Source organism: Delphinus delphis, chromosome 12 (genome assembly GCF_949987515.2).
Source record: "Delphinus delphis chromosome 12, mDelDel1.2, whole genome shotgun sequence".
Taxonomy (NCBI): Eukaryota; Metazoa; Chordata; class Mammalia; order Artiodactyla; family Delphinidae; genus Delphinus; species Delphinus delphis.
In genome coordinates this window covers 57343912-57416000 of record NC_082694.2, presented here as the reverse complement: position 1 = coordinate 57416000, position 72089 = coordinate 57343912, and positions in this window count along the sequence as shown.

Here is a 72089-nt window from a genome sequence, read left to right as displayed (position 1 = left end):
CTTTAATCTTTGTTGGAAGGAAGAATGATAATATTTATGGAGCATCTACAAAGTTCCAGACACTGTTTTGGCGACTCTTACATACATAACTTTATTTAATTTTCTCAATCTTATGAGGTAGTAGTATAATGCCCCAAATTACTAGAACACAGAGACTGAGATTTTGAAACTAGACTTTCCAACTAGAAACTAGCAGGGACAGATTATGAACACAAGACTTCTGCTATCATGTCTAGAACTTTTGCCACAGCTTATTTCTTCACCTGCTTGGATGAAAACTGACAAAATTTTCCACAGTGTATTATGACCAGAAAAGTTAATATTTTACTTACTCAAAAATGGATTTTATGGCAGAAACTCTGCAGATGAGAGGGTACTACAGTCAACAATTAAAATTGGTTTTTTGTTTACGTAAATGACTGTGGTGAGCACAGATATTCTGTAATGAAAGTTACCTCAAATAAGTAATGTAAAGAAGAATGGCTCTCCAAATCAAACAGAAATTATTACTGGGACCTTCTTGCTTGTCACTTATTTGGTTCAAGATTCCAAATCACCTTCATGATGTACCCTCTGGCTCGAGAGGAATATATTACCTTTATGGATTATAAAGAAAGTTTTATCTGTTTGATTACCATGAAAGCTGTTATTTTATTTCAAACAAAATTTTCCCTATGTCAAAGTTAATCATTTATAAAGATTAGTTCACAAAAATTGCCTTTTATAAAATAGTAGTCATAAGGATACTAATGTAAATCTTAAGAGAGTGTAAAAAACTCTCAGATGAACTTTGATAAGGCCTGAAGATACCCGATGCTCAAACATATATTTATCTATGTTAAAATGTATTAGTGGTAAGCACTTGAAATCTTTCCTCAATGTCCTCAAAATATGATGTTTCCTTCCTCACTCCTAAGCCTGTTTTCTGGTAAGGACTCAGTCTATTGCAAAAAATTGTAGTACTTAAAGATCTTATTAAGAAATTATGAGTAGCAAATGCAGAGTACTGGTTGATGGGGGTAAAGAGGAATGAAAAATATGTGTTATTGAGGGGAGAGGAAAGAATTAATGGCTTATAGATTAGTCTTTTGGGAATATCAAACTCAAATGGGAAGGTTAGGAGAACATGGTCAGTCTACTCTTCTTCTTAGCTTCAGAAATATGGTCCTTTTTCAGTTAGATAGCTATACTATGAGTTGGCTCTTAGAAAATAATGAATTATTGAACTATAACATGTATAATTTACTTGCAAAATTATGTTATGTCATGCTGCTTTCAATAAAATAAAATATCAAGGATACAACAATCATGATTTTTTAAATCAGTGTATATCTCATTGCTTACTTTTTCAAATCATAATCGACTCAAGCACATTCAGGGTCAGTGTTAAATTTGAAAATTATCTTGTCCATTATTCTAAAAAGTGTTGTTTTCCCCTCCCTTATCTGTCCTCAAAACAAATCGCCAACAGGCAAACCAAGCTCAAAGATTTAAACCTTTAATAGGTACAAAACTATGTTTCTTCATCTACATATTGATGTTTTTGTATATTTAGTTATCCATTCTGTGAGAATAATTCTTACCTTCCCCATGATACCACTGATACCTCTTACCTAAACTAAGATTCTTTTTGTTTTGTGTATTCCATCTTACATTTTTCTTATAGTCAGGTCCTGCTATTTTTCTGCAACAAAATTCTATAAGTATCAAAATAAAATACGCAAATCTATCGGGATGAATTTTTCTCTAACAAGGCTGTTACGATTTTCAACAAATCAAATTCACTAAATTTTCTACTTTCCAGTATAATTGAATAGAAGCTATACCAGTTAATCAAATATTTTGGATAACAAATAAGACTATAAAGCACACATAAATCATAATTTTATTTCTTATTCACTTACTTTAGGACAATTCAGGTCTTTCTGGTCTTCATTCCATTATGCTAATTAGCATAGAGCTAAGAGCATTCAACCCAAGGGAGAAAGCCTATTTAGATAACAGCTGTGTTTCCTCCATACTATACTATGTTTTTGTATATAAGGAAAGGGGTACATTTCTGTTCAAACCTTTTGCCCATTGTTAAAGTTGGGTTACCTTTTTAAAAATTGTTTTGTAGGAGTTTTTAATATTCTAAATTCATGTCCTACATCACAAATGTATTACAAACATGATTATTACTTGCCTTTTAATTACTGTAGCAGTTTCAGCTGATGACAATTTATTTTACTTTTTTATATTTAGGTCTGTATTCTACCTGTAATTGACTTTTGTTTGTTTGTTTGTTTTTGTGATATGCGGGCCTCTCCCGTTGCGGAGCACAGGCTCTGGACGCGCAGGCTCAGCGGCCATGGCTCACGGGCCCAGCCGCTCTGCGGCATGTGGGATCTTCCCGGACCGGGGCACGAACCCATGTCCCCTGCATTGGCAGGCGGACTCTCAACCACTGCGCCACCAGGGAAGCCCTGTAATTGACTTTTGTATATAGTTTGAAGTAAGGAATTAAGAATTAAAAAATTTTTTTTTACCTATGAATATATAGCTGACCAACATCATTATAAAAACCCAAACAAAAGCACCAAAAGAAATTTTTCTCTACTCCATCCCAATGGTATCATTGTCATAAATCAAATGATTTCTTATTCCTGGGCTTCCTGTTCAGTTCTTTTGGCCTATTTGTCTATCTCTTCAAAGCCAGTAGCACCTGGTTATTAATTACTATGCTGTTATATATTTTTATATACGTAAAACTCCTTCCAATTGTTCTTACCCTTCAACATTATGTTGACTGGTTTTGAACCTTCCTATTTTCATATATAAATTCAATCCTACAAAAGTAATACTGGGATTGGATTAAACTGCCCTGGAGAAGAATTTGGGGAAAACTTACTTCTTTATAATATTTAGTTTTCCAATTCATTAACAAAATACAATCTTTTAGTTATTCAGATCTTTCCTAGATTCTTGTAAAATACTTTGTAATTTTCTCAGTAGTTGTAAAAGCATCTTTAATGTATTCATTGGTATTTGATATTTCAGATAAATAGTATCACTTTACACTTTACTTTCTGGTTATTTGTTGCTGTATATGGAATTATTAGAATTCTATGGAATATCAAAATTATTTAGATACATATATTTATGTGTATCTATACATATACTTTTTTTTTTTTTTCCTGCGGTACACGGGCCTCTCACTGTGGTGGCCTCTCCCGTTGCGGAGCACAGGCTCTGGACGCGCAGCGCATGATGTTGAAGAGTTTGGCCTGAGCAAATGAGACTAGGGAGTTGCCTAAGATGAAGAAAGAGCAGGTTTAAGGGAAATTAGCAGTTCAGTGTTGAACTTGTTAAATTTTAGTGAGTACTTGAGATTCAAATGGAAATGTCAAGAATTTGAGGATTTGGGTCTCATTGAAGTCACGTGAGCCAGAGATAAAACTTTTGGGAGTTTACATTGAATTGATGGTGTTCTAAAAACTTGATAGTAGAGATGGTTCAAAGGACTGTATGAAGGGACAGAGGAGTTCCAAGGCCCAAGGTCGGCAACACCAACACACTGAGTTCAGGAATATAGGAGGAGCCAGTGCAGAGAACAAAAATAAGAGGCTGGAAAATTCGGAGGAAAACCGAAGATAAAGTGATGTCCTAAAGGAAGAAAAATAAGGAAATGCTTTTAAAAAGCATGAACTGATCAAGAGTTTCAAATTCGGCTGTCAGATCAGCTAAGACGAGGGTTAAAAAATAACCATGGTATTGACAACAGGAGGGCATTAGTGATTGTGAGAAGGGTTTTGGTAGAATGGCAGGTGAAAATCTGGTTGGAATGTGTTTAAAATAAAGTGATAGGGGAGAAATTGAAAAAAGAAAATGTAGATTGATTATTTGAGAAATTTCTTTGGAAAGGGAATTGGACAGATTGTGTATTATCTGGAGGGAAAAGTGGGGATTGTTTAAAAACAGGATATATGAAAGCTATACCAGCTGTGGGTGTTGTTCTAATTCAAGAGAGCAAAGGCTTTTGAAGACAAATGCTATAAACTTACACAATGTCTTATTGGTCAGAGCGTGTTTTAAGGCCACTCCTACCAGCAATGGAGGCTGGGAGAATGACTGTTTATCTGGGAACATTGCTTCTCTGAATACAATTCAGATTCTATTAACAAGGAAGAAAGGGTGACTGTGTATTGGGAGGCAGCTAATAGTGTCTGTTATTAACCCCTATGAAGGGCCAGATACTGTGCTTGATCACGTGCAGGTTTCTTTTTAAATATCATTGTCATTGATACTAAATAGAGGTGGACTTTTTATTCATCTTGTCACTTCACCCAGTTCACTCTGCTTACTTTTTTATTATTGTGGTTGCATGACCACTTTCAAAGTCGAACTTGAAGGTGAATTTAGTTTGGATTTACAGACACTAGAGCCATGTGAAAGCACTTACGGGCATCAATGGCTTGTGATTGCCACTGCTTTTAAGGAAACCTAGGCCCTTCTAATTGCTTTGCCTCAACTCCACTGGCCCATGAAGAGTTGCTAGAACTCGGGTTGCCGATGATTTCTCCAAGTCCTAAGTATATCATTTACGATTCACTGTAATGTTATTTAAACATATGCTGAATTGCATAGCTCTAAAGGGTGTCTCAAGGACAGAGACATGCCCTAAAACCCTAGCTAACGGGATGTGAGATAGATGGCAACTCTGTAAGCCCAGATCCCTAATTACCTATAAAATTTCATCCAGGATAGGTGATTCCATCCCTTAAGTTATAGAAACCATGTACTTAGGTTATGCTTCACAGGGACAAAATGGGGGGGGGGGGGAAGGATTTTCATAGTGTGATTCTACAAAAAGAGGAAATCATTTTACTGAACATTTGCCTATGTATAGTATATAAACTTACTCTGAGCAAACAATAAATAAGATACTGTTAAAGAGGAATTTGCTAAAGATAGATGCATTATTACTCATGTTTCCCAATTTATATACATCGTTTCTGAGAATGTATGGCATTTTTAGTGAGCAATAGAGGCCGATGTGTTCAAATGCTCTTGAAAAGACAGAAATGTTTTCCTGAAAGTGACTCACTGCTTCAGTGACTGTTTTCCCACTCAGTCTCAGAATATTTCTACGTACAATCTCCCTCTGAGGAGTAAAGGAAGTCTTCAGCCTTGTGCAGGGCTTGCTCTGGGATTTCATTTTCTCTATTTCAACCAAATTTTGTAGACTGCCTACATTGTTTTATGGTTATAATAAACTGGGAATACAAAAGTGAAAAAGACAGCTGCTCTGCCTAAAAGAGCTTAGATTTTGAAGGCAATGACAAAATAAGAAGATGTATGCTGAGGGTAAAAGTCTGTGGAGAGGTATCTTGGTAACAACTTAGGTAGTCAGTGGATAGGTAATACAGGAAGTAGTGTGTGGGTTAAAAAAAAATGGCAATTAGGACCTTACCATAAACCACAAATACATAATACCATTTTTTCTCCCTCTTTGTTCCACTATCTATTCCAATATAAATGTATAGTTTTAAGGCTTAACTCAAGAGCCGAATAACACATCTATGAAACTATTCTCTAATTTAACTGTAAGAATTATTTTTCATCCTTTACACTTTATTATTTTCTTGTGATATAGGCTTCCATTGGAGTTAGACCTGTCTTATATGTTTGGTACCCCGTGGTGCCTTAGCACAGGTATCCAGGATCAATGATCTTTCACGGATCCCTTCTGCTCTCATCTCCCACCTTCCATTCTCCAGACTGCTTGACAGTCCCTCCCAGTTGTTTATGTGGGTTGCATGTTGTTCTTTGTTAACTCTCCTTCTCTATATCCCCTTCCAAGGCTGCTACTTTTGTTGCTGTTGACTAGAATTCCAGTGATGTGCGTATTTTGACTTGCTGAAATCCTATGCAGTTATGAAATCAATTACTTCAATCTAAGAATGCCAGTACTACAAAATACCTACATTATAATAGGCAGAGCTCTTTCCTCTAACTCTATGGTTATTCCGCAGCCAAGAGTTAACAATGCGATAACAAAGACTTGTTTGGAGACACTCCAAATTTGAAGCTATGTTTGGATTTTAAACTCTGTTTATGACATGTTTTACATTTAGTATTTATGATGAGAATTGATAGCCTCGATGTCTCTGATGCTTTCCATGAAGAATTGATTTTGACATGTTGATTGCCTCTCTAGATCTGAAACTGTGCGTTTTACTCTGGGTGACTTCACAGGTCATGAATCTCTTGATAACTTTGATATTGCAAATGTGGAATTTGTTTCATACAGGGAGAATTCTCAAAATGATTACAAGAGCGTCAGATAAATCAGTAGATCTTTGGGGAAAGAATTGAGTCCACTATGTGCGCAATGTGTTTAGAAAATAAATCATGTGAGTATGTGTTAGTAAATATTTGTGTGTATGAACATATGTGCTTATATATGTATGTCTATACATATGTGTACGTATGTGTATGTATATGTTAGTATATGTGTAAATTTTGGTGCTTCTGTATCAGTTGAAGTCAAGTAATTTTGACAGACTTTATTGGGTCATTCTTATTCCCTAAGAAGTTCATTATCTTCAGAAGAATAAGTGGGAAGTTATGTAATAATGGTTAAATATTAAAATATTCTTCCCACAATTTCTCCTGGAATGTGGAAACATCAATAGACATCTTCTATTTTCTCATGTAGCTAAGTGGCCCGTCCCATTTCTACTAGGATTTCCTTCCTAGAATTGCAGCTCCCTAAGATCAACTCCCTGATTACCTACAAACTTTGATCTAGGTTCACCCTGCCTAAATCCAAAGTGCTAACACTCTGATTGATATTCGGGGCTGGATAATTTTTTGTTGTGCATGCCATGTGGTGGGGGAGTTCCCATGCATTGGGCAATGTTTAGGAGCATCCCTGACTGTTACCAACTGGATGTTGGTGGCACCACACTCTCAATCTGTGACAATCCAAAATGCCTCTAGACATTGCCACGCGTCCGCTAGGGGGCAAAATCACCCTGGTTCTATTTCTTGCCGTGAACGATCAGACTTGCGCTTGGTCAGGTTTATACTGTTAACTATAAAAAGACCCTGGGCAAGTCATCGAAACTCCTAATTGTTTATGTTCTTATCTTTAAAAATAAGCATATTATTCTACTGCCTACATCTTAGTGTGGAAGTGAGAATTAAAAATATATGCCATAATAGAGATGGAGGTAGCTATAAAAAAATCTTACTCATGGTTTTATTTTTTTCTTTCTTTCCCTCACAAAAACAGATACTTACAAGAGACATTAAATCCTATTTAAAACATAACCCGAGGGGCTAATTTTGCCTGAAATATGTGTGTAATTGGAATGTTGTTTACTTGAGCCTTTTAGCCTCATGATGCTAAGGAAGCTGCCGTAACATTGCTGGTGTCCTGCTTTTATGGAATGGATACCCACAGCACAGCATCCAACTCTGCAGCTGCCCTCATTTCACAGAAGGGAAAGGCAAAGCAGCACATGTCCTGAGGTTGCTCAGGCAACACATGGAAAGCCACAACAAGTGTAACAGGGAAGCATTCCAAGTTGCCAGCGCATCATGTGGGATACCGAGATCCCCACACACTTGCCTGCACCTCTGATTCCAGCATGCTTAGCAGCCACCAAATTAAGATAATAAATCAATTTCAAGCTACAAATGCTCTTGGTAAATAGAACCAACTGCTGCCCGTTGACTGGCTTGATGACATACCGCAGCATGACAGGCATGGAAATTTCACCATCGCTAAGACAGGACAGAGTTCATCCAATTGAAATGCTGGGGAGATCTAACCTCAACTGTGGAAAATTTCTCTGCTTCTTGTTCTCGTAGCTGTGTTGACCAGCATGCCCTAGTCCCAAAGGTAAACAAACCAACAAAATAAAACCTTCAGGTCTTTCCACAAAACCCTTTACGTTTCTACAAGTTCTTTCTGAAGAAAATGGTTAAATCATTCCAAGTTTAAACGAATATTCTTCATTATTAAGTCCCACTGTCTCCTGAGTTCCTTATGATATCATCATCACATCATCATCCTGGATGTTCCAGTAAGAAATCCAGGCATGTTCCTCAACCCATCACTTTCTCTCACTCCTCTCATCAATCAGCCCAACAGCCATCGAGGACTTCTCATTCCAGTGTTTAAATATCTACTAAATTTGCCCCCTTCCCTGTATCTCACTGCCGTTTCACTCCCCATTACTCATTACTTTCACTTGAATTATTACAATATTACCCTAACTGATCACTCAGTCTACACCAAGAGCCAATCTATTCTCTAAATACAGACGTGATTCACTTTCTGTAATGCAAATCTAGTAACATATCCACACGCTCAAGACACTTCTCAAGTGAGACAGCTGGAAGAGTCAGGGTTCCCTTTCTCCTCATACCTAATAAAATGCCACATATAAGGTGCAAGCTCAAGAAATAGCTGCTGAATGAAAGTGCTTTTGGAACATTCTCCACATATGATTGCATTCCAGCAGAGGGCAGATTCTCACCCAGAAACTTCTCCCAAATAAACACAGGCTATCTGAGTTTGAATGCTGCCTCTGCTTACTTAGTCTATTATTCAAATGAGACGTAAGAAAGGAAGGAAATGATGACAAAGAACATTACAGTACGTACCTGAGTATGTTATAGACAACTGAGGCTTTCTCTGTATCTTTGAAATGACAAGAAACATAGATTCAAATTGAATTTTCATTCTGTGGTTTTGTCCGGTGTAGTGGAGAGAGGAGAGTATTGGAATCGAGAAAACTGGGTCCTGAGTCCCAGAGTCCTGTTCAAATCATTTGTCATCAGCATTTAGTATCTTCATCTGTAAAATTAGAAAGATGAACCCTATTTATGTTACTAAGGGAAACACTGATATACAAAAAAACAACCACTCAAATGTGCACAGCCATAATTACAAGTGCACATCCATCAACTTCTCATATGATTCTGGTTATTCTTAACTTCTTGAAATGTACCCATGGACCCTGACAGCTTTGATAGTGACAATTTGACCCTATGTCTCCGGTTAAGAACATTTGCTTTATAATTTACACCATAATTTGCCATTTGGTATATCATTTAATCCTCTGAAAAATCCTACAGTGTCATATATTTTTATTCTGTCTAATTGAAAAAGAATTTAAACTTAATTGCTATATTTGATTTACTCATCTTCTATTCTTTAGAAAGGAAAGATGGTTAGAAACAAACTATATGGGAAAAACATTTTTATCCCCATAAACACATCTGAAAAATATTAGGATTGGAAAATGGCTTACCATGAACAGAAAAAAAATGATTTTCCTGATTTTTACTGACACAGTTACCTCAAATTACCATTGCATTGCAGAAAGTCTTTGTGGAATCAGTGAATATATTTAAACAGAACAGAGAAGTCTCACTCCAGAGTTAAGTGCAGAATGTGCAGCGTCTATAATGGGGTGTGCAAATCATACCAGCACTAATGTTTAATCCTAAGAGTAGAAAAATCTTTCAGATCAGTTCTCTAAAGCTCAATACACGTTTACATTTCAACTGATTGTTCAGACATTAGATCTCTTGTATTCTAAGTAGCAGGGCGTGTAATGAGGGACTCTCAGAATAACTATAACCTTTCCTTGAAAATACGGTTAGTGGGCTTCCCTGGTGGCGCGGTGGTTGAGAGTCCGCCTGCCTATGCAGGGGACATGGGTTCGTGCCCAGGTCCGGGAAGATCCCACATGCCACGGAGCGGCTGGGCCCGTGAGCCATGGCTGCTGAGCCTGTGTGTCCAGAGCCTGTGCTCTGCAGCGGGAGAGGTCACAACGGTGAGAGGCCTGCGTACCGCTAAAAAAAAAAAAAAAAAGAAAAGAAAAGAAAATACGGTTAGTATTCTAGGATCGTGCTTTATTTTAGGAATCATGAACCTAAACTGACTGGGGTCAGTAATTCCATTACATGACTTTTTAAAAGAGCAGGACAGTGCCTACTCAAAAGGATTATGTTAAACTTCCCTCAGTATATTTGAGCATATATTCCAGCTTGTTTCTTTGTTGCTCTACATTTGCACACACTATATGTATTGTTTTTCTGCATATGCTCATTTATTGGGGATGAGTATTAAAGAGTTGAAAGTCAGGTAGCTGAGATCTAGAGTCATTCTGAATTTAGGAAGGAAAATGTTATTTGATGACTTGTACTTTTTGCCTGTCTTTATTTTTTCTTATTTAAGAGATGGGAATAACATTAATCTACCCTCTAAAACTGTTTAAAGCATTAGCTAGCAGGAAAGAATTTAAAGTGTTTCATAAATTTTTAAATACCATAGATATCCAAGGTAGTTGTTTTTATTATCATTTTGTTACAAAGAGAGTAAAGGCATGTCTTATTTTATTGTGCTTTGCCTTGTTCCACTTCACAGATATTGCATTTTTTATAGATTGAAGGTTTGTGGCAAGCCTGCATGGAGCAAGTATACGGGCACCATTTTTCCAACAGAATTTGCTCACTTTGCAATTTTCTCTGTGTCAAATTTTGGTAATTCTTGCAATATTTCAAACATTTTAAATACTATGATATTTTTTATGGTGATCTGTGATCAGTGATCTTTGATGTTACTATTGGAATGGTCCTGGTAAGTCATGAGCAGTACCCATTATATGACAGCAAACTTAATCGATAAGTGTATGTGTTCTGACTGCTTTGCCAACTGGCAACTCCCCCATCTCTCTCCCTCTCCTAGGGCCTCCCTACTCCCTGAGACACAGCGATACTGAAATTAGGCAATTAATAATCCTACAATGGCCTCTAAGTTTTCAAGTGAAAGGAAGACTTGAATATATCTCATTTGAAATCAAAAGCTAGACATGATTAAGCTTAGTGAGTAAGGCATGTCAGTGTCAAGCACCCACATAGGTCAAAGGTTAGGCCTCTTGTACCAGTTAGCCAAGTTCTGAATGCAAGGAAGGATTCTTAAAGGAAATTAAAAGTGCTACCCTAGCGAAAACATGAATGAAGAATGAATGAAAAAATGAATAAAGAAATGCAACAGTCTTACTGTTGATATGGAGAAGGTTTTAGTCGTGTGGACAGAAGATCAAACAAACTAGCCACAACATTCCCTTAAGCCAAAGCCTAATCCAGAGGAAGGCCCTAACTCTCTTCAATTCTGTGAAGACTGGGAGTGGTGAAGAAGCTGCAGAATAAAACGTCTGAAGCTAGCAGAGACTGGTCCGTGAGTTTTAAAGAAAGAAGCCATCCCATAACATAAGAGTGCAGGGTGAAGCAGCAGGTGCTGATGTAGAGGCTATAGCAAGTTATTCAGAAGATTTAGCTAGGATCATTCATGAAGGAGGCTACACTAAACAACAGATTTTCGATGCAGGAGGGATAGCCTTCTATTGGAAGAAGATGCCACCTAGGACTCATAGCTAGAGAGGTGAAGTCAATGCCTGGTTTCACAGCTTCAAAGGACAGGCTGACTCCTTTTATAGGGGCTAATGCAGCTGGTGATTTTAAGTCGAAGTCAATGCTTATTTACCATTCCAAAAAACCCTAGGGCACTTAAGAATTATATTCAATTTACTCTTCCTGTATAAAGTAGATTATATCAATGCAACAACAAAGCCTGGATGAAGCACATCTGATCACAACATGATTGACTGAATCTTTCAGCACACGGTTAAGATCTACTGCTCAGAAAAATATATTCCTTTCAAAATGCTCAACTGACAATGCACCCGGTCATCCAAAAGCTCTGATGGAGATGTACAATAAGATTAATGTTGTTTCCATGCCTGCTAACTCAACATCCATTCTGCCGCCCATGGATCAAGAAGTAATTTCAACTTTCAAGCCTTATTATTTAAGGAAGACGGTTTGTAAGGCCACAGCTGCCATAGGTAATGATTCCTCTTATGAATCTGGGCAAAGTAAATTGAAAACCTTCTGGAAAGAAGTCACCATTCTAGATGCCATTAAGAACATTTGTGATTCGTGGGGAGAGGTCAAAATATCAACATTAGCAGGAGTTTGGAAGAAATGGATTCCAACCCTCCTGGATGACTTTGAGGGGTTCAAGACTTCACTGGAGGAAGTAACTTCAGATATGGTGGAAAGAACAAGAGAACCAGAATTAGAAGTGGAGCCTGAAAAGTGACAGAATTGCTGCAATCTCATGAGAAAACTTTAACTGATAGGAGTGTCTTCTTATGGATGAGTAAAGAAAGTGGTTACTTGAGATGGCATCTACTCCTGGTGAAGATGCTGTGAAGACTGTTGAAATGACAACAAGGATTTAGAATATGACATAAATTTAGTTGATCAAGAAATAGCAGGGTTTGAGAAGATTGAGTCTAATTTTGAAAAAAAGATCTATTGTGGGTAAAATGCTATCAAACAACATTGGAGGCTACAGAAAAATTGTGAAAGGAAGAGTTAATCAATGCGAGAAAATTTATTGTCGTCTTATTTTAAGAAATTTCACAGCCACCCCAGCCTTCAGCAGCCATTACCCTGATCAGTCAGTAGCCATCAACAAAGAAGCAAGTCCCTCTACAAGCAAACGTATTAAAGACTTATTGAAGGCTTAGATGATGGTTAGCATTTTTCAGGAATAAATTATTTTCTCTTCAATAATTAAGATATGGACATTGGTTTTTTAGGAATAATGCTATTACACACTTAAGAGACTACTATAGTATAAACATTACTTTTACATGCATTGAGAAACCACAAAATCTGTGTGACTCACACTATTGCAGTATTGGTTTTATTGCAGTGGTCTGGAGCCCAACCCACAGTATCTCCAAGGTATGCCTGTAGAGCTAAGGCAGAACTGAAAAAAGCTTCTTAGATGAGCAGATAGAGGGGTCTAGAGGAATCTGCAAGCTATTTGCTTGTGATTAGATAAAGACACCTCTGTGTGATGCAGTTACTATAACAAGAGAATTCCAGGGAGGTCTTAAACTAAACTGGACAAGGCTTGACACTACATCTTGATACTGCCTTGTGTCTATCAGGGCCCCCCTGCATACATTGTCTATCCTGAAATATTCTCACTTTTTTGACATTTAAAACACTTAATCTACAATTGTTTGGTTCTTAGTGATACATAGCTGGGGGAAAGCCCAGAAAAAATAAAAGGTGAGGGCTGTTTTCCTAAAGTTGTCTTCACAGAGGGAATTTTCCTAAGCCCACAGTCAAGGAATGTTAGAAATGTGGTATGCAATTTACCACTCTCCCATCCTGAGCCCATTTAATGACACTTTCTTGAAGCCCAACCAAAGATTATGACTCCTCCTTATCATTGTAATCCAGGAAGCCACCATGAAGCAATTGGGAATTGGCATGTAAACAGAAACCCATTTGTTATTCCTGTCTTAGGCTCAAGGTAAAAGCTACCACCTGGGCCTGGCATGGCTTCACAAGGCAGTCATAGCTTTTTTCATTAGATGAGAAATACTATCATCATCTCTACCTCTTGAATTAAATATATATGGTAAGATATTTAAATTCAACCTCTGATCACTAACTCTGGGTAAGAACTTCTTTTAATGATTATTTACTATACACCACTGATTTGAGAATTCAAATGGAATAGATTGCAATTATTCTCGTATATTGGTCTTTAGAATGTTTTTTGTTTTAGTTCTTTACAAATAGGCATGCACATCAGACCTCTCTCCTGGGTGGAAACCATTGTGCAGTTTCATTTTTCCTTTATAACATAATATTCTCATTGTCTTAATATTTTGTCCTCTTTGAAACAGTCTGACAAGGATCCCTGGAGATGAGCAAGACAAACTAGAGACAATTGTGTTACAGAAGCACAGTCACGTAGAGTTTAGTAGTTGAACAAATTCAGGATGTGGTCTGCGGTAGCCATAGTTGTAAAGAACAGGTAATGTGCACAGCATATCAGCAGAGCTTTAGAGTCAGAAGCTGAGTACTCAAGTTCTGTTCTACCAATTACTGATTTTTCCGTCTTGGAGAAATCCTTCAACTTCTTTCTAGTTTTAATTTCGTAACAGTAAAGCAAACAGGTTAATACTTCAGAGGGATATTAATGATCAAATGAGAAAAGAACTGTAGATGATTTGTAAACCACAAAACATGATAAAGATATCACATAAGTTTCTCTTCCACCACCCAGACAAATGCGGATGATATATATGAACATTTAAGGATATAAAATAGACTAAGGTCAAAATTAGCAGGTGACTGGCCTTAAGCCATGACAGCACATACCCTTGCCTAAGTCAAATGTTTGTGGTAAATCAGAACATTTGGCATTTTATAGGATTAGTCTTTGTTGGCATTTTCTCTTTTATTAAAAAAAGAGATATAATTTACATGTCCTGAAATCATTGATTTTAGTTTCAATTCTGTGAGTTTTGATAACTGTATACACCTCTGTACCATCACCCAAAATGAGAGAATGTGCCCACTACTCTTGAATGTTCCTTTCTGTATAATATACTCACTTTAGCAGAAGCAATAATTTCTAATTTTTATCACTATAGATTTTGGTTTTTTCCTGTATTTTGAATTTTATAGTGCTCTTTTTTCTCTAGCCTCTTTTGTTCAGCAAAACGTTCTGAAGAGTCATCTGTGCTGAGGATATTCGTAATTTGTATATTTTTTTAAATTGCTGAGTAGTATACCATTGTATGAATATGTCAAAAATGTTATCTCCTTTTTTTCTGTTGAGTGATACTTGGCTTGTTTCCGGTTTTTGGCTTGATGAATGAGTTTGCTATAAACGTTCTTGAACAAGTCTTTTTGTGAACATATGTTTTCATTTCTCTTGAGAGTGGGACCTCTCTTAGTAATGTGGTTCCCCTGAGTGTGTTATTTCTTTGGGAGTGGAATTGCTGAGTCATAGATTAGATGCTGACATGAGTGTAAAATGGTACATTTTTGTTGAAAACTTATCAGTATTTTATAAAAGTAAATGTATGTCTAACTTATCTAACATCTAGTCTATCTATGCTAGACTCTAAATAAAATTTCCAAATTATCCTTTCAAATGTTCGTATAAATTTTACACTTTCACCAGCAATGCATGATGATTCCAGTCACTCTATATATCCTAACCCACTGTGCTTGTGTTGGTAACTTATTCATTTTCATTTGGCATTGTCAGTGGGTTTGTGTGTGTGTGTGTGGGGGGGGGTGTATTTAATTTTTTATTTCCTCCATACTAGTTTCATGTATTAGTATTTCATTCTTTTTAATTGTTGAGTGGTATTTTATTTTACAAATAAGTGAATTTGTTTATCCATTTCTCTTGGTGACAGACATGTGGATTGGCCCCAGAGTTTTTCTGTTGTAGATAAAGCAGTTATAGACACTAGAACACAAGTCTTTTTAATAGACTAATATTTTCATTTCTTTATAAATATTGGATTTCAGTGAATAATTTAGATCAGGATTCAGCAAACTGCTACTTCCTGTGGGCCAAATCTGGCCCACCACCTGTCTTTGTAAATACAGTTTTACTAACACAAGGTCATGTTCATATATTTTCTGTGGCTGCTTTTGTACTGCAATGGACAAATTGAGTATTTGTAGTAGAAAGCATCTGACCTACAAAGTTTAAACCATTTACTATTAGACTATTTACAAAAAAAGTTTGCCAACTCTTAGTTTAGATATACATTTATCTTTATAAGAACCTGCTACAATTTACCAAAGCAGTTATGCAATTTATTTATTTATTTAAATTTTTATTTATTTTTTTCCTTATACATTTATTTATTTATTTATGGCTACATTGGGTCTTCATTGCTGCACACAGGCTTTTCTCTAGTTGCGGCGATCAGGGGCTACACTTTCTTGCAGTGCGCAGGCTTCTCACTGTGGTGGTTTCTCTTGTTGTGGAGCATGGGCTCTAGGCACGTGGGCTTCAGTAGTTGTGGCACGAGGGTTCAGTAGTTGTGGCTTACGGGCTCTAGAGCGCAGGCTTAGTAGTTGTGGCACACAGGCTTAGTTGCTCTGCGGCATGTGGGATCTTCCCAGACCAGGGCTCGAACCCGTGTCATCTGCATTGGCAGGCGGATTCTTAACCACTGCGCCACCAGGGAAGCCCAGTTATGCAATTTTAAATTCACACCAACATTGTATAACAATTTCAGTTGCTCCACATCCTTGCTATCCTTCGATATTGTTCTTTTTTATTTTACACATTCCAAATTGCTGAAATGACCTTACATTGTGGGTTTTAACTTACATCTGCATCACCACAAATACATGGAGGCTAAACAGTGTGCTACTAAATAACCAAGAGATTGCTGAAGAAATCAAAGAAGAAATAAAAAAAATACATAGAAACAAATGACAACGAAAACACAACAATCCAAAACCAACAATCCAAAACCAAATGCAGCAAAAGCATTTCTAAGAAGGAAGTTTATAGCCATTCAATCTCACCTCAGGAAATAAGAAAAATCTCAAATAACCAATTGAACCCTACACTTAAAACAACTAGAGAAAGAAGAACAAAGAAAACCCGAAGTCAGTAGAGGGAAAGAAATCATAAAGAACAGAGCAGAAATAAATGAAATAGAAATGAAGAAAACAATAGCAAAGATCAATAAAAATAAAAGCTGATTCTTTGAGAAGATAAACAAAATTGATAAACCCTTAGTCAGTCTCATCCAGAAAAAAGGGAGAGGATACAAATCAATAAAATTAGAAATGAAAAAGGAGAAGTTACAACAGACACCACAGAAATACAAAGGGTTATAAGAGACTACTACAAACAACTATCTGCCTCCCAATGCAGGGGACATGGGTTTGAGTCCTGGTCTGGGAAGATCCCACATGCCACAGAGGAAATAAGACTGTGTGCCACAACTACTGAGCCTGTGCTCTAGAGCCCACGAGCCACAACTACTGAGCCCTCGTGCCAGAACTACTGAAGCCCACATGCCTAGAGCCCGTGCTCAGCAACGAAAGAAGCCACTGCAAGGAGAAGCCCACGCATTGCAACAAAGAGTAGCCCCCGCTCGCCACAACTAGAAAAAGCCCACCTGCAGCAACAAAGACCCAAAGCAGCCAAAAATAAATAAATAAAATAAATAAATTTATTTTAAAAAAAAGAGACATGTACCACAATGTTCACTGCAGCACTAAGTACAATAGCCAGGACATGGAACCAACCTAAGTGTCCATCAACAGATGAATGGATAAAGAAGATGTGGCACATATATACAATGGAATATTACTCAGCCATAAAAAGAAACAAAACTGAGTTATTTGTAGTGAGGTGGATGCACCTAGAGTCTGTCACAGAGAGTGAAGTAAGTCAGAAAGAGAAAATCAAATACCATATGCTAACGCATATATATGGAATCTAAAAAAAAAATGGTACTGATGAACCTAGTTGCAGGGCAGGAATAAAGATGTAGACATAGAGAATGGACTTGAGGACACGGGGTGGGAGGGGGAAACCAGGGCGAAGTGAGAGTAGCATCGACATGTATACGTTACCGAATATAAAATAGCTAGTGGAAGCAGCAGCATAGCACAGGGAGATCAGCTTGGTGCTTTGCAATGACCTAGAGGTATGGGATAGGGAGGATGGGAGGGAGGGCAAATGGGGACATATGTATGCATATGGCTGATTCACTTTGGTGTAAAACAGAAACTAACACAGTATTGTGAAGCAATTATGCTCCAATAAAGATCTGTTAAAAACAACAACAACAAATTCCCCAATATTGTTGAGATTTGTACTGTCCCCAAGTTGATATATGGATTCAATGCAGTCTCAATCAAAATCTCAGATATTCTTTTAAAGATAGTAACACATTTTATTCTAAAATTTGAACTAAAATGCAAAAGTCTAGAAAACTAAAACATTATAAAAAGATTTTTAAAAGCTGGGGGATTTACACTAACTGATTTGAAGGTCTTATAAATCTATAGTGGTAAAGATAATATGGTATTGGTATCACTGCATCACCAGGGAAGTTGCATGTGTCTCGTTTTGAATTATGGTTTTCTCAGGGTATATACCCAGTAGTGGGATTGCTGGGTCATATGGTAGTTCTATTTTTAGTTTTTTAAGGAACCTCTATACTGTTTTCCATTGTGGTTGTATCAGCTTACATTCCCACCAACAGTGCAGGAGGCTTCACTTTTCACCACACCATTTCCAGCATTTATTTTTTATAGATTTTTTGATAATGGCCATTCTGACCAGCGTGAGGTGATAGCTCATTGTAGTTTTGATTTGCATTTCTCTAATAATTAGGGTGTTGAGCATCCTTTCATGTGCCTCTTGGCCATCTGTATGTCTTCCTTGGTGAAATGTCTATTTAGGTCTTCTGCCCACTTTTTAAGTGGATTGTTTGTTTTTTGATATTGAGCTGCATGAGCTGCTTGTATATTTTGGAGATTAATCCTTTGTTGTTTCATTTGCAAATATTTTCTCCCATTCTGAGGGTTGTCTTTTTGTCTTGTTTATGGTTTCCTTTGCTGTGCGAAAGCTTTTAAGTTTAATTAAGTCCCATTTGTTTATTTTTGTTTTTATTTCCATTACTCTAGGAGGTGGGTCAAAAAAGATCTGGCTGTGGTTTAGGTCAAAGAGTGTTTTTCCTATGTTTTCCTCTAAGAGTTTTATAGTATCTGGTCTTACAGTTAGGTCTTTAATCCATTTTGAGTTTATTTTTGTGTATGTTGTTAGGTAGTGTTCTAATTTCATTCTTTTATATGTAGCTGTCCAATTTTCCCAGCACCACTTATTGAAGAGGCTGCCATTTCTCCATTGTATGTCCTTGCCTTCTTTGTCGTAAATTAGGTGCGCATATGTACGTGGGTTTATCTCTGGGCATTCTATCTGATACCATTGATCTATATTTCTCTTTTTGTGCCAGTACCATATTGTCTTGATTACTGTAGCTTTGTAGTATATCTGAAGTCAGGGAGCCTGATTCCTCCAGCTCCATTTTTCTTTTTCAAGATTGCTTTGTCTGTTTGGGGTCTTTTGTGTTTCCATACAAATTGTGAAATTTTTTATTCTAGTTGTGTGAAAAATGCCATTGGTAGTTTGATAGGGATTGCATTGAATCTGTAGATTGCTTTGGGTAGTATAGTCATTTTCACAATATTGATTCTTCCCATCCAAGAACATGGTATATTTCTCCATCTGTTTGTGTCATCTTTGACTTCTTTCATCAGTGTTTTATAGTTTTGTGAGTACAAGTCTTTCGCCTCCTAAAGCAGGTTTATTCGTAGGTATTTTTTTCTTTTTGTTGTGATGGTAAATGGAATTGTTTCCTTAACTTCTCTTTCTGATATTTCATTGTTGGTATATAGGAATGCCGGAGATTTCTGTGCATTAATTTTGTATCCTGCAACGTTACCAAATTCACCGATCAGTTCTGGTAGTTTTCTGATGGCATCTTTAGGATTTTCTATGTATAGTATCATGTCATCGGCAAACAATGACAGTTTTACTTCTTCTTTTCCAATTTATATTCCTTTTATTTCTTTTTCTTCTCTGTTTGCCATGGCTAGGACATCCAAAACTGTTAAATAACAGTGGCGAGTGTGGACATCCTTGTCTTGTTCCTGATCTTAGTGGAAATGCTTTCAGTTTTTCACCATTGAATATGATGCTTGCTGTGGATTTGTCATATATGGGCTTTATTATGTTGAAGTAGGTTCCCTGTTTGCCCACTTTCTGGAGAGTTTTTATCATGAATTAGCGTTGAATTTTGTCAAAAGCATTTTCTGAATCTATTGAGATGATCATATGGTTTTTATTCCTTAATTTGTTAATGTGGTGTATCACAGTGATTGATTTGCGCATATTGAAGAATCCTTGCATCCCTGGGATAAATCCCATTTGATAATGGTGTATGATCCTTTTAACATGTTCTTGGATTCTGTTTGCTAGTATTTTGTTTAGGTTTCTTGCATCTATGTGATATTGGTCTACAATTTTCTTCTTTTGTGACATCTTTTTCTGGTTTGGGTATCAGGGTGATGGTGGCTTTGTAGAATGAATTTGGGAATGTTTCTCCCTCTGCACATTTTTGGAAGAGTTTGAGAAGGATCGGTGTTAGCTCTTCTCTAAATGTTTGATAGAATTCGCCTGTGAAGACATCTGGTCCTGGACTTTTGTTTGTTGGAAGATTTTAAATTATGGTTTCAATTTCATTACTTGTGATAGGTTTGTTTATGTTTTCTAATTCTTCCTGGTTCAGTTTTGGAAAATTGTACCTTTCCAAGAATTTGTCCATTTCTTCGTGGTTGTCCATTTTGTTGGCATATAGTTGTTTATAGTAGTCTCTTATAATCCTTTGTATTTCTGTGGTGTCTGTTGTAACTTCTCCTTTTTCATTTCTAATTTTATTGATTTGTATCCTCTCCCTTTTTTCTGGATGAGACTGACTAAGGGTTTATCAATTTTGTTTATCTTCTCAAAGAATCAGCTTTTATTTATCTTTGCTATTGTTTTCTTCATTTCTATTTCATTTATTTCTGCTCTGTTCTTTATGATTTCTTTCCTTCTACTGACTTTGAGTTTTCTTTGTTCTTCTTTCTCTAGTTGTTTTAAGTGTAGGGTTCAATTGGTTATTTGAGATTTTTCTTATTTCCTGAGGTGAGGTTGAATGGCTATAGACTTCCTTCTTAGAAATGCTTTTGCTGCATCCCATAGGTTTTGGATTGTGTTTTCGTTGTCATTTGTTTCTATGTATTTTTTTATTTCTTCTTTGATTTCTTCAGCAATCTCTTGGTTATTTAGTAGCACACTGTTTAGCCTCCATGTATTTGTGTTTTTTACAGTTTTTTTTCCTGTAATTGATTTCCAATCTCATAGCATTGTGGTCAGAAAAGATGCTTCATACGATTTCAATTTGCATAAATTCTCCAAGGCTTGATTTGTGAGCCAAGATGTGATCTATCCTGGAGACTGCTCCATGTACACTTGAGAAAAAATTGTATTCTGCCACTTTTGTGTGGAATGTTCTATAAATATCAATTAAATCTATCTGTTCTATTGTGTCATTTAAACCTTGTGTTTCTTTATTTTTTGTTTGGATGATCTGTCCATTGATGTAAGTGGGGTGTTATAGTCCCCTACTATTATCGTGTTACTGTCGATTTCTCCTTTCATGGTTGTTAGCATTTGCCTTATGTATTGAGGTGCTCCTATGTTGGGTGCATAAACATTTATATTTGTTATATCTTCTTCTTGGATTGATCCTTTGATCATTATGTAGTGTCCCTTCTTATCTCTTGTAACAGTCTTTATTTTAACATCTATTTTATCTGATATGAGTATTGCTACACCAGCTTTTTTTTAATTTCCATTTGCATGGAATATCTTTTTCCATCCCTTCACTTTCAATCTGTATGTGTCCCTAGGTCTGAAGTGGGTCTCTTGTAGATCGCATATATATGGGTCTTGTTTTTGTATCCATTCAGCCAGTCTGTGTCTTCTGGTTGGGGCATTTAATCCATTTATATTCAAGGTTATTATTGATATGTATGCTCCTATTACCATTTTCCTAATTGTTCTGGGTTTGTTTTTGTGGATCTTTTTCTTCTTTTGTGTTTCCTACATAGAGAAGTTTCTTTAGCATTTGTTGTAAAGCTGGTTTGGTGGTGCTAAATTCTCTTAGTTTTTGGTTGTCTGAAAAGCTTTTGATTTCTCCATCAAATCTGAATTAGATCCTTGCTGGGTAGAGTAATCTTGGTTGTAGGTTTTTCTCTTTCATCACTTTAAGTATTTCCTGCCACCCCCTTCTGGTCTGAAGGGTTTCTGCTGAAAAATCGGCTGATAACCTTATGGGGATTCCTTTGTATGTTATTTTTTGTTTTTCCCTTGCTGCTTTTAATACTTTTTCTTCTATTATAATTTTTGTTAGTTTGATTAATATGTGTCTTGGTATGTTTTTCATAGGGTTTATCCTGTATGGGACTCTTCCTGGACTTGGGTAGCTATTTTCTTTCCCATGTTAGGGAAGTTTTCGACGATTATCTCTTCAAATATTTTCTCAGATCCTTGCTTTTTCTCTTCTTATTCTGGGAGCCCTATAATTCAAATGTTGGTTCATTTAGTATTGTCCCACAGGTCTCTGAGATTGTCTTCAATTCTTTTCATTCTTTTTTCTTTACTCTGCTCCTCAGCAGTTATTTCCCCCATTTTGTCTTCTAACTCACTTATTCATTCTTCTGCCTCAGTTATTCTATTATTGATTCCTTTTGGTCTATCTTTTCAGTTATTGTGTTGTTCATCTCTGTTTGTTCTTTCGTTCTTCTAGATCTTGGTTAAACATTTCTTGTATTTTCTCAATCCATGCCTCCATTCTATTTCTGAGATTCTGGATCATCTTTACTATCATTACTCTGAATTCTTTTTCAGGTAGATTGACAGTTTGTTCTTCATTTATTTGGTCTTGTAGGATTTTACCTTGCTCCTTCATCTGTGATATATTTTTTTTGCCATCTAATTTTTCTTTTTTTTTAACGTGTGGGATTGTGTTTCTGTCTTACTGGTTGTTTCACCTGAGGCTTGCAACACTGTAGTTTATAGGCTGTTGGGTAGAGCTGGGTCTTGGTGCCGAGATAAGGACCTAACTGAGACTGCACTCTGATGAATATTCCCTTGGGTCTGAGTTCCTCTGTTAGTCCAGTGGTTCTGACACGGAGCTCCCACTGCAGGAGCTTTGGCCTGACCCCTGGCTCATGAACCAAGATCCTGCAAGCTGCGTGGGGTGGCAAAAAAAAAAAAAGAAGAGAACAATAACAAAGTAAAAAATAAAATTAGACTAAGAAACTAATAATATAGATGAAACAACTGTACCACAACAGTAAAAAGAGGAGGAGGGAAAAGAAGAAAAAAAGAAGAAGAAAAAAGCAGGGAAAGGCCTTGGCTCTGGAGGGTGGAGCCTAAGCAAGGGTAAGCTTTGGGTGTGGGTGGGGCCTATGCTTAGGACCCACAGGGCTGGAAAGGCCCTGGGGGCTGTGGGAGGTGGGGCTTTGGCTCAACTGGAACAGAAGGGCCCCAGGCATGCCCCCCACCCCTGGTCCCAGAGCATGGGGGACCTCACCTGGGAGGCTAGCAGGCTTCCTGGGCTCAAGTGGGCAGGGCAAATGCCCTCATCTCCTCTCCTGCTCCTCTGGTTCCAGAGGCTCCTCCTGTCTGCCTCTCCTGTTCTCCCCCTCAGCCTCCTTCCTATGCCCCCAGGACCAATGTGGCAGGGGTTGGGGCCTTGGAGGGCAAGGGACCAGCCTGGGAGCTCAGCAGCCTCCCTGGGCCCAAGTAGGTGGGGCAAATACCCTCCACTCCTCTCCTGCTTCTCCCACATGGCTCCATCCACCTGCGTCTCCTGATCTCCCCAGCCTCAGGGGCACCAATCCTGTCTGGCCTCCACTTCTCCTTCCCCTTCAGTCCCCCCATTTCCTACTGGTTCACTTGGGGGTTCCTCCCATCTCCTTGGGCATCAGGGTTCCCCACCAGTGGCCAGCAGTTGCCCTAGTTGAGAGGAGATGCTGACTTGTCATCTTCCCACACTGCCATGTTGACTCTGCCCTAATATTGGGTTTTAATAATCCATATACAACCCATAATCCATAGTTAAGTCTACTTCATCTCAGCATATTTGCCTATTTTCTGTATTCCTGTGTTCTATTTCTGTTAGATATTTTGCATATATTTCATATTTTCTATCTAGGCATTTGATGTTTTAGATTATTTCTGATTATTTCTGGTATATAGAAATGTGATTAATTTTATATCCAGTGGCCTGTGTTGTGTTGGTAAATGTCTAATAACCAGTGTTGGAGTGAAAAAGAGCTCAAGTTTGCAGTGTTGGCTGATTTTCATGGTATAAATACCATGGCAGATTTCAAGCTACCAGTGCACATCACTGAACAATGAATTAGGATAACATGTGCAGTAGCACGTCATTCTATGGTATTTCCATCATACACATACAGTAGATGTAAATATCCTCAAACCATAGATATTGTTAAAATGTATAAAATATATTAGGAGGTGATCATTTCTGGGTATACCTTTGATTTTAATACAACTTATTTCATTATAAGTTAAATTTTTATTAATTTCTGTGCTTTACAACCTGCACATAAAATTCCTGAAAATTAAAAAAAAAAAAATCAGCTCTTGTGAGCCAGTATCTCCCAGGTGCAGCAAGTTACTGCCTTTGACTTTTGTAATTCTGCTACTAGTTCTATCATTAGTTATGCTTTTTTTTGTTAGTAGTTTTTAGGATTCATAGTGTTCTACATAACAATCAGGTTACCTGTGAATAAAAACGTGTTACTTCTTCCTTTGTATATAGATTTTATGCTTTTCATTGCTTCTTCCCAGTTAGGACTTCCAGTAAAATTTTCATTTTAATTAGATCCACCTCTGCTTTATTGCCTGCTATCCAACTGAAGGGTACATGGGTGATCTCTTTGCTCTCTGATCGCAATGCCAGTTTTCTGCCCCTTAGTAGATCCCTTTCTTCCCTGGTTCCCCAATCCCAGCCTTTGGGTGTTTGCTGAAGTGCCTTTGACGTAGGCCTGTGTTGCTTCGGCAGCTTTCTCTCAGTGCCTGAAATCTACTCCCAGTGTTTGGCATGTCAGCCTTATACTTGATGAATTTATAGAGTTCCTCAGAGAGAATTATATCAGTTACATCTGTCCTTCCGGAAGCCACCAGGAGGAAATTACCTATTGTCCTGCCCTAACTGCACCTTAAGCAATGTCAGTGTCTTGCAATTAATGATGGTCTCAAGAACCTCAGCGGGGCCTTCTCTCAGCTCTCTTGACCTAATCCCATCTTTAGGCACTCTACCCTGTTGCACTCTTGGAAGGCCCAGGGGAAAGAATTGGCAAATGGATGCAAATTTGCACTGTGCTTAGGGCTTCTCAGGATTCTAATCCATCATGCATGTCCACACATGGCCATTAAAACTTTGACTGATTCTTCCTTACAGCCATCTGTAGTGGATTTTGCCTTTTCTCACTATTCTGCATAGAGAAAAGCAGACTTGGACCTCTTCTTTCTTAGGAAATGCTCATTATTTTCTGTAATTTAGTTCATTTAGTTTTCTTTGTTTCCTCAGCTCTCTGCTCAGTTTAAAAATGCCACGAGTTTTTGGCTTATCTGTCTTATTCTCATTGTTATGCTGTGTGCAGTAAGAGTCCTGTGACTTTTTATATCCTAGCTGATAAGGAGTCTTCATTTGTTCATTCAGATTTTGAGCACAGTCAAAAAGTCTTTATAAAGGTTCTTACCATTACTTATGAGTTTTTAAGAAATTGGAAGCAAGAAAATTGGAAGTTAATTAAAAGTACACCATTTGTTAGTCTCTGTATGCTATATCAAGCTATATCCAGTTAATAAGGTTATCCCAATCTCTATCCAGATCTAAAATTTACTGAGCTCTACTGGCTTTACAGGCAATGTTAAATTCAGTTGTAACACACACCATGAGTTTTGTACTTTGTTGTAACTGAGGAAATTGAGACTCAGCGAGGTTGAGGGACCAAGGTCACACAATCAACAACAGAGCCAGAATTCAACTTCAGTTTGTCTAATCTGAGACCCTCCACTTAACCACTATACTCATCTACTTCTAAATCTACCCAGATTTCTGAACGATGAATAATTTGTAAGTTACCAAGCTCATGAATCACTGCATCATTGTTGCCTCAACAGGTTGACATAAGCCTATGTGCAAACATAATGTGTCAGATTTGCCAAAATTTACTTTCAAGAAAAAGAGAATTCTCCACCTGTGAGGCAGACCTGTCGTTAACAATTAAAAGAAAAAAAAAATTTACACGTCTGTAATTATTAATATGGTTGATTAATTTTCTTCTTCAGGTGTGTGTTTCTGAGCTGGATAGGTATTTATCTCAGAAGGCCTCCTGTGCAAGCCTGTATCCTTGGTCACCAATCCCCATTTAACTTTAAAGCTATTGTTAAGGGAGGTCTGGAGTGCTCAATTTCTGATTCATTTTGGGAGAACAGCTGGAATCAACAACTTGAGGCTATTTTTTTTTCTTCCTGAATGACTTCTGTAATTATGCTGTGTACTGTGGGCTTGGAATGTGTCTTTTTACTGAGAATTATAGGAGAATTTGCACAAGGTCACCACGAACCTAATTGAAGGAGTAATTACTAACTTCATTTTCTCCTTTTGTCTGTATTCCTTAAGAAAATGTGTTCAAATGAATAACGTGATTGGTTTTACCAGAATCAGTCCCATTTCTCAGCCCTATCTTATGTTCCGATTTTATACACTGTGAATTATTTTAAATTTCACATGTAGGCAATGGTTATAAGAAAAGGAAATATGGAATGTTTAATTGATGAGGCTTCATTCCCATCCTAATGCTCGGAAACAGTTAAGATATTTTAACTAAAAAACGTCCTTTCTGTACAAAAAAGTCCTGTCTGTATTAGGGCCATGCATTCAAATATGAAAAGAACTGGTTGATGTGAAAATATTTGGCTGTGGTGTCACTACTGTAAATCTCTCACTTTGTAGACCTAAACATTATTAAAGTGTGCCCCTCAAATTTACTGTTATACTTTACAGTATGAACTATCCTTCTGAGCCTCAGTGCTTCTCCCCAACTTAGTACCAGGATGCACAGCTCAGAAAAACTAAACATTCCTGCTCCACTACCCTATACGTGTTTCTGAAAATCCTCAGTTCAGAAAAGTCAGAGATTGTGAGGGAAGATAGGACTGAGGAAAACCATTCAAAACCTATGAACTTTGTAACCAGAACATTGACAAAAATTAGATTAACCTTTAAAAGTCCTAACACGTAATGTGCTATTGTTTTTAAATATCTCAATTTAGACTTAAGACAACACAAAGTGAAATAGCCACCTATAGTACCCTTTAGGAAACAGGTGAAACGGTTTCCTTCTCCTGGCTTAGCCGTGTCAGGCCTGAGAGGCGGAGATGCTCCGTGAGACAGGAACATTTCTATCAGGACTCTTTTTGGAAGAATATTTCAAAAAGAACAGTTTGGAGAGCAACAGCTACTAGACGTACTCATCTCTGTAGAAACCTTAGTTCTTTTGTTTTTATGTTTTTAGAGTCAAGACGCATTTGAGCAGAGAGACAGGGGTGATGAATTATTTTTAGGAAAAGGGTAAAAGAGCAAATAAATGGGCATTTGGGACAATCACTTACAAATAAGGGCATCCTTTTTGCATTCAAACACTTTAGTAGGAAAACATATCAGCAAGTTATTTCACCTTTTTTGAGGGATTTACATATAAGAGAGGTGGGATAGGGGTGGGAATTAGATACTTTTGAGGTTTTGATTGTGATTTCCTGCTCTCTCAATCCATTTATTTGTTGAATTGTACACAATTCTCACCTTGTAAAATTTAAATTAATGCTTATTAAAATAATCAGGATGTTTTCATTTTCTCATTCAGCTTGTTTAGTGTATATGAAAAGAAGATGGGGCTGATGATGCTTTAATTTATGCTGACTTTTCATCACTCTCTCTAGAGCTACATAAAGTAGAAATATCCTGGCCTATAGGGGGAATATCTGTCACGTGGAGCACACTTCCTTGTTCTTCAGTGAGGGGTTTAATGGAATAAATCTGGTAGATCCTGACAAGAGAACATGAAGACAGCTGTCCTGTGGGACATCTGAAGGAAGACAGAATAAGGCTGACACTGCAGAACAGAGGAGAGATGGTGTACCGGGTTGGTGAAGAGGGGTGGTGTACAGGTTTGCAGAAGTGCTGGGCAGTGTGAATTCAGCCGTGAGGTTTCTACCTGCTCTGAGAAAGGGCATGGAAATGAACAATGCTACCAACAGTGGGACAGAGTCAGCTACGTGGCTCCAGGGTGGTGATCGTTGGCAGTGAGCAAGCCAGGCCCACTGAGTATATACTGGGATTCGAGAGGCAGCAAATACCAAACGTAAGAAATGTAAGAAATGGTGAATATGGTGAAGTAAAGTAATTGAAAGAATTCAACCCTCCATTCACTTATGAACAGCCTATCACCATAACCAATGCTGAGGTCAGCTGCTTGTCCTCACCAGGCACACAAAATAGGCTACCTACCATTGGCCCCCTGACAACTTAGAGCCTTGGTCACATAAAGAACCTCTGCTTTGGTGCGCTTCACCTCAGGGTCAAGTGAGTTAGCTGCCATTCACTTAAAGGCCTGCTGCCAAGTCACTGGTATCTGAGCAGTTGTCCCTTTTGACAGAGAACTGATACCTCTGATCTCAGATCCAACCTCTCTTTCCAGTCCCTAAAGACCTGGGTTGCCATATGGCCCAGGTTTTGCATTGTTCTACTGCAAGCCCACCTTTCTCATCTGAGACCTTGGAATCTGCCACTCCTAGGTGCTAAACTTTGCATGCCCACCCATGGCCACATAGTGTTTCTAAAGGCAATGCCATTCCGCTCTTCTTTCCCCAACAACTTGTATGAATTCACCTTTCAGCCTCAGGAGCAAGCACCAGTAAACCCTCTGGTCTCTCATCAAACCACTAACCCTACCCCCCAACCATTCTGTTTCACATTCCTGCTTCTGCCTTTGACAGTTATTTGGAGATAAACTCTTCCTAGACTCCTGTAGCCAAGACATCAGGACTCACAGGTTAGAATATGCCAGTGTTACTTCTGGAATGATTATTTATCTGAGAAATTGAGCAGATAGAAAGTTTCCCAACTGATAATCCACCTATATATTTTTACCTGTGATAAAAAATAATGATAATAATAGTGAGAGTATTATTTTGTATCAGTTACTCTTTGACCCTTTACATGTATTGAACAATTTAATCTGTATAGGAACCCTGAGAAAGCTGAGGCGTAGGGTGGTTAAATATGTTGTCTAAAGTTGCATAGTTAGTAATTAGCAGAAAAAATTCAAACCCAAGTTTCCTAACTAAGAGTTTATGGTCTTAACTACCACATTAATATAGGAATCTGCTGAGAAAACCATCCATTGATTAAAAGAAAAGAAATTGTAGGAAGAGGCACAACTTGTAGGTGGATGTATAAATGTGACTTACGTATCAATCCTTAGAAACATAAAACTCACATTTAAGGGAAAACACAACTAGAAACTCAAATCTTTGATTTGGAGTATTAAATAAAGTAACAAAAATCTAGTGACACTATGTTGATCTTTTTTTTTTTTTTTTTGTGGTACGCAGGCCTCTCACTGTTGTGGCCTCTCCCGTCACGGGGCACAGGCTCCGGAAGCACAGGCTCAGCGGCCATGGCTCACGGGCCCAGCCACTCCGCAGCATGTGGGATCTTCCCAGACCGGGGCACGAACCCGTGTCCCCTGCATCGGCAGGCGGACTCTCAACCACTGCGCCACCAGGGAAGCCCCACTATGTTGATCTTGAGGTTCTGATTCCACTAAAAATGAAACTGAAAATTAGAGAACTGTGAAAAAATATTTCTCCTTAACTGAAAATAAGAACAGTCTGAGGAAATTTTACAGTCTGATAAGTTCATATAAATGATGGGCAATACAATGCTAAATATACATCTGTTTCCCCCATGCAGTTCAAAGATACGTCTGTATGTGTATAATATTAATGACATATTAGATACTTCCTACTTTCTAAAAGCTGACAACGTAATTTTCTAAGATCTCAAATAATTTTGGACTATGAATTTAACTCAAGTTTTAGAGTTGTAGACAAGATTAAGCTTAGAGACCAGATTATAAATCAGATCAGTAGATTATAGATTAGATTATATAATCACATTATAGGTCAGCGGATTGTTGTTGCTGTTCAGTTATTGACTGAGAATGAGAATCAGAGTATGTAAGATAATTGCATGACCATCTTTCTGTTGCTGAGAAGGACCAGAGAAAGCTTTCTCTTGGACTGTGTGAAACCACATATAAATCCTAGCAAATAATATAGTGCTCTGTGACCTGCCGATGCACACTAAATTCTTGTTCTAGTCACTGAATTTAATAACTTGTAAATAAGCTACTGCTTCATGGCCTTTAACAGCATTTCCATTTTTGAACCAGGTGGGTTGTATACATTTGCAAATTTCAAATCAACACTTGGAAATATGTCAGACTGAGAAAGACAAACACTGTATGATTTCACTCACATGTGGAATATAAAAAACAAGCAAACAAACAAAAAATCCCAACTAAGTGAACAAACTAAACCAAACAGACATGCAGGTACAGAGAACAGAATAGTGGCTGTCAGACAAGGGAGGAGAGTGAAATGGGTAAAGGGGTCAACTGTGTGGTGATGGGTGGAAAAAAATTTTGGTGGTGATCACTCTGTAGTGTATACAGAAGTAGAAATGTAATGTTGTACACATGAAGCTTAATATTATGAACGAATGTTATCTCAAACAAAAAATAAATTAAAAAAGCAACACGGATAACAACTTATAAAAAGACACTATATAACTAGAGAATTTAATAAGACCAATGTTTTAGCTTTTTTGGTTTGTATACAAATTTTTATTTCGTTTAGTTTTAAGTCTTTGTGTAGAATCTTGTGCTAAGATTCCCATTCTTCTCCAGCCAATTAGTCTCCTTAATTACAGCCACTGACAAGAGACTGGCCCTGTAAATATACCTCCATTCTACAGGATATATCTATGTAATCACACGCAGTGGAGACTGAGGAAATGAGACCCATCATGTGACCAAAGAAACTAGAAGAAATACACAGTCTAAACCTTGTTTAATTTGCTTATTAGTTATAACAGATGATTTTTTAAAAAGTAGTTGTCTTATTGATAGTGATCATTTAAATCCGTGATGTATAAATAATTCCTACTACTTATGGTGTTGGAAGCTATAAATCCTAGACCACTTACAAAAATCAGGTTTGAAACGCTTCACTCCATTTTCCTGGAACTAATCACAGGATTATATTGAGCTTATAAAGTCTGGCTATGAATGCACCTAGAACATTCTAGGAGTATCTCCAATACAGAAGTTAGTGATTTCACTACCATTGCAATCAGCTGTTTTACAATAGCACAATTGCAAAGAAATAGGTTATTTTAATAAAAAAATTCTTCCAAGTTCCCTCCATTAAAAAAGCTTTCATCCTGAAATGGGAAAAAGTGAGGCAGGTGTATCTACAGCGCAGTATTTACTAAAGAATCAAGTAACAAGACAGACACCCATGCAATACGGAACTTACTCAGATGCCAAAAGTATGCTGCATTGATTTTAATTTCAAATGATCTTGAATTTGTGTTTTTAAATAAGATTTTTAATTTACAGCATCATTCTCATTCTCTAATAAAAGTTTACAGGAGAGGTAGATTTCATTTATTTTATTTCTTAAATTAGAGAATCACAGAAGGGTTCATTCTCCTTCGATGTGTACCATTTCTAATGCTAGAGATAATATATATTTGTATTCCCTTCAGGAAATTTTGTCAACAATTTTAGAACATACCTTCTCTAATGAAGCTTTGTGGAATGTTGTGAACAAAAGAGCCAACATAACCAACAGTAGGAAAATAACATTTTAAAGTAGAAAACTCAAAAGTTTAAAAATTCAGATTTAGAGAACTTTTATTTATATAACTATTCCCAAACCTTTATCCAGCCTGAGTTTTCTGAGCATCCTAAGTCCCCTTCATCGATAATGTGCTTCAAAACAGTGTCTTTGTAGAAAAAGCAATGCCACTTTAGAGGAGCAAAGAGAGGTCGAACAAGGTTCATAGCTTTAAATGTAAGGTGAGCGCTGTATGAGTTTCTTCCTCTTAAAATAACTTTGCTTATTATTTAAGTCAATAATTTAACAATATTTGTGGAGCAGTTTAAACATTTTAGGGCATATATACAATCTCTGATGTAAGCATGGAAACTACGTTATCTGCATTTAATTACACAAGAAAAATTAGAATGAAATTTAATGATTTTTCTCAACTAGTTTTGCAAATTAGGTCTTGAATTCAAGATTTTCTGTATTCTTCTCAATACTTCTATTTTTTCCTTCTGCTTTTGGTAACCAGAGTATCTTTTGAGGTGTTTCTGCCCCAAATACCACGTCTTTTTTTTTTTTTTTACAAAAGATTTTGGTGTATAATTAGGTCAAAGAGCTAATGAAACTTCCCTGGAAGATTTTTCACTAAGAAAAGGAAATGTAGAATGCTCTCTGGAGCTGTGAATGACCAAAGGAGGGTGGCTATATTCAAGATAGCAGTTTAATCTTCATTGTTAGGAAACCTAGGCTAAGCAATCCCAGTTCAAAGATTCTTCAGTTATCCAGAGACTAGATTGTTTTCCAAAGCTTAATTGACAGGTCTTAAAAGGGCTTTTTGACATAGAATGTCCACATTGCTAGAGACATCATATAAATACAGGAAAATTTACACTTGTCTAAACAGCTAAATAAAAATGGATAAATGAGGAAGAGGCCTATGGATCTTAATAATAATACCTTGTCAGAATGGCCATCATCAAAAAATCTACAAACAATAAATGCTGGAGAGGGTGTGCAGAAAAGGGAACCCTCTTACACTGTTGGTGGGAATGTAAATTGATACAGCCACTATGGAGAACAGTATGGAGGTTCCTTAAAAAACTAAAAAGAGAACTACCATACGACCCAGCAATCCCACTACTGGGCATATACTCTGAGAAAACCATAATTCAAAAATAGTCATGTACCACAATGTTCATTGCAGCTCTATTTACAATAGCCAGGACATGGAAGCAACCTAAGTGTCCACTGACAGATGAATGGATAAAGAAGATGTCTTTATCCATTCATATATACAATGGAATATTACTCAGCCATAAAAAGAAACGAAATTGAGTTATTTGTAGTGAGGTGGATGGACCTAGAGTGTGTCATACAGAGTGAAGTAAGTCAGAAAGAGAAAAACAAATCCGTATGCTAACACATATATATGGAATCTAAAAAAAAAAAAAAAATGGTTATGAAGAACCTAGGGGCAGGATGGGAATAAAGTTGCAGTCCTACTAGAGAATGGACCTGAGGACACGGGGAGGAGAAAGGGTAAGCTGGGACAAAGTGAGAGAGTGGCATGGACTTATATACACTACCAAATGTAAAATAGATAGCTAGTGGGAAGCAGCCACATAGCACAGGGAGATCAGCTTGCTGCTTTGTGACCACCTAGAGGGGTGAGATAGGGAGGGTGGGAGGGAGGGAGATGCAAGAGGGAAGAGATATGGTGATATATGTATATGTATAGCTGATTCACTTTGTTATAAAGCAGAAACTAACACACCATTGTAAAGCAATTATACTCCAATAAAGATGTTTAAAAATAAATAAATAAAATAGCTGTGTGCATGCAAAAAATAATAATAATAATACCTTGGTAGAGAGGATAGGTGGTGTTCAAATAAATGGCTAAAAACCACTCCTCCGTGTGTAAACCATTGCCAGAGCTTGTTAGGGCCTTTCTCTTACAATCTGTTCTGCATAGCATACCTAGAATAATGTCTCTAAGTGCCACATTGCTTGAGTACCTCTTTTCTTTGTAAAGAGTCAACAGAAGAGAGGCAGCATAGCAAAGGGAAAATTTATGGGTTTATATTTAAGGCAAACAATCCCAAGACTAGCTGTTTATTTACTAACTGATCTTGTAAAATTTAGCCAGTTTTCCTTGTATAAACTGAAACTTTCTACATGTGTCTTGTATTCTACTATCTCAGTATTTTGCAGATGCATTCCTTTTTCTCAAATGTTCACTCCTTTATTTGTACTTACCTAGAACCACCCAGTCTTCAAGACTCAACTCAAATATTTACTTCCCTGGATCAAGTAAGATAAAAGATGTTTCTTCCTATCCTGGTTTTCAATACTTCTAAATTTGTTCCTGTCATATAACATTTATCAGAAAAAAATATTATTTAAGATATACATATATGTTCTTCTAGTGAAATATCATAAACACAGTAGGAACTCAGTAATGCTATAACAGCTACAAAATGTTCAAGGGGGTCAATGATTGTATACTTAGAAATATTAATAATCGGTTGACAAAGAGATCAACTGAGGACAAATTTGATTGTAAACCTAAAAGAAAATTTCATATGGAAATATAAGAACCCTTTCCTAGTCAATATTTTTACCGCCTTGAAAAAGGACATCAATGTAATGTTCTTTAAATCTACCAATAACATCAAATGGGAAATAACATACATTACATTGGAAGACAAAATCAGCATGCTATTCAATGCCAAGACTTTCATACTCACATGCAAATCCAATCTGACTCATTTTATTCAGAATATTTCCCACAAAACCACTCAACTCTTGATATAGTTGCAAGTATTTTCTTGCAGCTATAATCAATTCTTAGAACACTGACAAGTTATTTTTTAAAATATAGAAGGGGAAAGCCAACAAAAGTCATTTCTTAATAACATTTTTTCCCTCAGTGTAAAATCCCTTGCCTTTGTTTCCTTAAAATTATATGACTCTTCACTGTTTCAACTAAGTGAAAGCCTGCAAGATTTTCTCCTCTCTTCTTCCCCGCTTCTCTCTCCTCCCCCCCACCCTCTTCCCTTCATCACCTCTCTTCTTCTTTTCTCTCTCTCTCTCTCTCTCTCTCACACACACACACACACACACACACACACACACACACCTCAATCAGTAGAGCAAACCAGAAGAGAAGCTAAGACAGGAAGGTAGTCTTCTCTTGCCCTAAAATCACAACACTTAAATGGCAATACTCTGATTTCCTAGGATGCTGCCCTACTGTTACATTTTTGTTTTTTAAATAAAAGTTGTAAATAGCACAAATATCACAGACTGGGTTATCTAGTACTTAAACCTTCTCCAACTAGATTTTTGTGGTGTCTGTGCTTCGATTTCTGTCTGATCACTTTGCCTTTTATTATTTTGCTCCTCAGAATCATCAAACTCAGTGTGACAGATCCTTTAAAATTACAACCAACTTACAGGAAAATATTAAAAGAAAAGTAAATTACACATATATTTGATTTATAGAAAAGTGTATACATAAGATATTTTGTGTTTTTAAAATATAATTTATCTCCTGCTAGTTTTCAAAGAATGATCATTTGAGAGGGCAAAGAAAACCAACAAAACAAGTGAAGGAAATGGTGTAAATTAAACTATGATAAGGAAAATTTGAAGTCTTATAGAATTCTTTTTATTTTATACTAAAGGTAAAAATACTCAAATTATCCAATAAAAGCAGAAAGAAGAAAAATATACCTATTATCCCATGATTCAAGCATAACCCTTGTCAATATTTTGCTGATTCCTTCTAATTCTTTTCTTTTTTGAAATTGAAGTATAGTTGATTTGCAATATTGTGTTAGTTGCAGGTATACAGCAAAGTGATTCAGTTATTTTTTTCAGATTATATTTAAGTATAGGTTATTACAAGATATTGAATATAGTTCCCTGTGCTCTACAGTAAATCTGTGTTGCTTATCTATTTTATGCACAGGAGTTTGTATCTATTAATCCCATGCTCCTAATTTGTCCCTCCTTCTCTCCTTCTTCCCTTTGGTAAGCATAAGTTTGTTTTCTATGTCTGTCTGTTTCTGTTTTATATATAGATTCATTAGTATTATTTTTAGATTCCACATATAATTGATATCACATAACATTTGTCTTTCTCTGTCTTACTTACTTCACTAAGTATAGTATTCTCTAGGTCCATCCATGTTGCTGCAAATCTGATATTTTATTCTTTCTATGGCTGAATAATATTCCATTATATACATATACCCCTTATTCTCAAGCCAATTGTCTGTTGATGGGCACTTTCTTCCTTTCCATTAGTTGTCTTTTCATTTTGTAGATGATTTCCTTTGCTGTGCAAAAAGTTTTGCTGTGCAAAAATTTTACTGGGACCTTTAGGTCCCATTTATTTTTGCTTTTATTTCTTTTGCCTTGGGAGACTGATCTAAGAAAATATTGCCATGATTTATGTCCAAGAATGTTATGCCTATTTCCTCTTCTAGGAGTTTTATGGTGTCAGGGCTTAAATTTAAGTCTTTAAAACATTTTGAGTTTATTTTTGTATACAGTGTGAGAGAGTATTCTAATTTCTTTGATTTACATGTGGCTGTCCAGCTTTCCCAACACCATATGTTGAAGAGACTGCCTTTTCTCCATTGTTTATTCTTACCTCCTTTGTCATAGATTAATTGCATGGGTTTATTTCTGGGCTCTCTATTCTATTCCATTGCTCTATATGTCTGTTTTTGTGCCAATACCATGCTGTTTTGATTACTGTAGCTTTGTAATATTGTCTGAAGACTGGAAGGGTTGTGCCTTCAGCTTTGCTCCTTTTTCTCAGGATTGCTTTGGTAATTCTGGGCCTTTCATTGTTCAATATAAACTTTAGAATTATTTGTTCTAGTTCTGTGAAAAATATCATGGGGATTTTGATAGGGATTGTATTAAATCTGTAGATTTCTTTGGGTAGTATAGACATTTTAATAATATTAATCCTTCCAATCCAAGAGCATGGGATATCTTTCTATTTCTTTGAATCATTTTCAATATCCTTTATCAATGTTTTATAGGTTTCAGCATGTAGGTCTTTCACCTATTTGATTAAGTTTATTCCTAGGTATTTTTTGGACACAATTTTAAACAAGATTGTAAAAAATTTTCTCTTTCTGTTCTTTCATTATTAGTATAAAGAAATGGAACAGACTTATGTATATTAATCTTTCATCCTGCTACTTTGCTGAATTAATTTATTACTTCTAACAGTTTTTGTGTGGACACTTTAGGGTTCTCTATATAGAGTATCATGTCATCTGCAAATAGTGACAGTTTTACCTCTTCCCTTCCAATTTGGATACCTTTTATTTTATTTTTTATTTTTTACTTTTTTGGCTGCTTGCTGGGGCTAGGACTTCCAAAATTAATTGAATAGAAGTGGTGAGACTGGGCATCCTTGTCTTTTTCCTGGATTTAGAACTAAGACTTCTAGCTTTTCACCATTGTGTATTATGTTGGCTGTTGGTTTGTAATAAATGGTTCTTATTATGTTGAAATACATTCCCTCTATCCCAACTTTGATGAGAGTTTTATCATGAATGGGTGTTGAATTTTGTCAAACGCTTTTTCTCCTTCTCTTGAGATGATCATGTGTTTTGTGTCTTTCCTTTTGTTAATGTGGTGTATCACATTGCTTGATTTGCATATGTTGAACCATCCTTGCAACCCTGGAATGAATTCAACTTCATCATGGTGTATGATACTTTTTACTAATAAGCAAAATATTTTTTTGAGAATTTTTGCATCTATATTCATCAAAAATATTGGCCTATAATTCTCTTTTTTTGTAGTGTCTTTGGTTTTGGTATGAGGGTGATGGTGGCTTCATAGGATGAATTTGGGAGTGTTCCCTTCTCTTCCATTTTATGGAATAGTTTCAGAAGAATAGGTATAAGTTCTTCTTTGTATGTTTTGTAGAATTCCCCGGTGAAGTCCTCTGGTCCTGGGCTTTTGTTTGCAGGGAGGTTTCTTGGTTTTTTGTTTTGTTTTTTTGTTTTGTTTTTCTCTAGTTGTTGTTGTTGTTTTACAGACTCTATTTCACTTTTAGTGATCAGTCTGTTCAAATTGTCTGTTTCTTCTTGACTCAGTTTTGGCAGGCTCTGTGTTTCTAGAAACTTGTTCATTTCTTCTAGATTGTCCACATTTTTTTGACATTTAACTGTTCATAGTATTCTCTTATGATTTTTTGTACTTCTGCCATACTTGTTGTTATTTATCTTATTTCATTTCTCATTTTATTTATTTGGGTCCTCTCTGTTTTCTTCTTGGTGAGCCTGGCTAAAGGTTTGTCAATTTTGTTTGTCTTTTTAAAAAAACAGCTCTTGGTTTCATTGATCTTTTCCATTATTTTTTAATCTCTATTTATTTCCTCTCTCATCTTTATTATTTCCTTCCTTCTGGTGACTTTGGGTTTTGTTTGTTCCTTTTCTAATTCTTTTAGGTGGTAGTTGAGGTTGTTTATTTGAGATCTTTCTTGTTTCTTGAGGAAGGCCTCTACTACTATGAACTTCCCTTGTAGAATTGCTTTTACTGTATCCCATAGATTCTGTAATGTGTTTGCATTTTCATCTGTCTCAGAGTAATTTCTAATTTCTTCTTTGATTTCATTGTTGACCCATTTTTTAGTAGCATGTTGTTTAGTCTCCATTCTTTTCCAATTTTTCTTTTTGTGGCTGAATTTCAGTTTCATATAATTGTGGTCAGAAAAGATGCTTGAAATAATTTCTGTCATCTTAAATTTGTGGAGGTTTGTTTTGTTACCTAGTATGTGTCTATCCTAGAGAATATTTCATGAACACTTGAAAGGAATTTGTATTCTGCTTTTTTTTGCATGTAATGTCCTGTAGATATCAATTAAGTCTAACTGGTCTGTTGTGTCTTTTAGGACATCTGTTGCCTTATTGATGATGCCTTGTCTTGATGATCTGGACATTGGTATCAGTGGGGTATTAAAATCTTCTACTATTTTTGTATTATTTTTAATTTCTCCCTTTTTGTTTATTAGTATTTGTTTTATATATTTAGGTGCTCCTATATTGAATGTGTATCTGTTAATAAGTGTAGTATCCTCTTCTTGTATTGATCCCTTTATCATTATATAATGCCCTTCTTTGTCTTTCTTTAGGACTTTGTTTTAAAGTCTATTTTGTCTGATATTAGTATTGCTACTCACACTTTCTTCTCATTTGCCTTAGCATGAAATATCATTTTTCATCTCATTACATTCAGTCTGTGTGTGTCTTTCACCCTGACGTGAGTCTCTTGTAGGTAGCATATTTTGGGTTCTTGATGTTTTATCCAATCTGTCACTCCATGTCTTTTGATCAGAGCATTTAGTCCATTGACATTTAAAGTAATCATTGATGTGTATGTACTTATCTCCATTTTAATCCTTGTTTTCCAGTTTTTTTCTTTCTGTAGTTCTTCTTTATCCGTTTCTTCTATTTTTTTCCTTTTGTGCTTTGATGATTTTCTTTTGTAATATGTTTTTGTTTTTCGTATTTTGTTAATCTTATGTATGTTTTCGATTTGTGGTTACCATGGAGTTCAAGTATGTTGATCCATAACTGTATCTACTTGCTGATAGCCATTCAAGTTCAAACACATTCTAAAAGATCTACATTTTATACTCCCCTCCCTGACATTTTATAATTTTGATGTCCTATTTTATATCTTCATGCTTATCCTTTTACTGTTAATTGTAGTTATAATGGCTTTTTATAATTTTTTAGTGTTTTTTAATCTATGTACTTGCTTATTTAAGTGATCTTCAATCATTATATATTTGCCATTCCTATTGTGAGTTTCCCTTTCCTATAGATTCTTGCTTCTTTTCTATTCAGAGAAGACCCCTCAATATTTCTTTTAAGGTAGGCTTAGTATTGCAGAATTCTTTTATTCTTTGCTTATCTGAGAAATTCTTTATCTCTCCTTCTATTCTAAATGATAATCTTACTGAGTAGAGTATCCTAGGTTGCTGGGTTTCCCTTTCAGGACTTTCAATACATCATGCCACTTCCTTCTGGCCTGCAAAGTTCCTGCAGAGAAATCAGCTGATAGCCTTATGTGGGTTCCCTTGTAATTGATTTTGTTTTTCTCTTGCTGCCTTTAGAAACCTCTCTTTATCTGTAACTTTTGCCATTTTAATTATTATATGTCCTGGTGTGGGTCTGTTTGGGTTCATCTTCTTTGGGACCCTCTGTTCTTCCTGTAACTGAATATCTTTTTCCTTCTTTAGATTTGGGAAGTTTTCAGCCAAAATTTCTTCGAATACATTTTTGATCCCCTTCTCTCTCTCTTCTCCTTATGGAGCCCCCATTATGCATAGGTTGTCCTGTTTTATATTACCCCATAGATGTTGTATGTTGCTTTCATTTTTTTTTCTTCATTTGTCTTTCTGCTGCTGTTCTAATTGGGGGGGGTTTCATTATTCTGTCTTTCATGTCACTTATTCATTCTTCTGTGTCCTTTAGTCTGGACTTAATTGCTTCTAGATTGTTTATTTTTGATCGATTCATCTAGATTGTTTCTAGATAGTTTATTTTTGATTGGTTCCTCTTTATAGTTTCTAGTTCCTTGTTCCAGTTACCTACATTTCTATCAATAATATTTCTTAATAATTTAGTATTTTTATTACCTCCGTTTTGAACTCAGGGTCTAGTACACTGGTGAGGTCTGTTTTATTATTTGTTCTTTCAGGTGTTTCTCTTGTTCTTTTAGTTGGAAATAGTTCCTCTGCTTTTTCATTTTACTTAACTTTGTCTGTATCAATTTAGGAGAAACAGTTATCTACTCTGGTCTTGGAAGGGTGTCTTTATGTGGGACTTTCCCTGTGTAGACTGTGTGTTTCCAAGGTTTTTAGTGAGAGGGCTGGCTTTGTTATGGACGCCAGCCATGTCTCTCCTCAGGGTGTGCTGCATGTTATCCCTTTAATATGAGGTGTGGTTTGTGTTGTGGTATCTGGAGCCTGTGCTGGATGTGACATGGGACTTCCTTTCTGCTCCGTGCTGTCATTGCCCTGTCAGGGGTGGGATCTGCTCCCCATTAGTTGGAGTAGAAGTCCTGAGGGTTAGGTGTGATCAGGCTCCATTTTCCTCAAGTGCATTCTCTTCCCCAAAGGAGGTGAGCATTAAAACCAATCACCTGTGCTACAGAGGACCTGTGTGCCACCTGTGTAGGCATCTGTGGTTCTGCTCAGAAGTGTCCCCTTCTCTGCTGTGTTCATCCTAGACCTAGTGCAAGTCTGTTGTGTGGAGTAGGCTAGGGCTGAGTGTACGGGTGCTGTGGCTGCAGGAATGGAGATGGTGATGCCATCACCAGAGACCTGTGGTACTTCTGTGGCAGACTTGTCCCAGGACCTGTCTGCCCCAGATCTAGCACCAAGCTGTGGTGTGAAGTGGGTGAAGCTGGGAGATGAACTGCTGCATGCTCCTAAGCATGCAGACGAGGGCTGTTACTGCCCCACCTGGACCATACTATGGCCCTCCTGCTCCTGGTTGTCTGCATATCTAGAGGAGGCCACTCCCAGGGCCTGTCTTCCGGAGATTCAGGGCTTAGCCATCACGCACTGTTGTGATGCTGCCCCATGTGTGCTCTACCAGTGTCCTCTACAGCTCTGCCCAGATCATACCCCAAATGTCCTAGTCTCTCTCTGCATAGCTTGTCCAAGTATCTGCCCAGATCACATGCTAAGCTGTGGAGTGGAGTGAGCAGGGCCTCGGTGTTCTCCTCTTCTCAGAAAAAAGTGCTGTGAGGTGGCAGCCCCCAGTGAAGGGCTTTCTCCACTCTGAATGTCAGCAAGCCATCATGTGCACACTCCTCAGGATTAGAGTCTAGGCTTCTCCAGTCCTTCTATCTGAAAGTGGGTTTCCCAGCAGGCAACAGGGGGCTGTCTTCTCTGCACAGGACCACAGGACTGGGATGTCCAGATTGTGGTGCGACTTGCTCACTCCCCCGGGTAGGGATCTGCCCATGTGGACCTCCTCCTCCTTACAGATACCTCTGAGGGGTGCAGGTATCAACCCAATGCCTATTTTCCATCCTACCTGGTTAAGTGGAGGTCTTTCTTGCACCTTTGGTTTTATAAGGGTTCTTTTCAGTTTCCAGTTAGTTTTCATGAGAATTGTTCCACATGTAGATATATTTTTGATGTGATCATGGGGGGAGGTTAGTGTCATGTCTTCCTACCCCACCATCTTCCTCATCTCTTAATTCTTTTCTAAGTATCTTTTTTTAGGTTATAATTATGTTGTATATATAATCGCACATTATTTTTTTCACATAGCATTGTCATATGAATTTTCAAAACAAAATCTCACAAACAACCCAAAATAACTGTTACTGCAGTCAAGCGTTCTGCTTAGTTATGAGTTTTTTCTAAGAAAAAACACAAAAACCAACCAAACAAACAAAAGCAACCTGGTGTGCTCTGTTTTTGTCTTTGCCTGATAAGAGAAACCTTATGATGTCAACAGGACTAGTAAAGACTTCCTAGCACTAATTTCTAATGGAAAGTCATAATGGTGTATTATATGAGGCTAAATATGAGAATAGAATGAGTAGTCTTGCCAATTTCTGTGTTGTACTAATTTCTCATGAAATAAAATAAAAGAAAGAACTACATTGCTTACTCTGGCTACAGTCCAAATATTGACTAGATTAAATCACCTTCCTTTTGAGATAAGCTATCACTGTTGCAGTGGTGTTTTCACTCTGAATGGGAGCATAGGTAGCTAGACAGGAGCCTAACTGACCATGAGTCTCCTGGCAGATTGTCACTGCCATAGGGAAGAATGCCAATGCCAGTCTTCATCTTCACACCACTGCGTATAGGACCACCAATAAATATAGAAAACCTAGGAAGCTAATCAAGCTGCAAAAAACTAATAATAGTGCTGTCTATTTGAGAAGCATTTCTAAGGTCTTATATTCTTTCTTGTCAGGACATTCAGAAGTGACTAGAGGGATACAGAGCAATAGGCAAAGATGGTGACAATGAGACTCTGGGGAACTGAAAAAAGACCCAACTAAAAGGAACTTTTTCCCCTACCTTGACTTCCTTTCATGGTATCTCAGTCTCACCACTACAAAATACTATTTTTGGATTTATTTAAGAAGATACACACAATGTATATCTTTGGCAGGAGTGTCAATCCTTCTATCTATATTCTAGATTCCATTCCCCTTGGTCTCATCAAAAGTAACATGTCTCTCTGTTATTTCTCTATGTCTCTCAGTGCTCTATCCTTTGTCTTCCAGCAAGCCCATTTTCTTTCACTATTTAAATCTTTTAGAACTAATGATATCTAATGATTATGTACTTTATCCTTGTAACAATATTGAGTTATGACTCCCCTTGATTTTCAGATAGGAAACTATAGCCCAAACAAACTAAATCAATGGTCAAAAAGTTATGGCTACTAAATAGTAGAATCAAGGTTCAATCTTCATACCTGTTTAACTCCATTCCCATTTCTTTGTATAGCATCAACAGATGCTTTTTTCCCCATTATTCTACTCGTTGTCCATTCTTTTTCCTTTCCTTCAGTGCTTTCATTTTAACACTGAATTTTTTTTATCTCTCTCTACATTTCCTATCACCATTGAACTCCCTGCAGTTTGCCATCTGAGCAATCATCAGGCCAATACTACTCTTTTGTAGGTTGATGAAGTTAATTTCGTGGCTTTCTCTTAATGCTTAGTTCTTCCCAGTGTTCTCACAAACGCAGAGTTGAACACCCAGTCCTTAAAACCTGTATTGCCCTTATTAACATGACATTGCTATTTCCTGTTTTCATTCTTCCCAAAACTAAAATTAGTTTTTTAAACCACCTTTCTTAGCTTTTGCTACAGTGTATTATTGGTTAAGGAATTATCTAAAACTGAATCAGATTCAAGTATCAGTTCTACCGTGTATTGTCTGTGTGATCTTGTCCAAGTTCCCTAATATCTCTAAACCTTAGCTGCCATCATCTATGAAAGGTAGCCTAGAGAGAGAGGAAAATCGCTCATAAAGCACACAGTATGCAATGGATACTCAAGACATGTTTGTTCACAAACCTAAAGTTAGCATAATAAAGCACTTCAAATGAATTAGCTGTTGCTTACATTATGGGGATGTGGGCCATGTCACTTTAGGGGGTCCCTAAAAGGCAGGCAGCCTGCCATGGAATAGTTCTGCTTGGCCTACAGCACCATGGACTTGCCACATAGAAACTAAAATTACAACAGCAATAAAATTAAAAAGAAGGAACATCAAATAAACAGAATATGGCCCACATACTCTGTTTATATAATACTTGTTGATCAGCCCCATTAAATTAAGAGATAATAATAATATATCATGGCACTAAAGAACTGTAAACTTGAAATAGGGAAGCAAGTATGAAAGAGAACATCCAACCCAAAATTCCCATTAGGTGTTAAGATAATGAAGTCAATGGATGTGCACATTAGAGAGAATCCAGTTGTGAAGCTCATCATTGGAAGTAACCATATTAGGAGTGTTTTCCAGATTGACTATTATGGTAGGTAGAATAATGCCTCCCTCCATCACCACTAAAGATGCCCATGTTCTAATCCCTGGAATTCTTGAATATGTTATATTACATGTCAAGTAAAAATTATATTTACAGATGGAATTTCAATTGATAAAATCAGCTGACCTTGACATGGGGAGATTATAAGGGGTTATCTGGGTGGGCCCACTCTAATCACAAGGACCCTTAATAAGTGAAAGAGGGGAGCAAAAGAGTGTCAGACTCAGAGATATTGGAAATGCTGGCTTTGAAGATAGAAGAAGCTGCTATGAGCCAAGGAATGCAGGCACCTCTAGAATCCGGAAAATGTAAGGAAATGGATTTTCCCCTAGAACCTCTAGAGAACATAGCCTTGCACACCTCTGATTTTACCCACAAATACTTATTTTGGAAATTCGAACTCCAGAACTGTAAGAGAATATTCTTATTGTTTAAAGTTCTAAGTTTATCAGAACTTTTTATGGCAGCAATAATAATACCACTGTTATAATATTACTTGAAGTTTCCCTTGTGGTAACTCTCAAGGTAAAATAAATAAACAGAAAATAATGGTGGTTGAATTTTCCCCAGGGAATAACCATGATCCCTTGGGAGTGCCACCCCTCCAAAAAACAAACACACAAAAAAAATCTCTTTAAAATTGAAGATTTTTCTAGGAGCTAGAATCAAATTTGAGTGGATATGTTTTTGAGAAAAGAATTTTCTTTAAGACACAACCACACACACATATAATTGTAAACAGGTCCTGATGCTCATGGGATGTTTTAGACAATAATACCTCCTGAAGGCTGAAAACAGCAGAAAATTCGTGCCTCTTTAACTTTGTTCTTTATTGTCATCCTACATCCCAATGAAATGAAAACCCTAGGGAAAAAGTATCTTCATAAAAAATAATACATCATGCTAATTTCTTATAACTTTTGACAATATCTGTGTTTTATGATACCAAGCCAATAAATAAAAACAAAAAAATATAAATTGATTATACACAATGATAGCAGTCAGAATATTTGTAAAAAAAAAAAATAGTTTACCACACTTGATAACTTAGCCATATCTTTAAGCCTGGATCTTCCTCAACTCAGATCACTTGGAAATAAAGGACAGCATAGAATTCCTTAAAGTGGAATCTAGCTGTGTATCTGTCATAAGAAGATGATATAAGACTGAGTCCCTTAATTTAAATGTCTCTAATGGAATAAGCTGGAGTCTTAATTAGGTCTTAATTAGACCACCCCTTAGCTGAAGGCTGCGATAAACAGCTATTCAAGTGGTGCTTCCTTAGCCAGAGCACAAATTGCTATGATTATGAATTCGTTTCATTTTGTGCTTCCAGGAAGCTACATCACTTTGAGGTGGACTCTCCTATGAGATTCAAAGTCTAAGTGAGAAAAGTATGATTTATACATCCAAACATCCATCTTTGGGAATAGTCTCCAAAATAAAATGTTGTTCTTTTTGTAGTTAGAGCTGCTATAAACAATTAACTAGGAGGCCACATGAGAACATTAGAAAAGGAAATGTGTGTGCCATCTGAGCATCTGGGTTTGTTTTCTCTCCTGGCTTGAGGAAAGCTCCATGTTAAAACCTCAAGAAATATTTTACTATCATTCTTCATCCAATCTCAATTCAATAGGACGTGTTTTTATACCTTTGGTGGTTTTGAGGTTTTGGCATGGCTTACTCATTTGGGGTTGGATCCTTTTGTATCATCACAGCTGTTTTCAATATTGACATTGAAAACTAGAGGAAATGTATTAACTTTACTACATTACTGAGTGCTGTTGATGTTTTACTTTTTCTAGCACTTGTTGTAAGTGGCCTGCTGTAGATTAATCCAAAATAATTCTTTTGATAAATTGAGTTTCCTGTCAAAATAGATACATTATGAGTTGTCTCTGCATCAAGTAGTCCCTTTACTCATGCAAAAATACATTTTAATCTTCAGCAAAAGATGAGTGACTTTGGTCATGGCAGTCTTTAAAGAATTAGAATGACAGATTTTAGTAGGTCTTTCAAAAATGATAATGATAATATATACATTATCAAACTAGCCAGTTCTAATCTCTCATAACTCTCCCAGTCCCACTGATATCAAAGAATATTTTTTTAATTAGTAGTTATCATCATCACAAGTAGTCAAAAGTTACCAATTTCAAGAAATTTAGACTATTTTCAAACCTAAGCTATAATATCCCACATTAGAATTTAAAGGAGGTCCAAGGAATAGTGCTAGCAGTGATGGCAGTAATACCTGAATAAAGTGATTAAATTTTTATTAAAATTTCAAAGCACCTTTATGATGCTGCTTATTTTGTCATCTGTGAAGCAGGCTGTGTAGGATTATTAAACATTTTGGAAAACGAGAAATGAAGTCCAAGGAAATTAAATATCTTGTGTGAGATGACACTTTCATGAAGTGGAAAATCTAGGTTTCTTGGACTTAGCCCTACAGTCTTTACTGTCAGCAGTTTTCTTTACTAGTTTCTCTTATCACTAGAAGAATGATCTGGACACCTTTCTACTAAATCTTTCTAGAAAATATATTAACAAATTTGTGGAAAAAAATTCTGATAACAGTGTTATTCAGGGACTCAATTAGAGTGTGATATTTTGCAGCTCCTGTCATCTAAAGAACAAAACTATACTTGGCAAAAAGGGTGTAATCTTAGGTGTTAATCATTATAAAAACTTGTCTTGAGTTTGGTTCTGCTAGTCTATGCATACCTAATCTGAGAAACATGACAAAATTATTGTTGGGATAATAGGGGCAGTTGCTTAGGGGCCAGAAATGTCCTGGGGACTTAGTGTTTCCAATTTCACCAGGACTCTTATCTCTTCATGACAAGTTCTTTACTTAACCTATCTCTAACTACTAACTTACTTAGTCTATAAATAGCAATGATACTATGGAATAATGTTTTTAATGCTAGTAAAACTTCTGCAATTACAAATTTTAGTAAAAGGCCAAAATGTTATTTTTAAAAAGTGTTATTAAAAAGTGTTTTAAAAACTCATAGTACCTTAAATATCTTGTTCACTGAATTTCTAGCCAAAACTAAGATTAAATTTATTCAATAATAATCTCTCAAATGAAATTAGTTGTGTCTCCTTATTTGAACAATGATAACATGAATATTAATGTAACATAACGTAAAATGGAAGTTGTAGTTGAAGTACCATGACAGTATATACCATGTTCCAAAGAGGGGTTCAAGTGCATGATTCCAGAAGTGTCTATCAACCATGACTCTTAAACCTTTCATCCCCACCAGGGAGATAAGAGGGCTTGAGCTGGTTAGAGATAGTGATAAAATTTTGGTAGAGAAATATTGGCATGTTGCTTATAAGAACATCTATAGATAAGGGTTATAGGAGGTCCTGTCTCTCACCCCAAGCATAAGGACAGGGACTTTAATTGGGAAATCTCAGAACATCCTGTATGGTTCCATTTATTCTGTGGGACACCATGGATTGGTGTCTGACATACACCAAAGAAATCTGAAGGTGTACTGAGTGATTAACCAGTTGCTTTGATGGTGGTGAAAAGGAACTGTTGTTATTGTCTGAGAATTGGCCTGAACTCACAAATTTTTTCAGGTTTTCAGGGTACTGAAAGCATGAGAATTTTCTTTGGTATATATGCATGAAAAAAAGAAAAGAAAACCAGCATTGGGCATTTTAAAACATAATTCAAGTTCTCAGTAGAAAGAAGCTGGACATAATAACAGATGCCTAGGATCTGAGGAAGAAATCACAAGGGAAAAGTTAGAATGGAGATGATTCACCAGTGCTTAGGAAACCTCAGCTGAGTGATCAAAGTGATGGGAGTTTTTTAGAAAGAGTCAAGTTCAGAGGGTGGTAGGTCTCCACAATGACACCAGTAGTTAGAAACTTTCCTGCTTCTATTTCCTCCCACTACTCCAATCATAAAGGGGGACTGAAAACTAAAATTAACAAGACAGGGAAGGAAGAATAAAAGTATTTGGTAGAGATGGGATAAGGAACTATATACCCCTTTTCCCATCTTCTAGATTCTCATTTATAGTAAGCAAGTCAGGGAATTAGTTTTAACCTGAAAGCAAGCTGGAATCTATCACTATCACTTAAGGCCTAAACAATTGGTTTCTAAACTGAGACGTTGCTGTGTGGATTGAAGAGACTGGAGAATCATTTTTGTTACTTATAATTAAACGGAAGAGCCATTAGGGCCTGCCACAGAGTAAATTTAAAGGAACTGTAAGAGGCATGTTGCTCTCTGGGGAGAGTCCATTGAGTCCTGTAGTAGGCTGTTGTAAAACCAGAAATAATAATCACTAAGAACATGGCAAATTTATTTGAATGGTCTACAGTGTAATTAATGATTTTTGACTTTCCTTCTAACTGTAAACTTCCAACTTATGTTTTCAGACTCAGAACATCTTTCTTTTGATATCTATTACCTACTTCTGTTATCAAGTTCCCATTCTGTTCCTAAAAATATAAAGCAATAGGTTCTGTTTTTCCTAACAGCCTGAGAACATTTTGAACTGTGTTATGGAAAAATAGAAATCTACACAGCTTTTAAGCTATAGTATTAAATACATGCATTTCCCTACCCCCCCCCCTTTTTTTTTTTTTGCGGTACGCGGGCCTCTCACTGTTGTGGCCTCTCCCGTTACGGAGCACAGGCTCCGGACGCGCAGGCTCAGCGGCCATGGCTCACGGGCCCAGCCGCTCCGCGGCATGTGGGATCTTCCCGGACCGGGGCACGAACCCGTGTCCCCTGCATCGGCAGGCGGACTCTCAACCACTGCACCACCACATTTCCCTTTCTTATGAGAGAGCAGGTAGTGATAGAACAACGTGTAGGGAATTCATAATAGAATGGTAGCTGAATTAGTTTAGACATGTTCCTCTTTGGCTGTGATCTCAAGCTAATGATGAAAGAGTAGCCGTATTATGCAGTAATGGCCTCTTCCACCATTGCTTTTCAAAACTGCACTCAACAGACCACAGCCTGCCAATACTACTTTAATAATCGGCTGTATAGTGAGGAGCAATATAGAAGCACTACCATATTTTATAGTAACTAAGAATCACTCCTATCTATAATTACAGCCAATACTTGGACAAAAAGGGAAAGACTTAATTTTCTTAGTGTCTTCATGCATGGAAAAACAATCAAGTTTTCCCTTTTTTTTTTTAAATTGCATTGACTGGCCCTAGCTGGGTTTACTTTTCCAAATTGTAAGCAAGCCAGGCAATTGCATGTTAAAATAAAGTCTTTAAACATCTAGCTGTTATTTTATTTTCTATAATCCTAATGGCCGTGATAAGAATCTTCCCAAGTCCCATTTATCTTTTGCTCTTACTCCCTTAAGGGCTAAGCCAACTCTCTATTCATTGACCTTAAATCTTGATTAAGTTTTAGCTGGAAAGTAATAAAGCCAAAAACTGGAAGATGGAATAGTCCGTTATTGATGGAATCTTGCCTTAAGAAACAGTGGGGGAAGCAATAATAAATGTTCTCTTATTAAAAATTGTGCTAAGCTAATGGGTCTGACTTTGTTGAGTTACTGATGGAATGCAGGAGAGTTTGACACAGCATGTTCACAAAGTGAACAAGAGTGTAGAAAGGATGGAGGGGGAGAGGTCTCAAAAGATTTTATTTTCAGGCCTTGTAAACTAATCTTACTGAATGATACATAGCTACTCCAAACTTGGCATTGATGTCTAGTTCACGTTGTGTCTAGTGTATGACAATGCTGAGTTGTCTTGACTATTTTATTATACAACCTCAAACAGAAGAAGATACCATATTTTGGTATAAGTGATAAAATAAATTCTTTTTCATAGACATTAATTATTGTAGCAGGAATTTTTAGGGATTTCTATTCACTAGTAATATCTATTTTCTTGTATTTTATGATCATATGATGTTGACTTTTCCATCATGTTCTCTACAGTGTTGAAAGAGCCTTGTTTAAATCTCCCACTGTATTTGTAGAGTTCATTATTTCTTCTCATAGATCTATCATTTTTTGCTTTCTGCATTTTATTGGGTATATACAAATTTTTAATGGTTATATGTGCCTGGTGAATCTTTACCATTTGGAATTCCTCTTCTTACCTCTAGTATCTTTTCTGCACTAAAGCTTAGTTCACGAGATGTTGACATGGCTGCACAGCCTTTCTTTTGGATATAGTTTGTCAAGTACTTATTTTTCCCTCAACTTTCTTCCGTTAGTTTTGTATCAGTATGTTTATGTGTGCCTCTTGTAGACAACTCACAGTTAAGTTTTTGAAACTTTAAGTGCAGTCTGAAAATATTTATATTTAAATGGAATATTTAGTACAGTTACGTTTTATGCAATTATTAAAATATTTAGATTTATGTCTACCATATTATTTTATTCTATGTAACATCCCTCCTGTTTCTTTTACTCTCCTTTCTTGGTTTGTCTCAGATTGTGTAGATATTTTTGTCATTGCGTTCTCCCCTTAATGACTGACATCTATTAGCACAATTTATGTATGAGGAAACTGAGTCATAGGAAAGGTTACCTTTAGGAAAGTTCACTCAAGATTTGAAAACCTGTTGAGTGCCTCCAGAGAACAATCTTTTATCCATGATGCTACTAATCCAGAAACCAAACTGAGATTATCATTAATCCCACCATATTGGAACATTGTTATAACCATAGGGCTAGTATCTTTAAACTGAATTCTTTCACTTAAATTCTCTCTTTTATTGTTTCTGTTCTGTGATTTGAAACCCCAGGCTTCCAATTCAGCATTAAGATTGAGGCAAGAAAATATTGTCTAGGGATAGGTTGTATATAGTCAACTCCATGAATTCCAAGATGATCCTTGCAGAGTCGCATTTTCAAGCAACACATTTGGAAAGCGACAGTAGTGAAAAAAACTATCTCTCCATGAGCTTAAAACAACACAAAGATTAAGTATTATTAATTCCCAACAAATATATGTTTGGCTCTGTGAATAAGACCAAGCAGATTAAGAATCAGAAAGTTGTTTACATGTTGCCATGTATCTCTGAAATAAGATACTTTTAAAGACAAATTTAAGGATTCTCTCAGTTTTCCAGTTTTATTAAACATTCTCAACTGAGTTTCTTAATTTGGATATGTTTGTGAATAGTGATAAGAGGGGGATTAGAGGCTAGCAAGCAACATCAAAGAAAATGGTCATGTTGTCTCCTATTTGGTAGCCATAAATAGTTGATAATAAAAATGCTTTAATTTCATGAAGTGCATATTTTGTTATCATTCCTCCTGAATTTAAAACAAATCATCTAGGTATAATGCAGTATGAGAATAATTTGGCTGAATTGCCTTTCTAGTATTTATAGTTCACATTTTATTGGACTTTTCTCTTTGGTGAGGTTAATTTTCCTTAACTTTTGAAGTTATTATTTATGAAGAGCAATAAAATTTACTTTAGAGAGTTTAGTTTCCCAAACAGAATTGTAAACAGAGCATTGAGGAAACTCTCAAGTAAAAGAATGACAGGTATTCACAGTAATTTGTACATAAAGTCAAATGCAATTTATTCAACTAATCTAAAAAGTGCATGTGTGCATACACATGCATGCGTGTGCATATGTGTGTGTGTTCGTGTGTGTGTGTAGTTGCTGTTTTTTCTCAATAGGGAACTTTAAATAGAAGTAAATTCAATCTTTAGATAGGAGTAAATTTAAAGCTTAATGTAGACCAAATAAAAGTATTGAAGAGAGAAACTTCCAAAGTAAACTGTTGTTCAAATTACTCTTTTTGTGGAAAACATTTGCAATATGACAAAACTCTTTAGCATCTTTGGATTCCTTCCTGGGAGTTATGATTCTTATAAACTCAAATTGGGTTGGACCTTTGACTCAACAAGTACCAACATTATTCCATTGGTTCAATTATGTCAGAAGACATTTTTCTGGTATCTGGCTTTGTGGTGCTTATTATAAAATCTGGGAGTAATTCCAGTGCTATTAAATGAGCTCTCAGGAAGATGACAGAGAGAGAATGGACATGGTAGGGCCTATAAATACATAATAAAAAGTGATTCTGACTTCAAATCTTATATATCAAAGTGAGAAATAATTTATTGCTTAAGCTGTTTCTATTTATCAAAATGTTTCTAGAAATACTATTTTGGGTATTGCTAAAAATTAATTTACAAAGAATGAAAGAATCTTAACTTCAACAATTTATAATCACATATTATTTTTGACCATATCATGCGTATTGACCACCCATTCTTTTTGTCAGGCCAAGTTCTTTTTTAAAAATTTATTTTATTAAAGTATAGTTGATGTACAAAGTTGTATTGATTTCTACTGTACAGCAGTGTGACTCAGTTATACATATATATATGCATTCTTTTTCATATTCTTTTCCATTATGGTTTCTCACAGGATATTGAATATAGTTCCCTGTGCTATACAGTGGGACCTTGTTGTTTATCCATTCTATATATAATATTATAGTTAACATCCACTAATCCCAAATTTCCAATCCATCCCTCATACAACCTCTACCCCTTAACAGCCACAAGTCTGTTCTCTATGTCTGTGAGTTCGTTTCTATTTTGTAGATAAGTTCATTTGTGTCATATTTTAGATTCTACATGTAAGTGATATCATAGGGTATTTGTCTTTCTCTTTCTGACTTACTTCACTTAGTATGATAATCTCTAGATCCATCCATGTTGCTGCAAGTTAGGCCAAGTTCTTATTGCCATTTGTTTATTTTTTAAAAAAAGCAAGTTCTCCCTCAAATTAGAGAGATATTCCACTACATAGACTATTAAAAATTCTGGAAAGTAGAGATTTGTCTTTCTTGATATCAACAGTAGTGCCTAGAGGATCACTTATAACCTAACAGGCAAGCTGTGATCCAGAAACATTAGTTTAACTGAATATAAAGAGCCACAGATTCCACGTGAAAATTTCAAAAAATGGGCTCAAATTGATATGAGTGTTTATATACAGATTTTGACCAGGAATTCTATATTTCTAGCCTGGATTGCTCAGCTTGGGTAATACAACGCTCCTCTGTGATGCCAGAGTACTCTGGATGACTTCCTTTCATAGCTTGCTTCACACTGTAACCCATTGCCTCTGTACTTGTCTATCTCACAAGTACAGACTACAATCTCCTTAATTGCAGAACCTGTATCTTGTTTACAATGTGTCCCCTCTAACTTTTACAGTATTGCAACATAGCAGACACTCAGGATTTCTTAAATAAATGAATTGTACGTTTCTAAAACCAATAAGGAAGTTAGGAAGTTTCTATGAAGGGCATTGGCTCATTCAGCAGAGTCTTTGGTCTTGCTACACCAATAATCCTGTGCAATGGGAATAATTGCTCCAAACAACGAACCCAAAGTTCTGTAAGATTCTGAGGTATTGCAAGGACAATTATATAAAAAAAAATAGTTAAAGTAAATATCTTGTACAATATCTGGGATATGATAGTTGTAGATGATATGAATACAAGCACCCTATATATACACTTTGTACATATGTGGAAATAAATTATATAACTGAGTAGCTCCTTTGCATAATTATATTCATCTACAAAGTGGTCATGATACTGATATAACTACATATAAATAAAAATTGTCAAAACAATATTGACCTTAAAAATTTATAAAGAGACACTTGGCAAAGTAAAACAATTAAGACATATATTGTTATGTATATCTATATAGAGAGATTTACAGTGATTCAAAAAAACTACTAAAATAAAATCTCATAATACATTTATTACTTAACTGCCTGTTGCCCTGTATTGTATGATACTTAGTAATTTTCACTTTAAAAAAAGAAATTTGACATTTCTTGTGATTTTTTTCCTCTTCCTAAATAAACATTCACCTTTATACCTAACAAAACCCCAAAAACCTCGTAAAAGTTTGAGACATACCATCTTCTTTGAACTTACAGTTATGCAAAAGGAGAAGTATGTCTTTTTTTGAAAGTGTTTATAATCTTATGAACCTTATCTAAAACCAGTAAACAAGAGCTAAATATTACGAGCTGATTATAAATATCAAAGGCATTCTGAAAGGGAAATATAGATATGGTTTAGAGGATACAGGATCCATGAAGGAAACAGAGTTTGATTTAGGTATCAAATAAAGGATAGGATTCAGATATCCCAAAATAAGTTGGATGAATTCTTTAATGGGGAGAGGGTTGAGCTCAGACACGGACCTGAGAATTGATATCACATGCTAAAGACAAAAGTTGTGGATATGTAAAAATTTAAGTATAGCTGTAGGAGGGTGCAGAGGTGGGGGATTTTATGAAGTTTTGATAAGATATGAATCACAGTGTTATTCTAAGATCTTTAAGAACTAGGTAACCTGAGGAAACTAGCGTGTCTTAGGATGGTTGTTCTGGAAATGGTCAGTAGGATATTTGTGGAGAGGATCAAACTGTGTCAGAGAAATGAGACTGCTGCCTCCGACTTCAGCATTAAAGCCCTGGGGCAGGATGACAGGGTAAGAGTCAAACTGAGCTAAAGTTTTAACGGAATAAATAAAAACACTTAATATGAATATCCAAGATGAAAACTAGGGATGAGAAAGGATTCTTCAAGGTCTTAGGAAGATTGATGAAATGGCTAATATCACAATACAAAAATCATTAGCTACAAAGACAGAGGTTTCTGGAAGGCAAACAATGGTTTCAGTTTAGCCTCTTTTTATTTCAGCTTATATCAAATGGATTATTTTTTTTATTATGTATATACTTCATTTCCAAATACTATGTCCCAATCAGGAAGAAGAAATACAGAGAGGGGCCTAGGTCAGAACCTTGACCTCAGTTTTCAAGTACTTTAATATGTTCCAGATTCACGACTTTAAGTATATAATTTCCAGTCCCGCAAAGAAATTCCTTAAAGTAGGGAACAACAAAACTACCAGATTTAAAGAGCCATTCATATGGATAATCAGATTATATTTTTTCAGAGTATAATTTCTACATCAGATGATAATGGCCAGATGAGAAGAACTTGATAAGCTTCTCAGAAGAATGGAATGAAAAAAGCAAATGGCTATATATGAATATTGAGCTATTTACCCAGAAACAAAGACAAATGAAGTTAAAATGACCAGTGTTTTTTCTATACTGAGTTCCAGTGAGGATGGGGTGAGGCTTGCAGGAAGAAAAAGAAATAAACTGTGACATGAAAATTTGACTCACGCTTAAAAAACACCTCAAAACTGATTTTGACATTGATTTTATAGAAAAATACCAATATTTGTAGGATAAAGTAGGCAGTAAAGGATCATGAGTTCTGTAAGTCACTAGTTCTGTGACTCTGAGCAACTTACATAGCCTCTCCAACATCTGTTTTCCCCTATATGAAATCAGCATAATAAATTTACTTTCCTGATATGCATGTAATAAATATGAAAGAAGTTCCTCTATATAATGCTTTTGATACAAAGGGCTTGACACTAATATGTGCTCAAGTTTGAAACATTTTTAAAACAGGGAACTAGCTTTTTCAAATTTTTCAAATGGAGAATGATTTTTTCCTTTGATAATTTAAACTCCTTGTGTTTTATTTTACTTTTTATTAACAGCTTTTATCAGGATATGATTGACATACAATAAATAGCACATATTCAAAGTGTACAATTTGATCATATTTGAACTGTGTATAAATCTATAAAACCATTTCCATAATTAAAATATTGAATATATCCATCAACTCCAAGAATCTCCATCTGCTGTTTTTTAATCCATCCTTCCCTCCCATGTACTTCCCTTCAATCCCTAGGCAATTGTTGAATTTCTGTTACTATAGATTTGTTTGCATTGTCTAGAATTATTTTACAAAGGGAATCATGCAGTATGTACACTTTTCACATAATTCAAAAAATATTGTAATTCTCCAAGCATAGTATAATACATTTATAACAGTTATTACCATTTTCCTATTATTAACCTTTGTGCTATTATAGTCAAATGTTTTATTTCTATGTATATTCTAAACCCCACAATATAATTTTTGCTTTAAACATATTTTAAAGAGGTTTTAAAAGATAAAAAAATCTTTTACAAGTACCCACATATTTACCATTTCCATTGTTCTTCATTCCTTTATAAAAATTCATATTTCTATCTAGCATCATTTTCTTCTTCATGAAAGACTTCCTCTAAAATTCTTTGTACAACAGGTGTGCAATGATAAATTCTTTTAGCTTTTGCACGTCTGAAAAAAATTTTATATTGTCTTTGTTTTTAAAAGATTATTTTTTTAAATGTATTTTATTATTTTTTAATTGGAGTATAGTTGTTTTACAATAGAGTGTCATACAGAGTGAAGTAAATCAGAAAGAGGAATAAAACTATTGTATATTAATGCATATATGTGGAATCTAGAAAAATGGTACAGATGAACTGGTTTGCAAGGCAGAAATAGAGACACAGATGTAGAGAACAAACGTATGGATGCCAAGAGGGGAAAGGGGGTGGGTGGGATGAGATTGGGATTGACATATATACACTAATATGTATAAAATAGATAACTAATGAGAACCTGCTGTGTAGCACAGGGAACTCTACTTCACTTTGCTTGTTACAGAATTCTAAGAGATTTTCTTCTTACATTTAAGTATGTTGTTCCACTGTCATTGGTCTTGCATTGTTTAAAAAAGAAGTCTGCTGTCATCGTTTTCTTTATTTCTCTGTATATATTATGTCTTCTCTGGTTGTTTTAAGATGTTCTGTTTATTATTAGTGTAAGCAACTTGATTTTGATGTGCTTTAGCAGAATTTTATTCATGTTTCTTGTACTTAATATTTGTTGATTTTCTTGGATCTGTGAATGCATAGTTTTCATTAAATTTGGAAGATTCTTAAGCCTTATTTTTTCAAATATTATTTTCTGTTCTAAACTTCAGAGACTCCACTTACATGTTCATTTGGCCACTTGAAGTTGTCCCACAGCTCAGTGATGCTTTGTTTTATTATTATTATTTATCATAGTTGTTATTATTTAGTGTTTGTGTTTCATTTGGTATAATTTCTTCTGCTATGCCTTTAAATTTACTAATCATTTTTTCTATAGTGTCTAATTGTCTGTAAACTCCAATCAGTGTTTTTCATATTAAGTGTCAGATTTTTTTAGTATTTATATATTCAGTTTATTATATTTTACATCTGTCTCCTTTACTGGCTCATGCTGTTCTCTACCTTCTTGAACAAATATGTCCTTGTATTCTAAAATTATCATCTATCTCTTATTTGAATCTGTTTCTATTGACTGACTTATTTTTCAACATGGCTTGTATATTATTCTTTACATGCCTGATAATTCTTGTTTGGTTGCCAGGTATTGTTAGTTTTATTTTGTTAGATGTTGGATATTTTTGAATTCTTTAAAATTTCTTTTTATTGTTTCTGAAGTACAGTTAAGTTATGTAGAAATGGTCTTATCTTTTGGAGGCTTGCTTTTAACTTTTATTAGGCAGGGCCACAGCAACTTTTCATCTATGGTTAATTTTGACCTGCTGCTGAGGCAATACCATTCCTTTGATTTTTCTGTTGTATTTTTGTAATGGATATATTTCCCAAAATTGATCATAAATTTTAAACGTAGAAAAAAATTACAAAAAGTTCACAGTGAATATCCATGTGTTTACTACCTATATTGTATGATTATCATTTACTATACCTCCATTATAACATATATTAAATTTACTCATCCCTCTCAGTCCACCTGCAATCTATTTTATCTCACATTCACCCAGCAACTCCTGCTTTTTTTTTTTTTTTTTTTTTTTTTTTTGCAGTACGTGGGCCTCTCACTGTTGTGGCCTCTCCCATTGCAGAGCACAGGCTCCAGATGTGCAGGCCCAGTGGCCATGGCTCACAGGCCCAGCCACTCCGCGGCATGTGAGATCTTCCCGGACTGGGGCACAAACCCACATCCCCTGCATTGGCAGGTGGACTCTCAACCACTGCGCCACCAGGGAAGCCCCTGCTTTTTTGATTAACTTTCATATAGTATTTTCCCATATTTTTGCCCTTTCTGTTATTTTTTCTTACTTCCTGATGTCCCAAGACTTTTTTTTACCATGTTATTTAGGTTTAGACAACTTTCTTTAGCCATTCTTTTGGGAGAGAGCTGATGGTGAAGAAGTTTTATTTTTTATTTTCAGTTGATAATATCTTGATTTTTCTCTTTATTCCTGAAGGGTGTTTTCTCTGGATATAGAATTTTGATTCAACAGTTCTCTTCCTTCAACACTTGAAAATTTTGATGCTACTTCCTTTTGGCCTCCATGGTTTATTATGAAAACTCTACTGACATTGGATTGTTTTTCCCTTACAGGTAAGATCTTATTTCTCACTTACTGCTTTTTTATCACTTATTTTTGTAAGTTTGACAGTGATGGATCATGATTTGCATTTTGTTTGTTTGTTTATCTTATTTGGGGCTTGCACAGCTTTTAAAAATCTGTGGGTTTAAGTATTTTGCCAAGTTTGAGAAAATTTCAGCCATTAATTTTTTGAATAGTTTTTCATCTCAATCCTCTTTCATCTCTCTTGGAATTCTGATGATGCAAATGCTGAATCTTTTGTTATGGTACCACAGGTCCCTGAGGTTCTGTTATTTTTTTCTCAGTTATTTTCCTCTCTGTTGCTCAGATTGAGTAATATCTATTGTCCTGTATTCAACTTTCCAGATTGTTTTCTCTGTTCCTTCCATTCTAATATTGAGCACAGGGTTTCTTTTTTGATGATGTATTTTTATTTCTAAAATTTCCATTTGGTCCTTCTTTGTGTACTTTACTTATTTTCTAAGAATTTCTATTTCTTTGCTAAGACTTTTTTTTTCATTTGTTTCAAGTGTGTTCATAATTGCTCATTGAACCAATTTTATAATGGCCATTTTAAAACCATTTTCCAAAATTTCTAACATCTGTATAACTTCTTTGATTACCTTTTCTCATTCAAATTTAGATTTTTCTAGTTCTTAGTATGAAAAGTGATTTTCAAATAAAACCTGGACATTTGGGGTATTGTTTTATGAGACTCTGGATCATAGTTAAATATTTTCTTTTGATGTCATTCTTCTGACACCACTCTAGTAAGGAAAGGGAGATGGCTTCTCATTTCTGTGAGACAGAAAAAGTAATGGAAATACAGGTTCCCTATGTGGACTCCATGGACACCTGGAATCCATACCCACATGGCTTATACTGACACTGTGAGGAGGTAGCCTCATTACATCTGGGTGATTGTAAAAGTTCTTAATCTCAGTAGACCTTCTTTTGTACCACTCTAACAAGGAGGGAGCAGGATGCCTCATTACTACCATGTAAGGTGAAAATCCAGGCTCCACATATGTTATCCATGGACACCACAGAAGAGAGGCCTTGTTTACCACCTGGTGGAGGACAAACACCCCAGCTCCTATCCAGCCTTCTCTCTACCCCAGTAGAATGTTGCAGCACCTTGATATTGCCTGATGTATGATCAGGCCACTCAAAATGGTGGTTCTCCTGCCCTTTGTACATCCCTCACTTAACCAGTCCCTGCTTCACTTGAACCCTTCCACATGACTGCTTAATCAGTAACTACCTACATGTTTCCCCCCTGCCCCAGGTGGTGACTGTTCTAATCCTTAGACCAGAACAGCTCCACCGTGCTGGGTTATCAAAGGGAAACATCTGTCTCCATGATGGTCGTTAACCCAAGGAGCTATGAGGGACATGCTCCTCTGCTGGTATCCCTGGTAACTGATGAGCCAACCTGATGTCAGTTGCACCCTCCCCACCCCCCAGCAGTGCAGATTACTGCCATGTTCAGCCTGCCATCTGCTGTACATGGTGGAATGTTGCTCCAGGACCTTTTGCTTCTGACTTGTAAGATTCCCTAACCAATAAATCATGGATGTCTCTGTCACTGTCTCTAGGCTCTTTCTTCAGTCTAACATTTAGGGCAGTTACAAGGCTTGCAGGCTTGCAGGGTGCAGCGCCACACCTAGCAAGGGTAAAAGTCTAAGCTCTCCACTCAGCCTTTGCTGCTGGGGGTGGGGATGGGGCCACAGTTTTTTTTGTGGTGTTTGGCTGGAGTGGAACAGTTATTATCTATCTTACTTGACTGCCCCTTTTCTAATCTTTTAGCTAGAGAGAACAGGCTTTTGTTGAGGCTTTGTTTTGTCTGTGCCCATTCGTATTTCCAGGTCTCTGGCTTCTTCAACCCTCAGCTCAAGGTCTATGAGGCAAAAAGGATATACAGGGAACCTACCACATGTCGTTCCTTAGATCCTGCGATCTCTAGCCAGTCTGCCTCCTCTCTCCACTTTTCAGAATCTTATGTTTGTTTAATATATAATGCCCAACATATTAATTTGTAGTTATTAGGAAAAATGGAGAAAAATATCAGCAATGTTTGTTTACACTATGTGGAGCCATGGGTGAGGCTTCCTGTGATAACTGATATGTATACGTATAGCTGATTCACTTTGTTATACAGCAGAAACTAACACACCATTGTAAAGCAATTATACTCCAATAAAGATGTTAAAAGAACAGAAACTATCCTTCGCCCTATCTGAGCTCCAAGGGTGGCTTCACCTGCTCCTATCAGGTGTTCTTTTCTCAGTCTCAAAAGCATCTGCTAATCAGAGCTCAGCTAAAGACTAAAGGGAGCCTTCTGCAGATCTCTAGAATCTCTCTTGGTACACTGCAATCTCACCTTCATACAGCTCCTTCCTCGGTAGTGCTCTTTCCTGTGTTTTGTAGCTGTTTTGACTCCTCTTCATTTTGAACTCTGTTGTCTCTCTGTTCTATGGCCAGCAAACTCCCACAAAACAGTAAATGGAGAAATTAAAGGGCTCATCTTGTTTGTTCTCCTTCTCTTGGGGATCACTGTCCTGTATTAATTTCTGTCCAATGTCTGAAAAATATCACAGTTTCATATAGTTTCCCAGGTTTTTTTTAAAGGTAGGAGCAAATAGGTTCCAGTTACTCCATGATCTCCAGAAGTGGAATTTATGTTCCTTGTTCTTTTAAAATTTTCCCTTTCAGTCTTGGCGTGAGTATTGCCTAAAACATAATACATTTACTACAAATTTTCCATTTAAACTTCCTGAAAATACACAGTTCCAGTGGAAAATACTAATTCTAAAATGATATAACTTGTCTTACATTTATGAGGGTAAATTGATATCCCTCTATTATTTTATAATGTTTCAAGTAAACAAACAAAGAACGACAGAACATTAATATAGACAGCAGAGAAGATAATTGAGATGATCTAACCTCATGTAGAGATGAACTGGTATTTTCTACTTTGGAGCCTCTCAATAGCATTCTAAAAACAACTTGGATCCTGTGATATTTCTAGGGTAACAGAATTCATTTTTACCTTATTACTATTTATTTAGTGAGAAAATAAAATCTTATATTGTGTAGCTATATTATAAGAGATCTCAAACTGTTGAAAATTATTAAATGTAATAAAAGTTTTCTCCAAAGGAAATATTCTCCTTTGTTAAGAAAAAGTGAGGGCTTGCCTTTCTTTCTCTCTTTTATGTTATATTTTTACTAGCTACATAGTCCCACAGTGTTAATCCAAACATTTAATAGTTTACAAAATGCAAGATATGGTTATATGTACTCATTTGTTAAGTTTATGGAGGACTAGCAGTCATCAATGTGTACTTGTCTTTAAATAGCATTATAGATGCCATCTGCTCCAGTAAATTTCCCCCATTATTGAATTCACATTTATTTCATGTCATGGGTAATTAATGAGCACAAATGGAAATAATGGCTAATTGTGACATTGCTTTGAAATTTGGCATGAGAAAATGTCTTATTTTGATGAATTGCAGTCCTTTCCAAAATTATTGTGGATATACACATTTTCAAAGAGCCTATGGGGAATGTTGCTAAGGAAAAGATGTCTCTTCCCTATGTAGATGGAATATGTAAATAATTTACAATGATAATTTGATACTGCGAAATGATATACATGCTGGCTTAAAACTGGTTTGAAAAGATTCAATAGCAGGGTCTTTTAACTCAATGAACCCTTCACAGTTATCTTATTAAAATATAAAGAATGGATGATAAATGAAAGTAGGGGAAGGAGTTTTCCAGTCTAACAGGAAAAAGAGTAGAAAAGTTATACTCTGTATTACTAATTCATAGTTATGTCTACACTTATTGGCACTTGGTTTTCTAGTTATTGATCAAGATGATACTAATTGTGCCTGCTAAACTGTTTTTCCATTTTTGCAAAGAGTTCCTGTTTATCTATCCCAGCAATTTTCAAACCAGAATACTCTTTTGGTCATAATACATTAAGGATAAGGATAGCTAGTGTAAAACTTAATAAACAGAAACCTTAATTAAATTGAGTTGGGAGATCAGAAGGGGGAGCTCTCACAAACTGCAGAGATAGGAGAGCCCAATAATAAGAAGAAAGACTCCTCTTCTTTCTTGGAAAGGACTCAGCCAATGAAAAGCCATGGACTCCTTGTTCACTATAAGCCCTTTCAAGTTCCTTTTCCTCTCTATAAAAGTGTTCTCCTTCCCTTGCTCTGCAGGGACTTGCATGCGGCTCTGCACAGTTGCAGACCCCAAATTGCAATTCTCTGCTGATCCTGAATAAATCCATCATTTCTGGAGAAATATTTGGCAGTCTATTTGTTTTATGTCAACACTAGTAGCACATTCCTCTCCTCAAATTCTGAGTTGAAGTTCAACAGTATCCCTCTTCTAACCTTTAATTGAGAGCCTATATTATGCTAAGATTCATAGTCTCTGAGTAGAATATAATACATAGCTCATTGAGGAAGAGAATAATTTACCACCTCATTGAGGAAGAGTATAATTTTCATGTCCTTTCTGTGAATATTGTAGAAAAAAATTCCCCCCCTAGAACACCAGTTGAGAAATGCTGTGCTCAATCATTCTGGAAAGATAGGAAACACAACCTATAATACTATTTGTTGATCTTCATTCCAACATAAGCAGTGTTTGCCTTGGTTATACCATAAATTTTGTATTCATGTTTTTTTAAATGACTACAACTTCCTCCGACCCAGGTATGCATGTCCCTTTCTATTCACACTACCATTTTCCCATCCAAAGATAGAGTCTATTTCTCCACCCTCCTAAACCTGAGCTCTCAGTGTCACTCATTTTGGCCAGTAGAATAATATGACATAAGTAATGATATATGAGTTCCAGAGCATAAATTTTAAAAGACCTTGTATCTTTGTCCATCACCTGCTTGAAACATGGTCCTGAAATTAATGTATAAAGGAAGCCAATATAGCTAAATACAGGATGAAAGGACTAGTGGTAAAATAACATGGCCAAAACCTGTAAGTGAGGTTATCTTGAACATTCCAAATCAGTTGACCCTCTGGCTGAATGCAACTGCATGAGCCCAACAGAAGAAAATAAATAATAAACATCACAAAAATTAAAATAGGGACCAAAAAATAATAGAATAATAATATCAATGAAACCAAGGGCTGGTTCTTTGAGAAGATAAACAAAATTGGTAAGACTTTAGCCAGGCTCACTAAGAAAAAAAGAGAGGACCCAAATAGACAAAATAAGAAATGAAAGAGGAGAAATCACAACTGATATCACAGAGATAAAATCATAAGAGAATACTATAAACAGTTATAAACTAACAAATTGGACAGCCAAGAAGAAATGGATAAATTTCTAGAAACACACAATCTTCTAAAACTTAATCAGGGAGAAATGAATAATCTGAACAGACTGGTCACTAGGAGTGAAACTGAATTCATAATAAAAAAACAAAACTAAAACTCCCTGAAAACAAAAGTCCAGGACCGTATGGCTTCACAGCAGAATTTTACCAAAGATGTAATGAAGAGATAATACTTATTCTTCTCCAACTATTCCAAAAATTTGAAGAGAATGGAACACTCCTAAATTCATTCTATAAGGCCACAGTTACCCTAATAGTAAAACCAGATAAAGATGCTACAAAGAAAAAAAAAAAATTACAGCCTAATATCTCTGATGAATGTAGATGCAAAAATTCTCAACAAAATATCAGCAAACTAAATTCAGCAATATACAAAAAGGATCATACACCATGATCAAGTGGGATTTATTCCATGGTCACAAAAAATGATTCAATATCTGTAAATCAATGTGATACACCATGTTAACAAAGTGAAGGATAAAAATCTCATGATCATCTCAGTAGACACAGAAAAACCATTTGACAAAATGCAGCATCCATTTATGATAAAACTCTCATCAAAGTGGGTATAGAGGAAACATATCTCAACATAATATGGACCATTTATGAGAAGCCTACAGCTAACATCACACTTAATGGTGAAAAGATGAAAGATTTTCCTTGAAAATCAGGAACAAGACAAGGATGCCCACTCTCGCCATTTCTATTTAATAAAATACTGGAAGTTCTAGCCACAGCAATCAGACAAGTGAAAGAAAAGAATGGCACTGAAATTGGAAAGGAAGAGATAAAACTGTCACTATTTGCAGATGACATGATACTATATATAGAAAACCCTGAAGTGACCACCAAAAAAATACTATTAGAACTAATAAATGAATTCACTAAAGTTGCAGAATACAAAATTAATATACAAAAATCTGTTGCTTTTCTATATACTAATAATTAGTAATAACTATCAGAAAGAGAAAGCCAGAAAAAAATCCCATGTACATCAAAAAAAAAATACCTAGAAATAAACTTAACCAAGGAGATGACAGACATATACTCTGAAAACTAGGAGACACCGAGGAAGGAAACTGATGTATACAAATAAATGGAAAGATATTCTGTGTTAAAATGGAACACATACTATTGTTAAAATGTCTGTACTACTCAAAGCAACCTACAAATTTAATGCAATCTCTATCAAAATATCCATGACATTTTTCACAGAACCAGAATAAATAATCCTAAAATTTATATGGAACCACAAAAGACTTCAAATATCCAAAGAAATCTTGAGGAAAAAAAAGCTGTAGGTGTCAAGTTCCCTGACTTCAGACTGTACTACAAAGCTATAGTAATCGAAACAGTATGGCACCAGCACAAAAACAGACACACAGATCAGTGGAACAGAATAGAGAGTCCAGACATGGTCAAATATGCTCAAATAATCTTCAACAAAAGAGGAAAATGTATACCATGGAGAAAAGATAGTTTTTTAAATTTTTTCAATAAATGGTGTTGGGAAAACTGGACAGCTTAATGTAGATGAATGAAATTAGAACACTTTCTCACAACATATACAAAAATAAACTCAAAATGGATTAAAGATCTATATGTAAGACCAGAACCCATAAAACTCCTAGAAGAAAATACAAGCAGTACACTCTTTGACATAAGTCTTAGAAATATTTTTTGATCTGTCTCCTTAGGCAAGATCAACAAAACCAAAAATAAAGAAATCTAAGTAAATGTAAAAGCTTTTGCACAGAAAAGGAAACCACTGACAAAAAGAAAATACAACCTAGTGAATGGTAGGAAATGTTTGCAAATGATATATCTGATAAGGGGTTATCATACAACTCGATATTTTAAAATAACCAAATTAAGAACAGGCAGAAGACCTGAATAGATATATTTCCAAAGAAGACATACAGATGACCAATTAGCACATGAAAAGATATTCAAATCACTGATCATCAGGAAAATGCAAATCAAAACCACAATGAGATAACACCTCACACCTGTCAGAATGGCTATCATCAAAAAGACAACAAATAATAAATGTTGATGAGGATGTGAAGAAAATGGAACCTTAGTACACTGTTGGTGAAAATGTAAGTTGGTGCAGCCACTATGAAAAGCAGTATGGAGGTTCTTCAAAAAACTAAAAATAGAACTACCATATGATCCAGCAATTCCACTCTTGGATATATACCCAAAGAAAGCCAAAACACTAAGCTGAAAAGATATATGCACCCCAATGTTCATAGCAGCATTATTTAATAGCCAAGATGTGAAAGCAACCTAAGTGTCCAACAACAGATAAATGGTTAAAGAAGATGTAGTATATAGATATATGATGGAATATTACTTAGCCATAAAAAAGAATAAAATTTTTCCATTTGCAAGAACATGGATGGACCCGGAGGATATCATGCTTAGTGAACTAAGTCAGGCAGAGAAAGACAAATACTGTATGCTTTCCCTTATATGTGGAAATTAAAAAATAAAACAAACAAATGAATATAACAAAAGACAGACTCATAGATACAGAGAACAAACTAATGGTTATCAGTGTGGATAGGGTTGGGGTGAGAGAAAATACAGGGGAAGGGGCTTAAGAGCTACAAACTACTGGTATAAAATTAATAACATATAAAGATGTAATGTATAGCCCAGGGAATATAGCCAATAGTTTATAACTTAAAATGAAGTATAACCTATAAAAATATTAAATCACTATGCTGTACACCTAAAACTAATATAACTTTGTAAATCAACTATACTTCAATAAAAAAGTGAACATATTCTAAAAATCTCATCATATAGTGCTGGGAGAGAATAAAGAGGAAATTGGACATCTTGCTTGAGAAATTACAAGTGTTTTGGTGAAGCAGTTGGTTTCTTTTCAAATAGTAATAGAAAAATATATTTTGGATACTGAAAATAGGAAAAAGGAAAACTAAAAGCGACACAGACTGATGACGATTCTTATTTGTCTCCATTACCACTCTTGGAAAGCCACCACGTAGCCATATATTGTTACCAATAGCCTTAGTTCTAACTTACTGATAGATAATCTTCATAGAATGGACTAAAGGAAGAATTTGGAGCTTAGTTTCTTCTATGAAAAACATATGTCCTAAAATGCCTTAATGAGGCTAGGGTTTTTTTGTTTTGGAGTTTTTTGTTTTGTTTGTTTTCTTTTGTGCTCGGATATGGAGAATTGTTCTGACATGAAGGAAATGAATAAAGTATGACTGTCATATCCAAAACAAAAAAAACAAACAGAAAACCAAAAACCAAATTCAAGGCAAATATATTGTCTTTCCAAGAGCAAACAAAAAAACAAATGGAGGGATATCAGAAAGGATTCTCTTCTTAGAGTTCAATCCTAAGGAAAACCTGGGCTTATTTGCAGAAGCAGAAAAAAATGGGAAGCCCCATGTTGGGAACTGAAAGGGGCAACGGAGGAGAGCGCAGTCCCCCCTAAGAGAGTCCACAAAGCTCTTAGGTGCTGTGGAGTTGGTTGTCATTCAGATGAGCACTTTGTTTTTTAATTTGTGACTCTATTCTGGGATATAGGGCATCCAATAGCTCAAGAATTGATATTTATTGCTAAGTGAAGATGTGCCTTGTATTTGTTATTTTGTCTTCTACTGTGACAAAGGAAGAATTGCTCACCTTTTATGGGGGCATTATTTGTTAAAAGCCCTTGAGTCTCATTAGAACTTACCATAGGAACTGAGCTATAGGAATTAATGGCCCTCCAAATGGTCAAAAATTTCATCCCTTTACTAACACAGAGTAATATAAAGCAATGACAAATTCCAGTGGAGTGAAGACCATATTGTACAGACTACTAAGTTTTGTTGGCATGCTGAAATGTTATGGATTACTGTAGTAATAGAAGCCAAGGTGACATATGGTACATCACATATTTTAAAATGTTACACATTTTAATTTGGGGCAAAAGTTCATGCAGTGTCTGTTTCTTCATTCTTTTTTTTCCCCTTGAAAACAGACCCTCTCTCAGTAGCTGAAGAATGCCAATTTAAAGATGTGAATAATATTGTATATTACATTAATTAGCATTCTTTATAAAATATCTCAATTTAACAGAGCTGGAGTGTACATTAAAGAGATAAAATAATAGAAGGCTGTGAGTATGATTGTTATGTGAATATAAATACTACCCAAACACACACATAAAAATGAACATACATGTGGATATGCCAATGTATTACATGTGTGTTCCAAGTTATAAAACAGTGGCTATTATGTCAGTTATCTCTGGATGTATAAAAAACCATGATGAAACTTAATGATTTTTAAAAAGTTATTAGTTCTTAAGATTGTATGGGTCAGCTGGATTGTTTATTTTGTCTGTGCCAGCTTCTCTGATATTTATGGTTGAGAGAAGTTTCAGCTGAGGTTGGGTGGCTTAGAATGGTCTCACACATCTGTTGTTGGCAGCGTGGTTAATCTAGAGAGTCGCAGCTGTAATGGCTCTTTTCTGCTCCAAATGACCTCTTATCCTCCAGTATGTTGTCCTTCTTCACATGGTAGTCTCTGAACCAAAAGAGCAACAAGAAAGGATAAACTCCAGTTCTAATGAACATTTGAAGCTTCTGCTTATATCTCATTTGTCAGTGTGCTGTTATCAGAGCAAATCACATGGCCAAGGCTTGAGTCAAGAGCTGGACAAAGAGATTCCACCTTTTGATGGTGGGAAAATTGCCAAATATTGTGATGATTATTGCAATATACCGCAGCTGTGGACGTTGAGTGCCCATTCATTTTTCTGTAGATTCATAACCCTGCTCTCCTTGCATATGAATACAGACATATCATGAAAAGAAAATGTTTTTGTGTGTTTCCATTTTGGAAAGGGATTATGCCTTATTCATTGTTGTTGTCTTGGCACAAGATCCAATGTTTGGAACTTGATTGTTACTTCACGGGCACTTGTTGAATAATTAAATATGTAAACAGATGAAGATATATAAGAACATAAATTAACTGCTTTATCTAACTATAACAAAATTATGGTAGAGTATTAAAAAAGATGTGACATGTCTCAGATACTTGATGTCAAGTTTATAGCATTTACCTTACCTTCAAAAGTACCAAATAAGTTTATGGTAGTCTATCTCAGGAAACAGCAAACATGTGGCTGGCTGCCTGTTTTTGTGAAGAAGGTTTTATTGGAACACAGACACACCTATTCATGTATGTACTCTCTATGACTGCTTTTGTGCTACAATGGTAGATTTGAGTAGTTGGTGGCAGAGACTGTATGCCAGCATACATACATACATATTCAATATCTGACCTATGTATTATTAAATGATTCCCCCCCAGATGGAGTCAAGACCAGACAAATAAGTGACAGGTAGTATGCTAGCAGTTTTCCATTCTACAAAAGACATCCTCTGGATATATACCCTGAAATTGGATTACTGGATCATGTAGTACTTCTGTTTTTAATTTCTTGAGGAGCCTCCGTACTACTTTCCGTAGTAGCTGTACCAGTTTACTTTCCCACCAACAAGGGTTCCCTTTTCTCCACCCTTTTGCCAGCTTTTGTTATCTCTTGTCTTTTTGATGGTAGACATCCTAACAGTATGATGTGATATCTCACTGGTGTTGGGTATATGTACAAATGAAATGAAACCATTATCTTGAAGATATATCTGTATACTCACATGTATAATGGTGGTGGCCATGAGGTGGGGGAAAAAGGCAGAGGCTGGTAACTTATAACTTTCAGTTATAAAGTGAATAGGTCTGAGGATCTAATGTTTAACATTGTGACTATAGTTGGTCGATAATACTGTATTATATAATTGAAATTTCCTGAGAGTAGAACTTAAGTGTTTCTCACACACACATTCAGAAAAAGTAAATATGTGAGATGATGGATGTGTTAATTAAATTCAGGGGGAACCCTTTTACAATGTGTATGTATATCAAATCATCACCATGTACACTTTAAATATCTTACAATTTTGTCATCTAGGCCTCCATAAAACTGGGGGAAAAAAGACATCCTCTTTAATTGAGTGGGGATTTCTAAAAGAAATACAGATGAAGTGATAGGAATAGAAGAGGATTACCTGTAAAAGCAGATCAAGTCTTTCAATCAATAGAGTTAGAGGTATTACATCCTAACAACAAACCAAAACACTATGATCAATAGTGTTTACAGAGGTATTGAGTGTCCAACTCTCAGTGTTGGCAAATGTGTTTCCACAACCTTTCCTAAGTCTCTTGTCATTTTAAGTGAGGAGGGGAGGATGTCTGTTAGGATTTATTGTCTTTTCAATATGTGTGAGGATTGATCCTCCTATGAGTAATTTTTAGTGAATTTTAGTAATTTTCAATAGAAGCCCCCTACGTCAATCTGACCACATCATTTGAAAAAATGAAAACTTAATTCTCCTCAAAAGAGATGGAAGGAAAAAGAGAAAAGAGATAGGTTAAACAGAAAACCAGGAAAAAATAGGGATAAACATATAGATAATCAGAGTGTCAAAATGGCATTAAATAATCCATGCAACCTTATAGTATTCCTGTGTTAATTTTATAGCTACTTAGAAGTAAGTGTAGGATAGTTGAAGACACATGAAAGTGAGATGCTTATAAAGGTCGAATTTTCTGTTGAGTATAATTGTTTCATTAAAATTGATGAAATGGGGTGACTTCCTTGGTGGTCCAGTGACGAAGACTCCACGGTCCCAATGCAGGAGGCCCAGGTTTGATCCCTGTTCAGGGGACTAGATCCCGCATGCCACAACTAAGAGTCCACATGCCGCAACTAAAGATCCTGCACGCCACAATGAAGATTCCGCGTGCTGCAACTAAGACCTGATGCAACCAAATAAATAAAATTGATGAAATGGAAAAATTAATTGAGTTAATTGTAGGTTTGAATAATAAATTATTAGATAACACACATCAGCCATGGCATACAGAGTTGTTAATTGGAAGCTATGGATTTTTATATGGATATATAGCAGGCAAACTTACCTTTCTCTAGTTTGATTATTGTGATGTTTTTAATAATATATATCCATTGGGTCAAGCAAGGTAAAAGAAGAAAAGGATCCAATACTTTGTAAATGTAAAATAGACATGTTATTTGTTTTATTCCATTTTTATTATTATAATTCCACTAGCAAATTTTAAAGTGTCATTTAATTAATGTTTATTAGGTTCCAGGCATAAATGTTTAATGTTGTAAGTGCATTAATGTATTAAACTACAGAACAACTATAAAAAGAATGATACTATTCCTGTTTTATGGATAAGAAATAGAAGCATAGAGAGATAAATGACCCACCCTCGCTCACACAGCTATTAGAAGGAAATTAGTCCAGCTCTTTTTGAGTCCAGTTCATTCCATGTATATTTAACATCTTTTATTTAAAAGAATATTATTTACTTTGTCCTAAAGCCATTCCTTAGATATAGAAAGATTAGTCCTATAACAGTAGGCATAAGCATTATCTTATTTCTCAACTGTTCTTTCTGTTTGTTTTATGTTTCCCCAACCAGCTGACAAGCTCAGTATCTTTCGATTCCTTATTTCCTTTGTTCCCATGAGTCCCCTAATACTAGGTGCCACTAGCTTTGGACATATAATTCGTGTTCAAATAATAATTTTTAATTAATTGGAAAAAGTAGATATTGTTATATGGAGTTCAAAGGCATTAAATTGGTTTCCTTGTATCCACATTGTTAGTATCCAAAGTAGTATTACAGTCCATATCCTAAACCCTATTTGTCTTTCTGCTAGGCAAAGTTAAAAGGGATATTTCAGCTAGTATATCCCACTACAATTTTACTTAGCAAAACATTTACTTTACATTTGGCACCATTCCCTTCTTATTGCATTTTTGACTCTATTCTCTTCTTCAGTGAGAATCATATTAATATAACATAGATTTTATATTCATATTATTTCCAGATAAATGTTAATTATGACCTCATATGCTGCTCTAAATTCATCCATAATTTTCACCTCTAACACATCTATCCATCTTTGCTGGATTTACCTTGACTATCACCCCTTGTACCCAGCATCATTGACCTAACCATACCTACCACCCTAATTCATTTTTCTCAATCTTAGTCATTCTCCCACTCCTGCAGTCAATTTACAGCATAAGATTTACTTAATTTCTCCCTTAATTCTATTCATTCTTTTTTCTTTATTATGTTCTGCAGCAGTGATTTCCACCAATCTGTCTTCCAGCCCATTTATTCGTTCTTCTGCCTCACTTATTCTGCTATGCTATTGATTCCT